Below are 72,089 nucleotides of genomic sequence, written 5' to 3'. Positions count from 1 at the left end.
TTCTGCTTTTGGTTTATTGAGACTAGAGAATGATGAAGACTTTTACCAAGCATACTGCTTGTAAGCATTTTGTTAACAAGGCTCATCCTACACAGCCCTAGATCCCTTAAACCTTGTTTCCATACAACACATGTTTTGTGAGCTCAAGGCTGGGGCAAAGACGTTGAGTCAAAGTTACAGATTAACAGCATCTCAGGGCAAAGCAATTGTTCATGGTCTATGTCAAAATGGAATTCCTTATGTCTTCACTTTCTACATAGATACAGTATCAGTCTGACCTCTGTTTATTTGTCCTACATATCATCCTTTACTTTTTGACAAAACATCCATCATCATCATGGACTATTTTTGCTGGTTGCTGCCTCTCTGGAACTGTGGGATACACCTATAGAATAAGAGCAGAGAGAACAGGCATACAAGAATTAATACAAAATTTGCAATGTGGAACTTCCAGTGGTTTTAATCCAAGCTTCAGGGTTAGGATTTGTGAGACTATCAGCAGTTTTCACCATTTTCTCAGATTCTGCTACCAGATTTATCTGGGCTTTTGTGGCCTCAAAAATTTGTTATTTAATTTTGAAATATCTAAAGTAAGATTATATTCTCTTCCTGCCAATTCCAAAGATAGGTGTAACTCTGTGAGATGAATGCACACATCAGAAAACAGTTTCTCAGAAAGCTTCTTTCTTGTTTTCATCTGAAGATATTTCCTTTTTCACCATAGGCCTCAATGTGCTCTCAAAAATCCTTTTGCATATTCTGCAAAAACCTGTGTTTCCAAACTGCTGAATGAAACGAAAGGTTTAACTCTGCGAGATGAATGCACACATCACAAAGTGGTTTTCAGAGAGCTTCCTTCTAGTTTTTATCCTGGGATATTCACTTTTTTGCCATTGGCCTGCATTAGCTCCCAAATGTCCATTCACAGAATGGACGAAAACAGTGTATCCAAACTGCTGAATCCAAAGAACGGTTTAAATCTGCAAGTTGAATGCACACACCACTAAGCAGTTTCAGAGATAGCTTCCTTCCAGTTTTTATCCTGGACATTGCCTTTTTTACCATTGGCCTCAGGGAGCTCCCAAATATTCATTCCCAGAATGGACGAAAGCAGTGTTTCCAAACTGCTGAATCCAAAGAGTGGTTTAATTCTAGAAGATGAAAGCACACATCACAAACAGTTTCTAACAAAGCTTCTTTCTAGTGTTTATTTGATGTTTCCTTTTTCACCATAGTCCTAAATGTACTTCCAAATATCCTTTCACAGACTGTACAAAAACAGTGATTCCTAACTGCTGAATGAACAGAAAAGTTTAACTCTGTGAGATGACACATCACAATGTGGTTTCTCAGATAGCTTCCTTCCAGTTTTTATCCTGGGATATTTGCTTTTTTGCCATTGGCCTCAATGAGTTCCCAAATGTTCATTCACAGAATGGACAGAAACGGTTTCCAAATTGCTAAATCCAAAGAAAGTTGAACTCTGTGACATGAATGCTCACATCTAAAAGCAGTTCCTCAGAAAGCTTTTTTCTAGTTTTTAGTTGAAGATATTTCCTTTTTCCCCACAGACCTCAAAGTGCTCTGAAATATCCCTTCACAGATTCTTCAAAAACAATGTTTCAAACTGCTGAATGAAAAGAATGGATGAACTCTCCAAGACGAATGCACACATAACAAAGGGGTTTCTCAGATAGCTTCTGTCTGCTTTTCTTCCTGGGATATTCACTTTTTTGCCATTGGCCTCAATGAGCTACCAAAAGTCCATTCACAGAAAGCACAAAAGCAGTGTTTCCAAACTGCTGAATTCAAAGAAAGGTACAACTCTGTGAGATAAATTAACACATCACAAAGCAGTTCCTTGGATAGCTTCTTACTAGCTTTTTTCCAGGTATATTCGCTTTTTTGCCACCAGCTTCAGGGAGCTCCCAAATGTCAGTTCCCTGAATGCACAAAACTAGTGTTTCCAACCTGCTAATTCCAAAGAAAGTTTAACTATGTGAGATGAAAGCATATATCACAAAAACAGTTTCTCTGAAAGCTTCTTTCTAGTTTTTATGGGAAGATGTTTCCTTCTTTACCATAGGCCTCAATGTGCTCCCAAATATCCCTTCACAGATTCTACCAAAACAGTATTTCCAAATTGCTGAATGAAAAGAAAGGTTAAACTCGGCAAGATGGCATAACATAGCGGTTTCACAGTTAGCATCCGACCAGTTTTATCTGGAGATATTCACTTTTTTGCCACTATCCTCAATGACTTCTCATTTGTTCTTTTACAGAATGGACAAAAACAGTGTTTCCAAAATGCTGAATCCAATGAAATATTTAACATTGTTAGATGAATGAAGACATCACAAAGTGGTTTCTCAGAAAATTTCTTTCTTGTTTTATCTTATGATGTTTCCTTTTCCACAATAGACTTCAATGCCCTCCCAATATCAATTCCTTCCAGTTTTTATCCTGGGATATTTGATTTTTCACCATTGTCCTCAATGAGCTACCAAATATCAATTCCAAGAATGTACAAAAACAGTGTTTCCAAAGTGCTGAATCCGAAGTAAGTTTTTACCTGTGTGAGATGAATGCACACATCACAAAGCAGTTTCTCAGAAAACTTCTTGTTTTTATCTGAAGGTGTTTCCTTTTTTGCTGTAGGCCTAATGTGTTCCCAAATATCCCTTCTCAGATTCTACAAAAACAGTGTTTCCAAACTGCTGAAGAAAGGTTTAACTCTGGGAGGTGAATGCACACATCACAAAGCGGTTCTCAGATACTTTACTTCTAGTTTTTATCCTGGGATATGCCTTTATTCACCATTGGCCTCATTGAACTCACAAACGTCCATTTGCAGAATGAACAAAATCAGTGTTTCCAAGCTGCTGAATCCCAAGAAACTTTTAACTTCGTGAGATGAATGCACACATCATGAACCAGTTTCTCAGAAAGCTTCTTTCTAGTTTTTTTTTTTGGATAATATTTCCCTTTTCACCATAGGCCTCAATACGCTCCCAAATATCCCTTTGCAGATTATACAAAAACAGTGTTTGCAACTACTAAAAGAAAAGAAAGTTTGAACTCTGAGAGTTGAATGCACACATCATAAAGGGGTTTATCAGATAGCTTCCTTCCAGTTTGTATCCTGGGATATTTTCTTTTTCACCATTGGCCTCAATGAGCTCCCAAATGTCCATTCGCACAATGGACAAAAACAGTGTTTCCAAACTGCTGAATACAATGAAAAGTTTAACTCTATGAAATGAATGCACACATCACAGCGCAATTTCTCAGAATGCTTCTTTCTTGTTTTTATCTTATGATGTTTCCTTTTTCACAATAGGCTTCAATGCCCTCCCAAAATCCATTTGCAGATTCTCCAAAAAGAGTGTTTTGAAACTGCTGAAGGAAAAGAAATGTTTAACTCCACCAAACTAGTGCACACATCACAAAGCAATTTCTCGGATAGCTTCCTTCTAGTTTTTATCCTGGGATATGCACTCTTTCACCTTTGGCCTCAATGATCTCCCAAATGTCCATTCACCAAATGGACAAAAATAGGCTTTTCAAACTGCTGAATCCAAGGAAATGTTTAACTCTCAGAAATGAATGAAGACATAACACAGCAGTTTCTCAGAAAGCATCTTATTTTGTTATTATCTGAAAATGCTTCCTTTTTCACCACAGGCCTCAATGCACTCCCAAATATCCCTTTGCAGATTCTAGATAAACAGTGTTTCCAAACTGCTGAATGATAAGTAAGGCTTAATTCTTTGAGATGAATGCACACATCACAATGTGGTTTCTCAGAGATCTTCCTTCTAGTTTTTATCTTGGGATATTCCCTTTTTTGCAATTGGCCTCAATGAGCTCTCAAATGTTCATTCACAGAACGGACAAAAAGAGTGTTTCCAAACTGCTGATTGCAAAGAAAGTTTTAACTCTGTAATTTGAATGCACACATGAAAAAGCAGTTTCTAATAATGCTTCTTTCTAGTTTTAATTTGAAGATATTTCCTTTTTCACCATAGGTCTCAATGCACCACCTAATATCCCTTCACAGATTCTTCAAAAACAGTGTTTCCAAACTGCTGAATGAAAAAGAAACGTTTAACTCTGCAAGATAAATGCACACCTCACAAAGTGGTTTCTCAGATAGTTTCCTTGTGCTTTTTATCCTGGGATATTCACTTTTTTGCCATTGGCCACAATGAGCTCCCAAATGTCCATCTATTCACAGAATGGACAAAAACAGTGTTTCCAAATTGCTGAATCCAAACGAAGTTTTAACTTTTGAGACAAATGCACACATGACAATACAGTTTCTAAGAAAGCTTCTGTATTCTTTTATCTGAAAGTGTTTACTTTTTCACCATAGGCCTCAATGTGCTACCATATATCCCTTTGCAGATTCTCCAAAATCACCGTATCCAAACTGCTGAATCAACAGAATTGTTTAACTCTGCTAGATTAATGAACACATTACAGAGCGTTTTCTCATACAGCTTCCTTATAGTTTTTATCCTAGGATATTTGCTTTTTCGCCTTTGGCCTCAGTGAGCTCTCAAATGTCTATTCACAGAATGTAAAAAAGCAGTTTTTCCAAACTGCTGAATGCAAAGAAAGTTTTAGCTATTTGAGATAAATGAACACACCACAAAACAGTTTATAGAAACTATTTTTTCTACTTTTTATGTGAAAATGTTTCTTTTTTCACCATAGTCCCAAATGTGCTCCCAAATATCCCTTCTCCAATTCTACAAACAAAATGTATCCAAACTGCTGAATGAACTTAATAGTTTATCTCTGTGAGATAAACACACATATCACAAAGTGGTTTCAGTGATAGCTTCCTTCAAGTTTTTATCCTGGGATATTCGCTTTTTTGCCATTGGCCTCAGTGAGTTCCCAAATGTCAATTCACACAATGAACAAAAACCGTGTTCCACTGCTCAATCCAAATAACAGTTTAACTCTCTGAGTTGAATAAACACATTACAAAGCAGTTTCTCACAAAGCATCTTCTTTGTCTATCTGAAGTTTCATTTTTCACCATAGGCCTGAATGGACTTCCAAATATCCCTTTACAGATTCTACAAAAACTGTTTGCAAATTGCTGAATCAAAAGAAAATTTTAATTCTGCAAGATGAATGCATACTTCACAATGTGGTTTCTTAGATAGATTCGTTCTAGTTTTTATCCTGGGTTATTTGCTTTTTTGCCATTGGCCTAAATGAGCTCCCAAGTGTCTATTCGCAGAATTAAGAAAGACAGTGTTTCCAAACTGCACGATCCAAATAAACATTTAACTCTGTGAGATAAATTCACACATCACAAAGCAGTTTCTCTGATAGCTTCCTTCTGAAGGTGGCCAGTCCCTCCACACCTGTGGGTATTTCTTGTTAGGTGGGATGAGAGACTGAGAAAAGAAATAAGATACAGAGACAAAGTATAGAGAAAGAAAAGTGGGCCCAGAAGACTGGCGCTCTGCATACAGAGGACTTGCATGAGCACCGGCCTCTGAATTCCCTCAGATTGTGTTGACTATTTTTACTAACTCAGGAAGAGGAATGTGGTGGAAGAGCAGCTTGATAATAGCAGTAGGTCAGCAAGAAAACATGTGTACAAAAGAATCTTTGTCATAATAAAGTTCAAGGGAGGTACTATGCTTATGCATGTAGGCCAGATTTGTATTTCTCTCTGCCCAAATATCTCTGTGGAGTTAAGAATAACAAAGCATCATTGCTGACAACATGTCTCGCCTTCTGCCACAGGGCAGTTTTTCTCCTATCTCAGAATTGAATAAATGTAAAATCCGGATTTTAAGCAAGACATTCAGTTCCCAGGGGCAGGCAGGAGACAGCAGTCTTCCTCTATCTCAACTGCAAGAGGTTTTCCTTACTAATCCACCTCAGCACAGACATTTCATGGGTGTCTTGCTGGGGGATGGTCATGTCTTTCCCATCCCACGAGGCCACATTTCTCACATGGGGAGAAACCTTGGACAATACCAGTCTTTCCAGGACAGAGGTCCCTTTGACTTTCTGCAGTGCATTGTGCCCCTGGTTTATTGAGACTAGAGAAAGGCGATGACTTTTACCAAGCATACTGCTTGTAAACATTTGTTAACGAGGCACATCCTGAACAGCCCTAGATCCCTTAAACCTTGATTCCATACCACACATGTTTTTGTGAACTCAAGGTTGTGGCAAAGAGGTTGGGGCAATGTTACAGATTAACAGCATCTCAGGGCAAAACAATTCTGCAGGGTACATGTCAAAATGGAATTTATGTCTTCCCTTTCTGCATAGACACAGTAACAGTCTGATCTCTCTGTCTTTTCCCTACATATCACCCTTTTCTTTTTGACAAAGCATCATCATCATCATGGCCCATTTTTGCTGGTCACTGTCTCTCTGGAGCTGCTGAATACACCTGTAGACTAACAACAGAGAGAACAGACATACAAAGATTCATACAAAATAAGCAATAGTAGAACTTCCAGTGGTTTTAACCCATGTGACAGGGTTAAGTTTTGTGAAGTTATCTGCAGTTTTCACCATTGCCGCAGTTTCTGGCACCAGATTTATCTGGGCTTTTGATGTTCCAAAAATTTGTTCTTTTAATTTTGAAATATCTAAAGTAAGATTATCTTCTCTTTCTTGTAGATGGCATCTAACCATGTCCCAGTGATGATCAGATCCATTACAGGCTCGAGTTGTAATACAAAAATCTGACTCATTCCAGTCACACTGTAACCGGAAAAGATATCACAAGCTCATGAGCCTGTCTCCCATCCAAATGACAGTTTCTCTGAGATCAATAGTTTGATTTAGTTTGCCTATTTTTGATCTATTTGGGTCTGAGAATTCCATAATTTTGAAGAATTCTTTTGTCAATTATTTACATATTCTGCAGGTTCAAAAGAGGAGTGTAAAGCAATTCCAGCAGCCACAGCAGTAGCTGTGACAGCAATAAGACCCATAATCACTGTGACCAAAGTAACAATGAATCTTTTGGACCTAGTTAGAACTACTTTTAATATTTCCATTAAAATATAGACGGATGGGGAAGCCTCCCACGGTCGGTCCATGGACACAGGGATCCACACGCTCTCTCTTGCCCTCAACCCCAGAATATGTTGCTGCCAATCAAAAGTTTAATCAATGCAAGTAAGCAATCTACAATTTTCACAGGAAATAGTTTGGGAATCTGGTTTAATAACTGTTTGCTACAACTAGTATATAATGGGGTTTTACACAACTTTGCAAAGAAACTGTCAGATTGGAATTTAGGTTAATAGTATAATATGGCTTACGATGTCTTGTTCTTATAGCTTGATTTCCAGATCAAATTCTAATGTGGTGCGAAGCCACAGTAAGTTTTCATAATTCTGGATGTTCAGGACCAGTAACAGGATTAACTAACTTTGGTCGAGATGATGAAATTCCCTTTTCACCATGTTTTTATGGAGAGGGTGATTCTAACCTTTTATAAACCTGGTCCTGCCTTTTAGTTAAATTACTATCATAGGCTAGATTATTGTGCCAGACAGATGGGGCCTGTGAACATGAGTGACTCTGGTCTGTACAATCATAATATAATTGTCCTTGAGGGACCCAGTCCATAATGGTTCCAAATTTATTGTTTGGTAATATCACCGCAGTATTAGCCACACATTCTTCCCAAACTAAGACTTCTGTGTCTTTGGATTATTTGGGAATTTCCTTGGGGCAAAGTTTTCCCTTAGGCCTAAATTTTAATGATCTTTGATAAGAAGAGTCCTGTAAATTATTTATTTGTGACCCAAGTGACATTCCACTTACCATGTGATAAGTAAATCTACTGATGGCACTGACTGTAGGTACTTCTATCAACCAATTTTGGGTTGTAGGCATTAAGCATTCTGGTGCCTTCCCCAGGCAAATAGGAGGATAATGATACCCAGTGGAAATATTTATCATCTTCTTTTTCAGGTTGGGCAGGGCAATGGTCATCTTTGGGGCCTGGTACCAATGCAATATTATTAAATATACTTCAATAGGATTATCCATCCAAGTGACTGCCCAAATTAAGGGCAGGAAGGGCACATAGGCCCAGTAAGTATAATTAATTGAAGCTGCCCCTGCAGACGTGGGGAGACTTAATACCTTTAATACAATCATCAAAGCTACAAGCAGCATATTCTCTGGAGTTCATGTTACCCTTGTTTACTTCAGGCTCTTTTCAGCTAAGTGTCAGCTTTTTAACTGGGCTGAAGTCAGTGGCTCCACTTCCTTCGTGGATTGCAACTTCTTTTGTAAGTTGTAGGTACCTAAACTGGAAACTGATTTTTCTCCTGGTGAAACACAAGCAAAACCTCTCCCCCACGTTATCAACTTCCCTGTTTCCCTTGTTTTATTTTGTTGTCTTTCCACCAAATCAGTTTTATTTCATGTGCGCTGCTTTCTTCTACCAGTAAAATGTTGTTCTGCAGAAGTAGTGGTCTGATTCCTATAAACGTTTAAAATTTAACGTTTAGGGTTCTAGATTAGGTTGCATCTGGGGAGTGTAATACTCCTTACTGTCTTTTTCCTATTTTCTTTCACCAATTGAGCTTTGAGTGTTCTATTAATTCTTTCAATTATGGCCTGTTCTTATGAATTACAAGGGATTCCTGTTGTATGTGTAATTTTGCACTGATTTTAGCATTTTTGAAATGATTTACTACAGTATCCTGGCCCATTATCTGTTTTATTTATTTATTTTTATTTTTGGAACTCCTGTGACAGCAAAACAAGATAATAAGTGTCTTTTAAAATGGGAAGTACTTGCTCGTGTTTGGCAGGTTGCCCATATGAAATGCAAACAAGTATTAACTGTCACATGGACAAATGACAATTTTCCATATGAATGTACATGTGTGACATCCATTTGCCCTAACACAGTAGGACATAGACCTCTGGGATTAAATCCTGCCCCTAGAGTGGGCAGGTGTAGAATCTGACACTGGGTGCAATGTTGTACAATATTTTTGGCCTGTTTCCATGTGATATGAAATTTATTTTTTAATCCTGTTGCGTTTACATGAGTCAATGTATGAAATTCTTGAGCTTCCATGAATGCAGATGATACTTGTAAGTCGGCTTGTTACTTGCCTTAGTTAAAGGCCGTGGTAAATTAGTATGTGCTCGAATATGTGTAATATAAAATGAGAAATATTCTTTTCTCACAGTTTGTTGTAACAAATTAAACAGCTGGTTTAACTGATCATCCATATTATATTTTATTAGGGTTGTCTCAACATCCTTTGTAGCCTGTATTACATATGCAGAATCTGATACAATGTTAATAGGTTGATTAAAATCTTGTAACACTGAAATGACAGCAATCAACTCTGCTCTTGGAACTGAGTGATATTGAGTTTCAATGACTCATTCTTTTGGACTGGCATAAGCTACTTTTCCATTGTTGGAACCACCAGTAAACACCTTCAGAGCATTTTCTAAAGGTTTATGTGTGGTAACTTTAAGTAAAATCCAAGTAGTCAATTTTAAAAGCTGGAAGATTTCTGTTTTTGGATAAAGACTATCAATAATTTCTACAAAATCAGCAATACTAATCTGTCATTCAGCAGAATTGATAAAGGCTTGTCTAACCTGTTCCTTGTTTAAAAGAACAATGATTTTATCTGAGTCACTTCCACACAAGTTTACTATTTGTCATTTTGCCTGACCCATTAATGTAGCCATTAGATCTAAGTAGAATGTAAAAATCTTTATTGTACTGTAAGGAAGGAATGACCACTACACAAGATCTGTATTTTGAACAATAATGCCTGTTGGAGAATGTACAGTAGCAAAAATCAAAAGCTGGAGTGGGGCTAAGTGATCTATTTTATTTACTTGTGATGATCGAAATTTTTATTCAACTAATTCAATTTTTTATATATATATTTTAAATTCTAGGGTACATGTGCACAAGGTGCAGGTTTGTTACATATGTATACATATGCCATGTTGTGCTGCACCCATTAACTCGTCATTTACATTAGGTATATCTCCTAATGTTATCCCTCCCCCTTCTCCCCACCACAGGACAGGCCCTGGTGTGTGATGTTCCCATTCCTGTGTCCAAGTGTTCTCATTGTTCAATTTCTACCTATGAGTGAGAACATGTGGTGTTTTTTGTTCTTGTGATAGTTTGCTGAGAATGATGGTTTCCAGCTTCATCCATGTCCCTACAAAGGATGTGAACTCATCCTTTTTTATGGTTGCATAGTATTCCATGGTGTATATGTGCCATATTTTCTTAATCCAGTCTATCATTAATGGATATTTGGGTTGTCTCCAAGTCTTTGTTATTGTGAATAGTGCCACAGTAGACATATATGTGTATGTGTCTTTCTAGCAGTGTGATTTATAATCCTTTGGGTATATACCCAGTAATGTGCTTGCTGGTTCAAATGCTATTTCTAGTTGTAGGTCCTTATAGATCCTTGAGGAATTGCCATACTCTCTTCCACAATGTTGAACCAGTCTATGGTCCCACCCAGAGCGTGAAAGTCTTCGTATTTCTCCACATCATCTCCAGCACCTGTTGTTTCCTGACATTTTAATGATCGCCATTTTAACTGGAGTTAATGTTCTTTTACTATTCAAGTCTGGATCCTCTCTCAAGATAGAGAACAAATTTAACACGGCATAAGTAGGGATGCCTAGAGTTGGCCTAATCCAATTAATATCTCCTAGCAACTTTTGAAAGTCATTTAGAGTTCTTGATATGTCTTTTCTTATATCTATTTTTTGTGGTTTGATTTTCCTTTCCTCTACCTGCATTCCGAAATAATGCAAAGGAGTAGAGGTCTGAATCTTATCAGGTGCTATTGTCAGTCTTGCATTTGCAACCTTCGTCTGCAGAAATGTGTGATGGTCAATTAATTTGTCTCTCGTTTCTGCAGCAAACAAAATATCATCAACATGATGAATGACATAACAGACTAAAAACTTGTCTCTAACTGGTTGAAGAACTTGTGTTACAAAAGTCTGACAAATAGTTGGACTATTAAGCAATTCATAATAAATGGCAACACTTTCCACTGAAATCTGGTGACTGATTCTTTATCATTTATGGCTGGTAGAGTAAATGCAAATTTTTAAAACCCTGTTTTGTCAGAGGAATGGTAAAAAAGCAATCCTTTAGATCAATTTTAATTAAAGGCCAATTTTAGGGGATCATGGCTGGAGAGGGCAGCCCAGTTTGGAGAGGCCCCCTAGGTTGAGTTACCGCAATAAAGGCTTTTAAGTCAGTTAGCATGAGCCATCGGCTCGATTCTTTCTGAATTGCAAACACTGGAGAATTGTAAGGAGAGAAAGTGGGTGAAACATGTCTCTTTTTAAAATAGATTTTTTTAAAACTATTTTATGTAGCGCTCCCAACTTTTCCTTAGGGAGTGGCCACTGTTTGTCCCAGACAGGATGCTGCACGGTGAGTCTGAATTGCTTCTTCACTGTACTCAACTGTAGATTGGGCAACAATTGGCACCAGGATATATTACTTCCTGTAATTGATTGCAGTCAACATTTTGTGTTGACCGAACCATTACAGAATCTGTAATATATTTCCAATATGAACTTTCTGTTCCTTTCTGGGATTCTGTCACGGCATCTTCTTCACAATGTATTACACAGCTTCCAGGGGCATGAGAAACTGAGACCCTATATTTTTATATTTGAAACAGTTCTAAAGTTGCTTTAAAAATGGCCCAATCATTCTATATTGTAACTGGGATGATTTTACCTTCCCTATTTGCTTCTTTTAATTCTTTGCCAATTTTTTCCCAATCTTTTAGATCTAAAGTTCCCTGTTCTGGAAACCATGGGCAGAATTGTTCTATTGCTTGAAATAGCATAATTATATTTTCTGTAGAAGCTTTAACTCCCCCTCTTCTTAAGAGAATTTTAATGAAGCTGAGAAAAGAGGTGTATTTGCTATCAGTTCGCCCCATCGTTACGCTGGGTTCCTCCGAGCACAAAAGCTTAATGCAAGCCTGCCCGTGGATATACTCAAGAATCTCTCATCACCTGTCCTCAATGCTCATGTTCTTAGTGTACCTTCACCCTAGAGAAAGGCACCCACGTTGGGCAGCGGATGAAGGAGGCCAGCCCCTCCACACCTGTGGGTATTTCTCATCAGGTCACACGAGAGACAGAGAAAACAAATAAGACACAGAGACAAAGTATAGAGAAAGAAAAGTGGGCCCAGGGGAACAGCGCCCATCATACAGAGGACCTGCACCAGCACTGGCCTCCGAGTTCCCTCGGTTTTCATTGATTATTATTTTTACTATCTAAGCAAGAAGAATGCAGTGAAGAGCACAGTGAAAATAGGGAGGTCAGGAAGAAAACGTGATCAAAAGAATCTGTGTCATAATTAAATTCAAGAGGAGGTACTATGCCTGGATGTGCATGTAGGCTAGATTTATATTTCTCTCTGCCCAAGCATCTCAGTGGACTAAAGAAAAACAAAACAGCATTGCTGCCAACATGTCTTGCCTCCCACCATAGGGCAGATTTTCTCCTATCTCAGAACTGAATAAATGTACAATCGGATTTTATACCAAGACATTCTATTCCCAGGGGCAGGCAGGAGACAGTGGCTTTCCTGTGTCTCAACTGCAAGAGGCTTTCCTCTTTTATTAATCCACCTCAACAAGACCATTCACGCATGTCGGACTGGGGGATGGTCAGGTCTTTCCCATCCCACGAAGTCATATTTCAGACTATTACATGGGGACAAACTTTGGCTAATACCCGGCTTTCCAAGGCAGAGGTACCTGTGGCTTTCTGCAGTGCACTGTGCCCGTGGTTTACTGAGACTAGAGAATGGCAATGATTTTTACCAAGCATACTGCTCACAAATAGTTGTTAGCAAGGCACATCCTGCACAGCTCTAGAACCCTTAAACCTTGAATCCATACAACACATGTTTTTCCGAGCTCAAGGTTGGTGCAAAGAGGTAGAGGCAAAATTGTAGATTAACAGTTACTTAGAGCAAAGCAATTGCTCAGGGTAGAGGTCAAAATGCAATTTCTTATGTGTTCCCTTTCTACATAGACACAGTAACTGTCTGATCTCTATTTCTTTCCCTATATCCTTCTGGTTTTTCTCCTGGGATATTTGCTTTTTCACCTTTCACCTCAATGAACTCCCAAATGTCCATTCGCAAAATAGATAAAAACAGTGTTTCTAAACTGTTGAATCCAAAGAAATGTTTAGCTCTGTGAGATGAATGAAAAAATCACAAAGAAGTTTCCTAGACAGTTTCTTTCTTGTTTTAATCTGCAGATGTTTCCTTTGTCACCACAGGCCTCAATGTGCTCCAAAATATTGCTTTGCAGATTCTACAAATACAGTGTTTCCAAACTGGTGAATGAAAAGAAAGGCTTAACTCTGCGAGATGAATGCAAACATCACAAAGCAGTTTCCCAAATAGATTCGTTCTAATTTTTAATGTCAGATATTTGCTTTATCAACATAGGCCTCAGTGAACGTCCAAATGTCCATTCGCAGAATGGGCAAACACAGTGTTTCCAAACTGATGAATCCAAAGAACTGTTTAACTCTGTGTGAAGAATGCACACACCACAGAGTAGTTTATCAGACAGTTTTTTTCTACTTTTATGTGAAGGTGTTTCCTTTTTCACCACAGGTCTCTGTGCACTCCCAAACATCCCTTCACAGATTTTACAAAAACACTGTTTTCAAACTGATGAATGAAGAGAATGTTTTAACTCTGCGAGATGAATGCACACATCACAGAGCAGTTTCTCAGATACCTTCTTTCCAGTTTTTATAATTAGGAAAACAGTGTTTCCAAACAGCCAAATGAAAAGAAAGGTTTAACTCTGTGAGATAAATGTAAACCTCACAAAGAGGTTTTTCAGAGAGCTTCCTTCTAGGTTTTGTCCTGGGGTATTCTCTTTTTTGCCATTGTACTATATGAGCTCCCAAATGTCCTTTCACAGAATGTACAAAAACAGTGTTTCCAAACTGCTGAATCCAAAGAAAAGTTTATCTCTGTGAGATGAATGCAGAAATCACAAAGCAGTTTCGTAGAAAGCTTCTTTTACGTTTTTATTTGAATATATTTCCTTTTTCACCAGAGGCCTCAATGCATTCCCAAATATTCTTAACAGATTCTAAAAAAAACAGTGTTTCTAAACTGTTGAATTAAAAAGAAAGGTTTAACTTTGCGAGATGAATGCACACATCTCAGAGTAGTTTCTCACATAGCTAACTTCTAGTTTTTATCCTGGGATATTCCCTTTTTCACCATCGGCCACAGGGAGCTCCAAAATGACCTTTTACAAAATGGACAAAAACCGTGTTTCCTAACTGCTGAATCCAAAGAAGGTTTTAACTCTGTGAGATGAATGCACACATCACAAAGAAATTTCTCACAAAGCTTCTTTCTTGTTTTTATCTGAAGATGTTTCCTTTTTCACTATAGGCCTCCATGCGCTCCAAAATATCCCTTCACAGTTACAACAAAAACAGTGTTTTCAAACAGCTGAATGAAAAGAAAGGTTCAAGTCTGTGAGAGAAACGCACACATCAAAAAGAAGTTTTCCAGAAAGTTTCCTTATAGTTTTTATACTGAGATATTCGTTTTTTCACCACTGGCCTCAATGAGTTCTCAAATGTCCACTTGCAGAACGGACAAAAACAGTGTTTCCAAACTGCTGAATCCAAATAAAAGTTTAATTCTGTGAGATGTATGAACACATCAGAAAGTGGTTTCTCAGATAGCTTCCTTCTGGTTGTCATCATGGGATATTATCTTTTCCACCATTGACCTCAATGAGCTCCAAATTGTCCACTCATAGAATTGACAAAAACAGTGTTTACAATCAACTGAATCCAAATAAAAATTTAACTCTGTGAGAAGAATGAACACCTCAGAAGGCAATTTCTCAGAAAGCTTCTTATGTATTTTTATTTGAAGATGATTCCTTTTCAAGTGTAGGCCTCAATGCTCTCCCAATTATCCCTTTGCAGATTCTACAAAACCAGTGTTTCTGAACAGGTGAATGAAAAGAATGATCTAACACTATGAAATGAAAGCAAACGTCACAAAGTGGCTTCTCAGATAGCTTTCTTGTAGTTTTATCCTGGAATATTTGATTTTTAACTATTGGTTTCAATGAGCTCATAAATATCCATTTGCAGAATGGACAAAAACACAGTTTCCAAAGTGCTGAATCCAAAGAATGGTCTAACTCTGGGAGATGAATGCACACAAAACAGGGCAGTTTCTCAAAAATCATCTTTCTAGTTTTTATCTGAAGATATGTCCTTTTTTACCATAGTCTTCAAAGTGCTCCCAAATATCCCTTTGCAGATTCTAGAAAAACAGTGTTTCCAAACTGCTGAATAAAAAGAAATGTTTAATTCTATGAGATGAATGCACATATCACACAATGTTTCTCAGATAGCTTCCTTATGGATTTAATCCTGGGATACTCTCTTTTTCGACATTAACCTCAGTGAGCTCCCAAACGTCCATTCACAGAATGGACCAAAACAGTGTTTCCAAACTGCTGAATCCAAGGAAAGGTTGTACTATTTGAGATAAATTCACACCTAACTAAGCAGTTTCTCAGATAGATTCCTTCTAGTTTTATCCTGGTATTTTTGCTTTTTTGCTATTGACTTCAATGGGCTCCGAAATGTCCATTATCAGAATTTACAAAAACAGTAGTTACAAACTGCTGAATAGAAAGAAAAGTTTAGCTCTGAGAGATGAATGCACTCATCACAAAGTAATTTCTCAGAAACTTTCTTTCTAGTTTTTATTTGATGATATTTCCTATTTCACCATAGACCTCAATGAGTTCCCAAATATCCCTTCATGGACTCTACAAAAAAGAGTATTTCCAAACTGCTGAATGAAAAGAAAGTTTTAACTCTTTGATGTGAATACAAAAATCCAAAGCGTTTTCTCAGATAGCTTCCTTCTAGTTTTATCCTGAGATATTTGCTTTTGCCATATTGATCACAATGAGCTCCCAAATGTTCATTCACAGAATGGACAAAATCATTGTTTCCAAACTGCTCATCAAAAGAAAGATTTAACTCTGTGAGATAAATGCACACATCACAAAGTAGTTTCTCATATAGCTTCATTCTAGTTTTTATCGTGTGATACTCACTTTTTCACCATCGGCCTCAGTGAGTTCCCAAATGTCCATTCACCAAATGGACAAAAACAGTGTTTGTCAGCGACTGAATACAAAGACATATTTAACTCTGTGATATGAATGCAAACGTCACAAAGCAGTTTCTCAGAAAGCTTCTTTCTACTTTTTATGTTAAGGTGTTTCCTTTTCCACAATAGGCCTCAATGTGCTGTCATATATCCCTTCGCAGATTCTACAAAAATAGTGTTTCCAAAATGCTGAATGAAAAAAAAGGTGTAACTTTGTGAAGTGAATGCACACATCACAAATGGTGTCACAGATAGTTTCTTTCTAGCTTATGTGCTGGAACATTCCCTTTTTTGCCATTGACCTCAAAGAACTCCCAAATATCCATTTACAGAATGGACAAAAATAGTGATCACAAAAACGCCAAATCCAAATAAAGGTTTAATTCTGTGACAGGAATGCACATACCACAAAGCAGTTTCTCAGAAAGCTTCTTTCTTTTTTTTTTATCTGAAGATGTTTCCTTTTCCATCATAGGCCTCAATGGGCTCCCAAATGTCTATTAGCAGAATTTGCAAAAACAGTGGTTACAAACTGCTGAATTAAAAGAAAGGTCTAAGTTTGCGAGGTGAAAGCACTCATCACAATAAATATCCCTTCACATGTTCTACAAAAACAGTGGTTCCAAACTGTTGAGGAAATGAAAGGTTTAACTCTGTGAGATGAATACACACATCAAAAAGTGGTTTCTCAGGTAGCTTCCTTCTATTTTTATCCTGGAATATTCAGTTTTTCACCACTGGCATCAAAGAACTTCCAAATGTCCACTGGCAGAATGGACAAAAACAGTGTTTCCAGATTGCTGAATTCAAAAAAGTTTCAACTTTGTGAGTTGAATGCCCACATCACAAAGCAATTTCTCAGAAAGCTTCTTTCCAGCTTTTATTTGAAAATCTTTCCTTTTTCACCAGAGGCCTCAATGCCTTCCCAAATATCCCTATCAGATTCTACAAAAACAGTGTTTCCATATTGCTGAATTAAAAGAAAGATTTAACTCTGCGAGATGTACTCACACATCACAGAGTGGTTTCTCAGATAGTTTCCTTCTACTTTTTATCCTGGGATATTCACTTTTTCACCATTGCCCTCAATGAGTTCCAAATGTCCACTCAGAGAATGGACAAAAACACGGTTTTCAAACTGCTGAATCCAAGGAAAGGTTTAACTCTGTGAGATGAATGCCCACACAACAAAGCAGTTTCACAGAAAGCTTCTTGCTGCTTTGTAACTGAAGACGTTTCCTTTTTCACCATAGGCCTCAAAGCACTCCCAAATATCCATTCTCAGATTCTACAAAAACAGTGTTACCAAACTGTTGAATGAAAAGAAAGGTTTAACTCTGAGATGAATGCACGCATCACAAAGTGCTTTCTCAGATAGTTTCCTTCTGGTTCTTATGGTGCAATAGTCACATTTTTGCCTTTAGCCTTAATTAGCCCCCAAATGTTGACTAACAGAATGGACACACACAGTGTTTCCAAATGCTGAATCTAAAGAAAAGTTTAACTCTGTGACATGAATGGACACATCTCAAAACAATTTCTCAGAAAGCGTCTTTCTAGTATTTATTTGAAGGTATTTCCTTTCTCACCATAGGCCCCAGTGCGCTCCAAAATGTCACTTTGCAAGTTCTACAAAAACCGTGTATCCAAATTGCTGAATAAAAATAAAGGTTTAACTCTGAGAGATGAATCCACACATTGCAAAGAAGTTTCTCTGATATTTTCTTTCTAGTTTTTATTCTGGGATTTTTGCATATTTGTCATTTGCCTCAATGAGCTCTCAGATGTTCCTTGCAGAATGGACAAAAACAGTGTTTCCAACTTGCTGAATCCAAGGAATGGTTTCACTCAGTGAGATGAATGCATAATTCACAAACCAGTTTCTTAGAAAGCTTCTTTCAAATTTTTATCTGAAGATGTTTCCTTTTTCACTATAGTCCTCAATGCACTCCAAAATATCCCAACACAGATTCTACAAAAAGAGTGTTTCCAAACTGTTGAATGAAAAGGTTTTAACTTGGTGAGATGAATGCAGGCATCACAAAGTGGTTTCTCAGAGAGCTTCTTTCTGGTTTTTATTCTGGGATATTCACTTTTTCACCATTGGCCTCAATGAGCTCCCCAATGTCAATTCACAGAATGGACAAAAACAATGTTTCCAAACTGCTGAATCTAGAGAAAGATTTAACTCTGTGAGATGAATGACCACAACACAAATCGGTTTCTCAGACAGGTTTCATCTGGTTTTCATCCTGGGCTTGACACTTTTTCGCCATTGTCCTCAATGAGCTACCAAATATCCATTCCCAGAATGGGCAAAAGCAGTGTTTCCAACTGCTGAACAAAAAGAAAGGTTTAACTGTGTGAGGTAAACTCACACCTCACAAAGAAGTTTCTCAGAATGGTTCTTTCTTGTTTTTATATGAAGATGTTTCCTTTTTCACCATAGTGCTCAATACACTCCCAAATATCCCTCACAGATTCTACAAAAACAGTGTTTCCATACTGCTGAATTAAAAGAAACTCTTAACTCTGCAAGATATATGCACACATCACAAAACAGTTTCTCAGAAAGCTTCCTTCTAGTTTTTAACCTGGGATACTAGCTTTTTCACCAATGACCTCAATGAACTCCCAAATTTCCATTCGCAGAATGGACATAAACAGTGTTTCCAAACTGCTGAATCCAAAGAAAGGTTTAACTCTGTGAGACGAATGCACACATCAGAAATCATTTTCGCAGAAAACTTCTTTCTAGTTTTTATTTGATGATATTTCCTTTTTCACCATAGGCCTCAATATGCTAAAAAACATCTCTTTGCAGATTATACAAAAACAGTGTTTCCAAACTGCTGAATGAAAATAAAGATTTGACTCAGCCCCCAAATGACCATTCACAGAATGAGAAAATACTGTTTCCCAACTGCTGAATGCAAAGAAAGTTTTCGTTCTGTGAGATAAATGCACACATCACAAAGCAGTTTCTCACAAAGTTCCTTTCTACTTTTTTTGTGAAGATGTTTCATTTTTCACCATAGACCTCAATGTGTTCCCAAATATCCCTTCACAGATTCTACAAAAACAGTTATTGAGGCCCGTGCCAGGGGTGGTGGAGAATGAACAGACACAAGAGACAAAGACAAACAGAGAACATGGTGGCCGCGCCTAGAGCCTCCGCCTCACTGTATTTATACTCTATAAATCCCACGTCAGCAAAAATAACACAATGCAAAACAAACTTTCTGCACCCAGATATAACCTTCTGCTTAGTTCCTTGTCTCTAAGTTCTTTCTTATTTTGTCTGCCTTCTTGGCGCCTACTAGAGTTCATTAAAAGTTCAACTAGAGATACTATCCTTGACTGCTGAAGTTCATTGAAAGTGCAACTAGCTAGAGATACTGTCCTTGAGCCTTATCCATTCTTAGCATATTATTTTCAATGGCCCCTGCAGTTCCCCCTTTTTTGTTTTGCCTCAATCTTAGAAAGGTAGCCCATACTTGTTCCTGTTTTTTCCTTTGTTTTTGGATGCGACGGAGGGAGCATCGGATTACCAGGAGAAGAAGACTCAATCCAAGCGCCCAAAGCAATATACTTCCAGAGATTGTAGAAATCCATGTTTTCATCTGGGTCCATGGATTAAGAGCAGCAAGTCGTTGACCCAGCTCCTGCATAGTAGCTGCTCCAGACAATACATGTAATTGTTGTTGAAATGCTTCAGAAATGTTTTGAGTGAGTTCTTGGATGTCCAAACTAATATTTTTATGGCCTATTAATAATCTTCGGATTTCAGTCCAATTCTGAGAAACATTAAAAGGCACAAGTGTTGTGCAAAATTGAGTGGAGTTCCAATCACATTGCAATGTTATTCGAGTACTGAGGACAGTGAGCTGATGAGCCCTGAGGATATAAATATCCCCCGTAAAACTGCACCACCAGGAATGATTGAGGCAAGACAAAAATGTACACGTATCTTTACAATTAACAATGCCTGTATCATTATCCCATGTTAAATTTCCTGCTAACAATAGGTAAGGCTTTCGGACACAAGCAATAATATATCGGGAGACATTCCGATGTAATTGAATATGAAAGGGGTTATTCGGGTTAGAAAGATTAAGGGACATATTCCCCACAAAAGTACTAATGGCATCACCTGCAGCTAATAACTTCCAAAGATGACTTTGTACTTGTAAAGAGTATCTAAGATGAGGCATAGGTGGCGACAAGCCTCCTTCACGCCATACCAAAATTTCATTACCGTCAGCAGCAATACTTTTATTTACCAGGTGCCATTTCAAAGGTATGTGACTAAATTTTGTTTGAAAATCACTGTGCACACTCCAATCAATTACTTGCAGCCCATTATATTCTAATAAAATCCGGGGCTTAGTTCCCCGACAATGTTGCCACTCCAATACCTCAATATTAGGGGAAACCTCTGGAATAGGACAAAAAGGTAAGGAACTAGGAATAGTCTCATTAATATATACAGTATGATTATAATGAAAACTTCTAGTTACAATAATAACAGTATTGGCAGCCACATGGCTATGATTATAGCGAACAGCCCAAGCTTCATGCGATTTTCGGAGAAAGTGAGGACTATTTCCCATGCAAATCGGAAGTCCTTCCACTCCAAATTGGTATGTGCTGTTTATTATTCCTGTTCCCCGTTCTATGTTGTCCTTGTCCATATAGGGGGACGGCATCCAAGTAGTGTCATTGGTGAAAACCTTAACTTCCGCCTCCCCCCAGGCGACTCCCTGATACAAGGGTGGAAAGGGAATATAAGTCCAATATTCATACAAAGCCTCACTAAGGGAAATAAGTCCCCCACTGAGGCACATCCAACAAAGGAAGAGATGCATGCTGAGTCCAGTTTTCTTTTCAACAGGGTTTCAATCGCCTTGTAGGAAACCACTCAGGTCCGCTCCTTGTAAGGACAAGAGCATAGCCCCATCCCTGTTGTAGAACTTGCCCCTGTGCATACTTACCTTCTTCATTAGGATACCAAACCTTTGTCGGCGGGGACTATCGCCGAGGGAGGTGAGGAAAGATGAGTTACGGCAGCAGAGTCCTGCAATTGTCTCCATTGATTCAAAAAATTTAAGGTAAACAAAACCTTTAAAATCTGATTTCTGGGGGACTCATTTCCCCCTTTTTTGTTTTAGCAGTTGAGTTTTTAAGGTTAAATTTGCACGCTCAATGATGGCTTGACCTTGACTGTTGCTCGGGATACCGGTGAGATGTTGAATATTGTATTGCTGTAAGAAAACTTGTAATTTGCGAAAAACATAGGCAGGGACATTATCAGTTTTAAGTATTAGAGGAATGCCCATGATGGCGAAACAAGCTAAGAGATGAGTAATAACAGAATCAGGTTTTTCAGATGGCAAAGGAGTTGCCCATTGAAAATGAGAGAAAGTATCAATGGTATGATGAACATACTTTAATCGTCCAAAAGAAGGGACGTGTGTGACGTCCATTTGCCAAATCTGATTAACTTGAGTACCTCGTGGATTAACCCCAGGATGGAAAGATGGAATACTCAAAGGAGCACAAGAAGGACAAGCTCGAATAAGAGAACAAGCTTGTTTACGAGTTAAATGAAATCGTCATTGAAGGCAAAAACTATTAGTGTGATGTAGAGCATGTTCTTGTTCTGCAGCTTGTAGGTGGCCGATTAAAAGCAAATCAATCTGAGCATTACCATGAACTAACTGGTCCAGGAAGTTGAGAATGAGAATGAAGATGAGTGATGAATAAAGGAGCTCGACGTTGGCTCAAAGTAGAAGACAACAAAGAAAAGAGTTTTTGAAGAGAAGAAGTAGCACAAAGAGGTAGAGTGGCTTGAGAAATGTAAGAAGTAATACACACGGCATATTGAGAACCACTAACAATGTTATAACTGGTGGAAGGGAAATCAAGTAAGACCATGAGAATAGCAAACAGTTCTCCCTGGTGCACCGAGGGATAAGGATAACCTGTAACTCGAGATTGATGAACACTCCAATATTCAGCTTTACCATCGCTACTAGCATCAGTAAAAAAGGTAGGGCCTTAAACAGGAAATAAAGATATTGGTGAGAAAGGCAACACAGAATGCTGTCTAAAAAATGAAAAGATCAGAGACTTAGGATATTGGGTAGAAAATTGTCCGACAAATGAGGCACAAGCAACTTGCCAAGAATCAGAAGTGGCAAGAAGATAAGTAATCTGACTATGAGTGAATTGAGAGATAATGAAGGAAGGATCTCCTCCCCAGAGTTGTCGACAGCAATGTCGTCCTTTGATGATCAATTTAGCTAAACGATTAATATAAGTAGTCAAGCGTTTAGATGTTTTGTTGGATAAAAGAATCCATTCTAACGGCCGATTTGTTTGATGAATCATACCTGTAGGAGAATGTAAAGTATGAAATAAACAAAAGGAAAGGGGAACGTCGGGAAGGATATAATGTAGATGAGCCTTTTGAAGTTGTTCTTCTACAAGTTGGAGTTCCTGTAAAGCCAAAGGAGTTAAATGACGTGAGCTGTCCAAGTGACTGTCTCCTTCTAGAATAGAAAAAAGATGTTGTAACTGATACGTTGGTATTCCTAAAATGGGACGCATCCAATTAATATCTCCTAAAAGCTTTTGAAAGTCATTTAATGTTTTTAAATGATCGCGTCGAATTTGAATCTTTTGGGGCCGAATATTTTGCGCTCCCAAGGTATAACCTAAATATTGAATAGGAAAATCTATTTGAATGTTTTCTGGGGCAATATTAAGTGAGTATAAAGAGAGCTGCGTTTGTAAGGATGTAAAAGCATCTTGCTGCTCTTTTTTGGTGGGTGCAGCAAGAAGAATGTCATCCATATAATGATATAAAAGAACAGAAGGATGACATTTTCGAACAGGATTCAGAGCTTGATGAACAAATTCTTGACACAAGGTAGGGCTGTTTAACATTCCTTGAGGTAAAACCTTTCACTGATATCGAGAAAGTGGCTGAGAATTATTAAAAACAGGGACAGAGAAGGCAAAATATTCACAATCTTTTTGATCCAAAGGAATAAAAAAAAATCTTTTAAATCAATAACCATAAGTAACCAATCTTGAGGAATCATAGAAGGGTTAGGAAGGCCAGGTTGTAAGGATCCCATGGATTGAATACATGCATTAATAGCACAAAGATCTGTCAATAGTCTCCATTTACTGTTTTTTGTTTTGTTTTGTTTTTTGTTTTTTGGTTTTTTTTTGTTAATCACAAAGACAGGGGAATTCCATGGAGAAGTACTAGGTTCTATATGACCTAGGGATAATTGTTCCTGAACCAAGTTTTCCAAGGCCTCCAGCTTCTCACGTGTTAAAGGCCACTGTTCAACCCATACAGGAATATTAGTTTTCCATGTCAAGGGAAGGGCTTGAGGCTGCTGAACAGTGGCTACATGTTTAAAGATTTTTCAAGGGGATTGTAGCCCATGCAGAACATCATATTCTTGGCAGAATTAGAAACATGAGGAATAGAAATAAAAGCTCCAAATTGTTGCAATAAATCTCGCCCCCATAAATTTAGGGCAATAGGAACAATATAAAACTGAACTTGGGCCACTTGACCATCCGGCCCTCAGCAATTTAAGGATTGAGAACTTTGATACACCTCAGAGGTGGAACCTAATCCTGTAAGAGAAACAGCAACAGGCTGTTTAGGCCACTGCAAAGGCCATTGATCAGAGGCAATAATAGAAACGTCAGCTCCAGTGTCGACCAAGCCCTGAAAAATTTGTCCCTCTACTTCGAGGGGAAACAAGGGTTTTTGTTGAGTTACTAAAGTTTCCCAAAAAATATGTTTACCCGTGCTTCCAAAACCTCCGGTTCTTTCTTGCCTCCCTGAAGGAAACTGAAAATAGGGTAGTACAAGGAATTGTGCAATTCACTGCCCCTTTTTCAAGGATATAGGTTTATGAGCCTGAGCCATAATTTGAATTTCCCCTTTATAATCAGAATCTATAACACCCAAATGAACTTGTAAACCCTGTAAAATGCTACTACTGCGTCCTATAAGCAATCCAACAGTATGTAGAGGTAATGGCCCAAAAACACCTGTAGCCAATTTAACAACTCCCATTTCTGGGGTGAGTTCAACAGCCTGTAAAATTGCCACATCAGCAGCGGCGCTACCGGAAGTAGCAGAGAAAAGCTGAGCTAATGAAAATTGGGGGTTAACATTGGCTGACTGGCTTGCTGATGCTGGACCCCTGAGCTGACTGGAAATTGCAATTGAAGAGGGCTTGTATTGTTGTTGGGTCCCCAAGGTGAAGGGCCCCTCTGCAAGTTTCCCGATCCGGAGGCAAGAGAATTACCATTTTTGTCCACTTTAGAGTGACATTAATTAGTCCAGTGTCATCCTTTGCCGCAACGACGACAGGGCTCAGTAGGAAGCTTTTTAAATTCTACTTTGGAGGAGTCACTCCTATTAGAGAATTTACGGCACTCCTTTTTAAAATGACCGGTCTTTCCACATTGGAAGCAAACTCCCTTTTTTCCCATGAACGCCTTAGATAAAACTCCAGCAAACAACTGAGCGTTGTAGGCAGCCCCTCCCACTCCTGCACAGGCTCTAATAAAATCTTCTATTTGTAAGTTTCCAGCAGCTTTTAGAGGATGCAACAACCTCTGACATTCCTGATTAGCATTCTCAAAAGCTAGTGTGGTTACCAGGATTTGGCCTGCAGCCCCACTACCCACAGTCTTTATTACAGCATCTTGGAGCCGAGCCACAAAGTCAGGATAAGGTTCGTTTGCGCCTTGCAAAATCTTAACAAAAGACAAGGCAGTTTTTCCTGATGGTTCTACTTTACACCAAGCCTTTAAAAAAAAGTGCTTTAACTTGTGATAATGCCACGTCCTCAAGTCCAGATTGAGCCGCTACGGTAGCAAACTGACCAGTGCCTGTTAATTGCTCCTCTGTAGGTCCTGGAGGATTTCAAGCGGCATTGTGGTGGGCCTGCTCTTTAGCATCTTCCAGCCACCAACTGCGTAGCTGAAGCCACTGAGAGCGGTCCAAAACAGCCTTCCCCAAAGTCTCCCAATCAAGAGGCAAAAACAAATTCTCAGAGGAGAAAGAATCTAGAAGCCCCATGACAAAAGGAGATTAAGGGCCATAATTAGCAACAGCTGCCTTCATTTCTTTAAGAAATTTAAATTGAAGAACATACTGCACATTTGTACCCCCTTGAGGAAATTGGTCATTAGGACCAAAAGGTTGCCTAATAATGGGGAACAATTGTATAGGATCCTCATCCTCTTGAGAATCCAATACCGTAATTACATCTTTGGCAGTAGAAGCGGGAACAGCAAAAACTGTGCCTGAACGAGGCAGCATTTCCACCAGCGGTGGCGGTGGGGGAAAACTGTCCTCCTCCTCCGCCTTAGGTACTGATGGGGGTGGATGAACCATGGGAAAAGTAAAAACAGGAGTGGGTGGAGGAGAAGGTTGAGGAGGAGATAACTGCAATTGTAAAATTTGTTGTAACAATTGAACAACCGGCTGAAGCTCCTTTTGAATTTCTAATTCCTTTTCATGAGACACATTATCACACAAAGGACCTTCTCCTTCAGTTACAGAATTATCTAAAGGAGGGGAAACGGCTATCGGAGAATTCAAAAACTCCTCATCCCCGCCTTCTCCCTTTTCAGAGTCTGTCTCTAAGAGCTCCAAAGCCTGAGTAATAGAGGCACAAAGGGCCCACAAAGGCGCTGACATTACATCGCTGCGCTAATGCGCTTGACGAAGGGTCTCAACAACCTGTTGTCACTCTCGCTTATTTAATTGTACTTCAGTTTGATATTGAAACCAAGAGCAATGCTGTTCCACATGAGCAAACAATTTCCTGCAAAGTTCTCTCTTTTACATCGAAAGTAGAAGCCCTTGTAATAATCTTAAATATTCTGAGGCCAAGGAACTGGAATTCCCCATAATGAAAGCTTAAGAAGGTTCCCCTTAACAATTCCCGGGCTTTACCCGCTCCTGGGGGTTCCCCTTCTTGTTCCCCACTACTCAACCTGTGCACCCTGCTCGCTGTGACACTTATTGAGGCCCGTGCCGGGGGTGGTGGAGAATGAACAGACACAAGAGACAAAGACAAACAGAGAACATGGCGGCCGCACCTAGAGCCTCCACCTCACTTTATTTATACTCCATAAATCCCACGTCAGCAAAAATAACACAATGCAAAACAAACTTTCTGCACCCAGATATAACCTTCTGCTTAGTTCCTTGTCTCTAAGTTCTTTCTTATTTTGTCTGCCTTCTTGGCGCCTAGTAGAGTTCATTAAAAGTTCAACTAGAGATACTGTCCTTGACTGCTGGAGTTCATTGAAAGTGCAACTAGCTAGAGATGCTGTCCTTGAGCCTTATCCATTCTTAGCATATTATTTTCAATGGCCCCTGCAAACAGTGTTTCCAAACTGTTGAATGAAAAGAAACGTTTAACTGTGCAAGATGAATGAGCACATCACAAAGCGGTTTCAGATATAACTTCCTTCTAGTTTTTATCCTGGGATATTCGCTGTTTCACCATTGGCCTCAGTGAACTCCCAAATGTCCATTTGCACAATGGACAAAAACAGTGTTTCCAAACTGCTGAATAAAATGAAATGTTTAACTCTGTGAGACAAATGCACACACCACAAAGCAATTTCTCAGAAAGTTTCTTGTTTTTATCTGATGATGTTTCCTTTTTCACCATAGTCTTCAATGCTCTCCCAAATATCCTTCACATGTACATAAAAACAGTGTTTTGAAACTGCTGAATGAAAAGAAAGGCTTAAATCTGCCAGACGAATGCACACATCACAAACCAGTTTCTCAGATATCTTCCTTCTAGGTTTTATCCTGGGATATGTGCTTTTTGCCACTGGCCTCAATGAACTCCCAAATGTGGATTCACAGAATGTACAAAAACAGTCTTCACACTGCTGAAACCAAAGAAATGTTTAACTCCATGAGATAAATGTACACATCACAAAGCAGTTTCTCAGATACCTTCCTTCTAGTTTTTATCTGAAGATATTTCCTTTTTCACCCTAGGCCTCAATGCGCTCCCAAATATCCATCTACAATTTTGAGAAAAACATTGTTTCCAAACTGCTGAATGAAAAAGAAACGTTTAACTCCGTGATATGAATGCACATATCACAAAGCAGTTTCTCAGATAGCTTCCTTCTAGTTTTCATTTTTGGGTATTCTCTTCTTCCTTATTTGCCTAAATGAGCTCACAAACGTCCATTCAAAGAATGGACAAAAACAGTTTTTCCAAACTGCTATCTCCAAAGAAAGGTTTAACACTGTGAAATGAATGCACACATCCCAAAGCCGTTTCTCAGAAAGCTTCTTTCTTGTTTTTACCTGAAGATGTTTCCATCTTCACCATAGGCCTCAATGCCCTCTCAAATATCTTTTCACAGTGGCTGCAAAACAGTTTATCCAAAGTGGTGAATGAAAAGTAAGTTATAAGTCTGTGAGATTATAGCACATATCACAAAGCATTATCTCGGATAGCTTCCTTCGAGTTTTTATCCTTGGGTATTCTCTTTTCCCTAGTGGCCTAAATGAGCTCCCAAATGTCAATTCGCAGAATGGAAAAAACAAAAACAAAAACAAACAAACAAACAAACAAACAAACCAAAAACAGTGTTTCCAAAGTGCTAAATACAAAGAAAGGGTTGACTCTGTGAAATGAATGAACACATCAGAAATCCGCTTCTCAGAATATTTCGTTCTTGTTTTTACCTGAAGATGTTTCCTTTATCCCCTTAGGCCTCAATGTGCTCCCAAAATTATTTTCAGTTTCTCTAGAACAGTTTTTCCAAAGTGGTAAATGAAAAGTAAGTTATAACTCTGTGAGATTATTGCACATATCACAAAGTGTTATCTCAGATAGCTTCCTTCAAGCTTTTATCCTGGGACAAGTCTATTTTGCACCACTGTTCTCAATGAGCTCCCAAAGGTCCATTAGCAGAATGGACAAAAACAGTGTTTCCAAACTGTTTAATCCAAATAAATGTTTAACTTTGTGAGATGAATGCAGACATCACAAAGCAGTTTCTCAGAAAGCTTCTTTCTAGTTTTTATTTGAAGTTATTTCCTTTTTCATCATAGGCCTCAGTGGGTTCCAAAGTATCACCTTGCAGATCCTACAAAAACAGTGTTTCTACAATGCTGAATGAAAAGAAAGTTTTAACACTGTGAAATGAATTCTCACATCACAAAGCAGTTTCTCAGATAGCTTCCTTCTATTTTTATCCTGGGATATTCTCTTTTGCACTATTGGTCTAATTGAGCTCCCAAAAGTCCTTTTGATGAATGGACAAAAACAGTGATTCCAAACTGTCGATGCAAAGAAAGATTTAACAATGTGAGATGAATGCACACATCACACAGTTTCTCAAATGGCTTCCTTCTATTTTTAATCCTGCGATATTCACTTTTTTGTCATTGACTTCAGAGAGATTTCAAATGTCCATTCACAGAATGAACAAAAACAGTTTTTCCAAACTGCTGAATCCAAAGAAACATTTAACTCTTTAAGGTGAATACACACATCACAAAGTGATTTCTGAGATACCTTCCTTCTAGTTTTTACTGTGGTGTATTCGCTTGTTTGTCATTGGCCTTAAAGAGTTCCCAAATGTCCATTCACAGAATGGACAAAAACAGAGTCTCCAAACTGCTGAATCTAAAGAAATCTTTAACTGTGGGAGATGAATGCACATATCACAAAGCAGTGTCCCAGATAGGTTTCTTCTAGTTTTATCCTTGGATATTCAGTTTTTTTATTCCTTTGCCTCAATGAGTTCTCAAATGTACACTCGCACAATGGACAAAAACAAAGTTTCCAAAGTGCAGAATCCAAGCAAAGGTTTCACTCTGTGAGATGAAGGCACACATCACAAAGCAGTGTCTCAGAAAGCTTCTTTCTAGTTGTTATCTGAAGATATTTCCTTTTTCACCATAGGCTTCAAAGCACTCCCAAATATCCTGTCACAGATTCTACAAAAAGGGTGTTTCCAAACTGCTGAATGAAAAGAAATATTACATCTGCGAGATGAATGCAAACATCACAAAGCAGTTTCTTAGATACATTCCTCCAAGTTTTCGTCCAGGAATATTTGCTTTCTCGCCATTGGGATCAATGAGATCCCAAATGTCCATTTGCAAAATGGACACAGACAATGTTTCCAAACTGAATCCAAAGAAATTTTTAACTCTATGAGATGAATGCACACATCACAAAGCTGTTTCTTTGAAAGCTTCTTTCTCCTTTTTATTGGAAGTTTGCTTTTTCACCATAGGCCTCAATATGCTCTGAAATATCCCTTCAGAGATTCTACAAAAACTTTGTTTATGGAGTGCTGAATGAAAAGAAAGTTTCAAATCTGTGAGATGAATGCCACACATCACAAACAATTTCTCAGATAGCTTCCTTCTAGTTTTCATCCTGGGATATTCACTTTTTCACCATTGGCTTCAAAGAGAACCCAAATGTTCATTTGCATAATGGAGGAAAACATTGTTTCCAAACTGATGAATCCAGGGAAAGATTACACTCTGTGAGATGAATGGACACATCACAAAGGAGTTTCTCAGAGAGATTCTTTCTAGTTTTTATCTGAAAATGTTTCCTTTTTTCACCATAGGTCTCAAAGTGCTGCAAATATCCCTTTGCAGATTCTACAAAAACAGTGTTTCTAAACTGCTGAATGAAAAGAAAGTTTTTCCTCTGCCAGGTGAATGCACACAATGCAAAGTGGTTTCTCAGAGAGCTTCCTTCTAGTTTTTATACTGGGATATTCACATTTTCACCATTTTCCTCAATTATCTCCCAAATGTTCATTTGCAGAGTGGACCAAAACAGTGTTTCCAAACTGCTGAATGCAAGGAAAGTTTTAACTCTTTGAGATGAATGTCCTCATCACAAAGCAATTTCTCAGAAAGCTTCTTTCTGTTTTCATATGAAGAGGTTTCCTTTTTTATCATAGGCCTCATGTGTTCCCAAGTATCACCTCGCATATTCTTCAAAAACAGTGTCTCCAAACTGCTAAATGAAGAGAAACGTTTATCTCTGCGAGATGAAGGCAAACATTAAAAATCAGTTCCTTAGATAGCTTTCTTCTATAGTTAAAAAAAAGTAACTGTGTGTGATGAATGCACACATGACAAAGCAGTCTCTAAGAAGGCTTCTTTCTACTTTCTTTCTGAATATGTTGCCTTTTTCACCAGAGGCCTCAATACGCTCACAAGTATCCCTTCCCGAATCTACAAAAACTGCATTTCTAAACTGCTGAAAGAAAAGTAAAGTTTAACTGTGAGATAAAAGCACACATCACAAAACGGTCTCTAGATAGCTTCCTTGTAGCTTTTATCCTGGGATTCTTACTTTTTTGCCTTTGGCTTTGGTGAGCTCCAAAATGTCCTTTTGAAGAATGGAAGAAAACAGTGTTTCCCAACTGCTGAATTCAAAGAAAGTTTTGATGCTGTGAGATGAATGCCCACATCACAAAAAAGTTTCTCAGAAATCTTCTTTCTAATTTTTATCTGAAGATGTTTCCTTCTTAGCCCTAAGCCTCAATGAGCTCCCAAATATCCTTTTGCAGATTCTACAGAAACTGTTTCCACACTGCTGTATAAATGAAAGGTGTAACTCTGAGAGATGAATGTACACATCACAAAGTGGTTTCTCAAATAGCTTCCTTCTAGTATTTATCATGGGATGCCAGTGTTTTTTTTTTTGTGCCAATGGCTTCAATTAGCCCCCAAATATCCCTTCCCAGATTCTACAAAAATAGTGTTTCCAAACTGCTGATTCCAAAGAAATGATTAACTCTGTGAGATGATAGCACACTTGACAAAGCAATTTCTCAGAAAGCTTTGAGCCCTGTTGCAGAAAAGAGAATATCCTGGGATAAAAATTAGAAGAAAACTATATGAGAAACCACTTTGTGATGTGTGCATTAATATTGCAGACTTATACCTTTCTTTTCATTCAGCAGCTTGGAAACACTGTTTTTGTAGAATCTGTGAAGGGATATTTGGGAGTGCATTGAGGCATATGGTGAAAAAGGAAACATCTTCAGATAAAAAAGGGAAAGAAGCTTTCTGAGAAACAGCATTGTGATGTGTGAATTCATCTCACAGAATTAAAACTTTCTTTAGATTTGGCAGTTTGGAGACACTGTTTTTGTCCATTCTCCATATGGATATTTGGGAGCTCATTGAGGCCAATGGCAAAAAAGTGAATATCCCAGGATAAAAACTATAAGAAAGCTCTCTGAGAAACCACTTTGTGTTATGTGCATTCACCTGGCAGAGGAAAAACTTTCTTTTCATTCAGCAGTTTGGAAACACTGTTTTTGTAGTATCTGCAAAGGGATATTTGGGAGTGCATTGAGGCCTATGGTGAAAAACGAATCATCCTCAGATAAAAACAAGAAAGAACCTTTCTGGAAAACTGCTTTGTGATGCATGCATTCATCTCACAGATTTAAAGTTTACTTTGGATTCAGAAGTTGGGAAACACTGTTTTTTGTTTGTTTGTTTGTTTGTTTGTTGGGTTTTTTTTTTTTTCAATTCTGAGGATGGACATTTGGGAGCTCACTGAGGCCAATTGTGAAAAGGGGAATAACCCAGGAAAATAAGTAGAAGGAATCTATCTGAGAAACCACTTTGTCATGTGTGAATTCACTTCACAGAGTTAAATCTGTCTCTTCATTCAGCAGTTTGGAAACTGTTTTTGTAGAAATTATGAAGGGATATTTAGTAATGCATTGAGACCTAGGGTAAAAAGGAAATATCTTCAAATTAAAACTAGAAAGAAGCTTTATGAGAAACTCCTTTGTGATGTGTGCATTCATCTCATAGAGTTGAACCTTTACTTTGACACAGCAGTTTGGAACCATTGTTTTTGTCCATTCTGCTAATGGCCATTTGGGAGCTCATTGAGGCCAATGGTGAAAAAGCAAATATCCCAGGATAGAAACTAGAAGGAAGCAATCTGAGAAACCGCTTTGTGATATGTGCATTCATCTCTCAGAGTTTACCTTTTCTTTTTATTCAGCAGTTTGGAAACACTGTTTTTGTAGAATCTGTGAGGGGATATTTGGGAGCGCTTTCAGGCCTATAGTGAAAAAGGAAGCACGTTCACATAAAAAGTATAAAGAAGTTTCTGAGGAACTGCTTTTTGTTGTGTTCATTCACCTCACAGAGTTAAATCTTTCTTTGGATTCAGCTGTTTGGAAACCGTGTTTTTGTCCATTCTGTGAATGTATATTTAGGAGCTCATTGAGGTGAATGGCGAAAAAGAAAATATCTCAGGATAAAAACTAGAAGGAAGCTACCTGATAAACCATTTTGTGATGTGTGCTTTCATCTTGCAGATTTAAACCTTTCTTTTCATTCAGCAGGTTAGAAACACTGTTTTTGTACAACCTGCAAAGTGATATGTGTGAGTGCATGGAGGCATATGGTGAAAAAGGAATCATGTTAAGAATAAAAGTAGATAGAAGCTTTCTGATAAACTGCTTTATGATTTGTCCATTCATCTCACAGAGTTACACTTTTCTTTGGATTCAGCAGTTTGGAAACACTCTTTATGATCATTCTGGTAATGGACAGGCCCTGATATTTCACGTATGTTCCTATCTATTTCCCTGAGTGTGGGCCGATCTGAGAAATAAAGGGAAAGAGTACAAAAGAGATAAATTTTAAAGCTGGGTTTCTGCGGAAGACATCACCTGTCGACAGGTTCTGTGATGTCCCCTGAGCCATAAATCCAGCAAGTTTTTTTTTTATTTATTTACCAATTTTCAAACAGGAAGGAGTGCACAAATAGGGTGTGGGTCACAGAGATCACATGCTTCAAGGGTGACAAAAGATCATAAAGATTCCCTATATTAATAAATGGTGCTGGGAAAACTGGCCAGCCATATGTAGAAAACTGAAACTGGATCCCTTCCTTACACCTTATACAAATATAATTCAATATGGATTAAAGAGTTAAATATTAGACCTAAAACCATGAAAACCATAGAAGAAAACCTAGGCAAACCATTCAGGACATAGGCATGGGCAAGGACTTCGTGTCTAAACAAGCTTTCTGATAATCTACTTTTCAATGTGTGCATTCATCTCAGAGAGTTAAACCTTTCTTTGGATTCAGCAGTTTGGAATCTCCTTTTTTGGGAGCTTTTGAAGAACATGCAAAGTGATATTTGGTAGTGCATTGAGGACTATGGTGAAAAAGGAAACATCTTCAGATTAAAATAGAAAGAAGCTTTCTGAGAAACTGCTTTGTGATGTGTTCATTCATCTCACAGAATTAAACCTTTCTTTGGATACAGCAGTTTGGAAACACTGTTAACGTCCAGTTTGCGAATGGACATTTGGGAGCTTTCTGAGGCCTATGACAAAAAAGGAAATATTCGATGATAAAAACTAGAAGGAAGTTATCTGAGAAACCGCTTTGTGATGTCTGCATTTATCTCACCAAGATAAATATTTCTTTTCATTCAGCAGTCTGGAAAAACTGTTTTTGTACAATATGTGAAGGGATATTGAGAGTGCCTTGAGGCCTATGGTGAGAAAGGAAATATCTTCAGATAAAAACTAAATGAAAACTTTCTGAGACACTGTTTTGTGATGGGTGCATTCATCTCACAGTGTTAGACCTTTCTTTGGATTCAGCAGTTTGGAAACACTGTCTGTGTCCATTCTGTGAATAGACATTTAGGAGCCCATTGAGGCCAATGGCGAAAAAAAGAATATGTCAGGATAAAACCAGAAGGAATCTATCTGAGAAAACACTTTGTGCTGTGTGCATTCATCCCACAGATATAAACCTTTCTTCTCATTCAGCATTTTGGAAACACTGTTTTTGTAGAACCTGCGCAGTGATATTTGAGACTACATTGAGGCCTATAATGATAAAGGAAACATGTTCACATAAAAAGCAGAAAGAAATTTTCTAAGGAACTGTTTTTTGATGTGTGCATTCATCTCACAGAGTTAAGCCTATCTTTGGATTAAGCAGTTTGGAATCCGTTTTTGGAAGCTCATTGAGGCCAAAGGCAAAAAGGGAATATATCAGCATGAAAAGTAGAAGAAAGCTATCTGAGAAACCACTTTGTGATGTGTGCATTCATCTAGCAGAGTTAAAACTTTCTTCTCATTCCGCAGTTTAGAAACGTTGTTTTTTTTTAGAATATGCGAAAGGATATTTGGGAGTGCATTGAGACCTATGATGAAAAAGGAAACATCTTCAGATAATAACTAGAAAGAAGCTTTCTGAGAACTTGCTTTGTGATGTGTCTCTTCATCTCACAGAGTTAAACCTTTCTTTGGATTCAGCATTTTGGAAACTCCATTACTGTTCGGTCTGTGAATGAGCATTTTGGAGCTCTTTGAGGCCAATGACGAAAATGCAAATATCCCAGGGTAGAAACTAGAAGGAAACTATGTGAGAAACCACTTTGTGATGTGTGAATTCATCTCACAGGGACAAGCAGTTTGGTAACACTGTTTTTATACAATCTGAGAAGGGATATTGAGAGTACTTTGAGGTCTATGGTGAAAAAGGAAACATCTGTAGATAAAAACTAGAAAGAAGCTTTCTGAGACACTGCTTTGTGATGGGTGCATTCATCTTACAGTGTTAAACCTTTCTTTGGTTTCAGCAGTTTGGAAACACTCTTTATGTCCATTCAGTGAATGGACACTTGTTAGTTCATTGAGGCCAATGGCTAAAAAGTGAATGTCCCAGGATATAAACTAGAAGGAAGCTATCTGAGAATCTGCTTTGTGATGTGTGCATTCATCTCGCAGAGATAAACATTTCTTTTCATTCAGCTGTTTGCAAACTTTTTTTGTATAATCTGTGAAGGAATATTTGGTAACACTTTGATTTCTTTGGATTCAGCAGTTTGGACGCAACGTTCTATAGAATCTGTGAAGATATATTTGGGAGTGCCTTGAGGCCTATGGTGAAAAACGAAACATCATCAGATAGAAACTAGGAAGAAGCTTTCTGAAACACTGTTTTGTGATGGGTCCATTCATCTCACAGTGTTAAACCTTCCCTTGGACTCAGCACTTGGAAAAACTGTTTATATCCATTCTCTGAAAGATATTTGGAGCTCATTGAGGCCAATGATGAAAAAGCAAATATCCTGGGATAAAAACTAGAAGGAAGCTATCTGAGAAAATGTTTTGTATTCTGTGCATTCATCTCACAGAGTTAAACCTTTCTTTTCATTCAAGATTGGAAACACTGTTTCTTTAGGATTTGTGAAGGGATATTTGGGAGCTCATTGAGGTCAATGGTGAAAAGGAAACATCTTCACACACAAAGTAGAAAATATCTTCCTGAGGAACTGCTTTGTGATGTGGTGTACTTGCCTCACAGAGTTAAACCTTTCTTTGGATTCAGCAGTTTGGAAACATTTTTGTCCATTCTGCGAATGTGTACAGTTCATGTGTGTACAGTCATCTCACTGAGTCAAACATTTATTTTCATTCAGCAATTTGGAAACACTGTTTTTGTCGAATCTTGGAAGGATATTGGGGAGCACCTTTGTCTATGGTGAAAAAGAAAATATATTCACATAAAAATTAGAAAGAAGCTTTCTGAGGAACTACTTTGTGATGTCTATATTCATCTCACAGAGTTAAAACTTCCTTTGAATTCAGCACTTTGGAATCCCTGTTTTTGTCCATTCTGTCAATGGACATTTGGGAACTCACTGAGGAGAAAGGCAAAAAAGGGAAGATCCCAGGATAAAAATAGAAGGAACCTATCTGAGAAACGGCTTTGTGATGTGTGCATTCATCTCACAGCGATAAACATTTCTTTTCATTCAGCAGTTTAAAAACACTGTTTTTGTTTAATCTGTGAAGTGATATTTGGTAGTGCTTTGAGGCCTATGGTGAAAAGGGAAACATCTTCTGATAAAAACTTGAAGCAAGTTTTCTGAGAAACTGCTTTGTGATGTGTGCATTCATCTCACAGAGTTAAACCTTTTTTGGATTCAGCAGTTTTGAAACACTGGTTTTGTCCATTCTCTGAATGGACATTTGAGAGGTCATATAGGCCAATAGCAAAGAAGTGAATATCCTAGGATAAAAACTAGAAGGTAGTTATCTGAGAAACCACTTTGCAATGTGTGCATTCACCTGGCAGAGTTAAACCTTTCTCTTCATTCAAGAGTTTAAAAACACTGTTTTTGTGGAATCTGTGAAGAGAAATATTTGGGAGTGCATTATGGTCTATGGTAAAAAAGGAAATATCTTCAGATGAAAACTAGAAAGAAGCTTTGTGAGAAACTACTTTCTGCTGTGTGCATTCATCTCAGAGTTAAACCTTTCCTTTGATTCAGAAGTTTGGAAACACTGTTTTGGTCCATTCTGCAAATGGACATTTGGTAGCTTATTGCAGCCAATGGTGCAAAAGGGAATATCCCAGGATAAAAACTAGAGGGAAGCTATCTGAGAATCTGCTTTTTGATGTGTCCACTCATCTCACAGAGTTTAACCGTTCTGTCCATTCAGCAATTTGGAAACACTCTTATTCCAGAATCTTCGAATGGATATTTATGAGCACATTGATGCCTGTGATGAAAAAGGAAACATCTTCAGATAAAAAAGGGTAAGAAGCTCTCTGAGAAACTGCTTTGTGATGTGTACATGCATCTCATAGAGATAAAACTTTCTTTGGATTCAGCAGTTTAGAAACACAGTTTTTGTCCATTCTGCCAACGGACATTTGGGAGCTCACTGAGGAGAAAGGCAAAAAAGTGAAGATCCCAGGATAAAAATAGAAGGAACCTATCTGAGAAACTACTTTGTGATGTGTGCATTCATCTCGCAGACTTAAACATTTCTTTTCATTCAGCAGTTTGGAAGCACTGTTGTTGAAGAATCTGTGAAGTGATATGTGGGAGCAGATTTTGGCCTATGGAGAATAAAGAAATATGTTCAAATAGAAACTAGAAAGAAGCTTTCTGAGAAACTTCTTTGTGACGTGTGCATTAATCTCACGGACTTACAACTTTCTTTGGATTCAGCAGTTTGGAAACACTGTTTTTGTCGATGCCATGAATGGAGATTTTGGAGATCAATGAAGCCAATGGTGAAAAAGTGAATATCCCAAGATAAAAACTATGAGGAAGCCATTTGAGAAACCGGTTTGCAATGTGTGCATTTATATCACAGAGTTAAACCTATCGTTTCATTCATCAGTTTAAAAACAATGTTTTTGTGGAATCTGTGAAAAGATGTTTGGGGCTGCTTTGAGGCCTATGGTGAAAAAGGAAATATTTTAGGTAAAAACCAGAAAGAAGTTTTCTGAGAAACTGCTTTGTGATGGGTACATTCATCTCACATATTTAAACCATTCTTCTCCTTCAGCAGTTTGAAAGCACTGTTTTTGTAAAATCTTTGAAGGGGAATTTCTGAGCGCTTGAGCCCTAGGAGAAAAAGAAAATATCTTGACATAAAATCTAGAAAGAAGCTTTATAAGAAACTGTTTTCTGATGTGTGCATTTATCTCAAATAGTTAAACCTTTATTGGATTCAACAGTTTGGAAACCCTGTTTTTGTCCATTCTGCAAAAGGACCTTTCAGAGGTCATGGAGGCCAATGGCAAAAAAAGGAATATATCAGGATAAAAACTAGAAGGACGCTATCTTAGGAAACACTTAGTGATGTGTGCATTCATTTCACAGAGGAAAAACTTTCTTCTCATTCAGCAGTTTAGAAACATTGTTTTTGTAAAACCTGTGAAGTGATATTTTGGACTGCCTTGAGGCCTATGTTGAAAAACGAAACATCTTCAGATACAAAGTAGAAAGAAGCTTTCTGAGAAACTGCTTTGTGATGCGTCCATTCATCTCACAGATTTAAACATTCATTTGGGTACACCAGTTTCGAAACAGTGTTTATGTCCATTCTATGAATGAACATTTGGGAACACTTTGAGGCCAATGGCAAAAAAGCAAATAGCCCAGGATAAAAACTATAAGTTATTTGAGAAACTGCTTTGTGATGTGTGCATTCTCCTCGCTGAGTTAAACCTTTCTTTTCATTCAGCAGTTTGGAAACACTTGATATAATCTGTGGAGGTATATTTTGTAGTGCATTGAGGTCTATTTTGAAAAATAAACGTGATCACATAAAAAGTAGAAAGAAGATTTCTGAGAAACTGCTTTGTGATGTGTGCATTCATCTCAGAGAGTTAAACCATTCTTCGGATTCATCAGTTTGGAAACAATGTTTATGTCCATTATGTGAATGGACATTTCCAAGCTCAAAAAGGCCAATAGCGAAGAAGAAAATATCCCAGGATAAAATCTACAAGGGAACTATCTGAGAAACCACTTTGCAATGTGTATATTCACGTGGCAGAGTTAAAACTTTCTTATATTTCAGCATTTTGGAAACACAATTTCTGTGGAATAATCTGTCAAGATATTTGGGAGTGCATTGAGGTCTATGGTGAAAAAGAAAATATCATATAAAAATTAGAAAGAAGCTTTATGAGAAACTGCTTTGTGCTGTGTGCATTAATCTCACAGAGATATAACTTTCTTTGGATTCAGCAGTTTAGAAACACTGTTTTTGTAGAATCTGCGAAGAGATATTTGGGAGCATCCTGAGGCCTATGGTGAAAAAGGAAACATCTCCAGGTAAAAACTAGAAAGACAGCAGGGCACGGTGGCTCACACCTGTAGTCCCAGCACTTTGTAAGGCCAAAGCAGATGGATCATAAGGTCAGGAGATAGAGACCGTCCTGGCTAACACAGTGAAACACCGTCTCTAATAAAAAACACAAAAAAATCAACCAGGCATGATGGCAGGTGCCTGTAGTCCCAGCTACCTGGGAGGCTGAGGCTGGAGAATGGCGTGAACCGAGGAGGCAGAGTTGCAGTGAGTCGAGATTGAGCCACTGCACCCCAGCCTGGGTGACAGAGCTAGACTCCATCTCAAAAAAAAAAAAAGAAAAAAAGAAAAAAGACGATTTCTGAGAAACTGCTTGGTGATGTATACATTCATCTCACAGAAATAAACCTTTCTATGGATTCACCAATTTGGAAAATCTGTTTTTGTCCATTCTGCAAACGGACATATTGGAGCTCAATGAGGCCAAGGGTGAAAAAGTGAATACCCAAGGATGAAAAATACGAGGATGCTATCTGAGAAACCAATTTTTAATGTGTGCATTTATGCAGCATAGTTAAACCTTTCTTTTCATTCAGCAGTTTGGAAACACTGTTTTTGTGGAAGCTGAGAAAGGATATTTGGCAGTGCTTTGAGGCCTAGGAGAAAAGGAAACTATCCTGACATAAAAACTAGACAGAATCTATCAGAGAAACTGCTTTGTGATGTGTGCATTCATCTCAAAGTGTTAAATCTTTATTTGAATTCAGCAGTTTGGAAATCCTGTTTTTGTCCATTCTGCAAAAGGACATTTGAGAGGTCATTGAGACCAATGGTGAAAAAGTGAATATACCAGGATAAAAACTAGAAGGATGCTATCTGAGAAATCGCTTTGTGATGTGAGCATTCATCTCACAGAGTTAAATTGTTCTTCTCATTCAGCAGTTGGGAACACTGTTTTTGTAGAACCTGCGAAGCAATATTTTGGAGTGCATTGAGGCTTATGGTGAAAAGGGAAATATCTTCAGATAAAAAGTAGAAATAAACTTTCTGAGAAACTGCTTTGTGATGTTTCCATTCGTCTAACAGAGTTAAACCTTTCTTTAGATACAGGAGTTTGGAAACACTATTCATATCCACTCTGCAAATTGACACTTGGGAACTCTTTGAGGTCAGTGGCAAAAAAGCAAATATCCCAGGATAAAAACTAGAAGGATGCTATCTGAGAAACTGCTTTGTGATGTGTGCATTTATCTCGCAGAGTTAAACTTTTCATTCAGCAGTTTAGAAACACTGTTTTTGTAGAATCTGTGAAGTGATACTTGTTAGCCCATTGACACTTATGGTGAAAAAGGAAATATGCTCATATCAAAAGTAGAAAGAAGCTTTCTGAGAAACTGCTTTATGATACAAGCATACATCTCACAATGTTAAACCTTTCGTTGGACTCAGCAGTTTGGAAACACTGTTTTTGTCCATTCTACAAGTGGCCATTTAGAAGCTTATTAAGGCTAATAGCAAAGAAGAGAATATCCCAGAATTAAAGCTAGAAGGAAGCTGTCTGAGTAATCACTTTGTGATGTGTGCATTCACCTTGCAGAGTTAAAGCTTTCTTTCCATTCAAGAGTTTGGAAACACTGTTTTTGTGGAATCTGTGAAGGGATATTTGGGAGTTCACTGAGGTTTAGGTAAAAAGGGAAATATCTTCAAATAAAAGATAGAAAGAAGCTTTATGAGAAACCGATTTTGATGTCTGCATTCATCTCAGTGTTAAACCTTTCTTTGTATTCAGCAGTTTGGAAACACTGTTTTTGTCCATTCTGTGAATGGATATTTGGGAGATCATTGAGGCCCAGGATAAACACTAGAAGAAAGTTATCTCATGAACTCCTTTGTGATGTGTCCATTCGTCTCACAGTGTCAAAACTTTCTCTTCATTCAGCAACTTGGAAGCACTGTTTTCACAGAATCTATGATGGGATTCTTGTGGGCCTATGGTGAAAAAGGAAACATCTTCAGGTAAAAACTAGAAAGAAGCTTTCTGAGAAACTGTTCTGTGATGGTTGCATTCATCTCACAGAGGTAATGCTTACTTTGGATTAATCAAGTTTTAAATACTGTTTATATCCATTCTGCAAAGGGACATTTGGAGCTCATTGAGGCCAATGGTGAAAATTCCCAGGGTAAAAACTAGAAGGAAGCTGTGTGAGAAAGCACTATGTGATGTGTGCATTCAATGAACAGAGGTAAACCTTTCCTTTCATTCAGTAGTTTGGAAACACTGTTTTTGTAAAATCTGCACAAGGATATTTGGTAGTACATTGAGTCCTAGTTGAAAAAGTAAATATCTTCAAAAAACTTGAAAGAAACAATCTGAGAAACTGCTTTGTGATGTGAGCACTCATCTTGCAGAGTTAAACTTTGTTTTTCATTCTGCAGTTTGGAAACACTGTTTTTGTAGAACCTGTGAAGGGATATTAGAGAACACATAGAGTCCTATGGTGAAAAATGAAACATGTTCACATAAAGAATAGAAAGAGGCTTTCTGGGGAACTGCTTTATGACGGGTGCATTCATCTCAAAGAGTTAAACATTTCTTTGCATTCAGCAAAGAATATTTGGAAATTCTGTTTTTCTCCATTCTGCAAATGTACATTTCAAGCTCATTGAGGCCAATGGTGAAAAAGGGAATGTATCAGGATAAAAACTAGAAGGAAGCTATCTGAGAAAACACTTTGTGATGTGTGCATTTATCTCGCAGATTTAAATCTTTCTTCCCATTCAGCAGTTTGGAAACCATGTTTTGTAGAATCTAAAAAGTGATATTTGGGAGTGCATTCAGGTCTATGGTAAAAAAGTAAATATCTTCAAATAAAAACTAGGAAGAAGCTTTATTAGAAACTGCTTTGTGATGTGTACATTCATCTCAAAGAGATAAACCTGTCTTTGGATTCAGGAGTTTGGACAATCTGTTTTTGTCCATTCGCAGAATGGACATTTATGAGCTCATTGAGGCCAATGGCGAGAAAGGGAATATCCCAAGTTAAACACTAGAAGGAAGCTATTTGAGAAACGGCTTTGTGATGTTTGCATTCATTTCACAGATGTAAACCTTTCTTTCCATTCATCAGTTTGGAAACACTGTTTTTCCTGAATCTGCGAAAGCATATTTGGGAGTGTATTAAGGCAAAAAAGGAAACATCTTCAGATAAAAACTGCAAAAAACCTTTCTGAAGAGCTGCTTTGTAATGTGTTCATTCATTGCACTGAGTTAAACCTTTCTTTGGGTTCAACAGTTTGGAAACCCTTTTTGTGCTTTTTGTGTCGATTTTGCAAATGGATATGTCAGAGTTCATTGCAGCAAATGGTGAAGAACGGTATATATCAGGATAAAATCTAGAAGGAAGTTGCCTCAGAAACCAATTTGTGATGTGAACATTCACTCCACAGAATTAAACCTGTATTCTCATTCAGTAATTTGGAAACACTTTTGTAGAACATGCGAAGTGATGTTTCGGAGTGCATTGAGTCCTATGGTGAAAAAGGAAACATCATCAGATAAAAATTCGAAGGAAGCATTCTGAGAAACTGCTTTGTGATGTGTCCATTTAATTCACAGAGTTAAACTTCTCTTTGGATGTAGCAGTTTGGAAACACTGTTTATGTCAATTCTGCGGATGGACATTTCGGAGCTCTTTGAGGCCAATGGTGAAAAAGCAAATATAAAAAGGATAAAAACTAGAAGGAAGCTATCTTAGAAACCAATTTGTGATGTGTGCATTCATCTCACAGAGGCAAATATTTATTTTCATTCAGCAGTTTGCAAACGCTGTTTTTGTGAAATCTGTGAAGGCATATTTGGGGATACTTTGATGCATAGGGTGAAAAATGAAACATCTTCACATAGAAAGTAGTAAGAAGCCTTCTGAGAAATTGCTTTGTGATGTGTCCATTCATCCTACAGAGTTAAACCACTTCTTTGGATTCAGCAGTTTGCAAACAGTGTCATGGTCCATTCTGTGAAAGGACATTTTGAGGTCATTGAGGCCAATGGCAAAAAAAAGGAATATCCCATTATAAAAACTAGAAGGAAGCTATATTAGAAACCAGTTTGTGATATGTGCATTCATCTCACAGAGACAAATATTTATTTTCATTCAACAGTTTGCAAACACTGTTTTTGTGTAATCTGTGTAGGGGTATTTTTTAGTGCATTGAGGCCTATGGTGATAAAGGAAACATCTTCAGACAAATAACAGAAAAAATCTTCCTGAGAAACTGCTTTGTGATGTGTGCATTCAACTCAATGAGTTAAACCTTTCTTTTGATTCAACAGTTTGGAAACACTGTTTTTGTCCATTCTGCAAATGGACTTTTGTGACCTCATTAAGACAATAGTGAAGAAGAGAATATCCCAGGATAAAAAGTAGAAGGGAGCTATCTGAGAAAACCATTTTGTGATGTGTGCATTCATCTGGCAGAGTTAAACCTTTCTTTTCATTTAGTAGTTTTGAAACACTGTTTTTGTGGTATCTGGGAAGGGATATTTGAGAGTGCTTTGAGGTCTATGGTAAAAAAGGAAATATGTTTAAATAAAAACTAGAAGGAAGCTTTATGAGAAACTGCTTTGTGATGTATGCATTCATCTCACAGGGTTAACTTTTATTTGGATTCAGTAGTTTCTAAACACTGTTTTTGTAGCATCTGCGAAGGGATATTTAAGAGCGCTTTTAGGCCTTTGGTGAAAAAGGAAACCTCTTCACAAATAAAAAAACAAAAGAAGCTTTCTGAGAAACTGCTTTGTGATGTGTGCATTCATCTCACAGAAATATAACTTTCTTTGTATACAGCAGTTTGGAAACATCGTTTTTGTCCATTTTCCAAATGGACATTTGTTAGCTCATTGAGGCCAATGGAGAAAAAGGGAGTATCCAATGAAAAAACCTAGAAGGAAGCTATCTGAGGAACTGCTTTAGGATGTGTACATTCATCTCACGGAGTTAAACATTTTTTTTCATTCTGAAGTGCATGGAGGCCTATGGTGAAAAAGGGAAACATCTACAGATAAAAAGTAGAAAGAAGCTTTCTGAGAAACTGCTTTTTCATTTGTCATGTGTGCATTCATCTCACAGAATTAAATCTTTCTTTTTATTCTGCAGTTTGGAAGCAAAGATTTTGTAGAATCTGCCAAGGGATATCTAGGAGTGCATTTATACCTATGGTGAAAAAGGAAACATATTCACATAAAAACTACAAGAAGCTTTCTGAGAAACTGCTTTGTGATGTGTGCATTCACCTCACAAAGCTAAACCTTTCTCTGGATTCAGCAGTTTCTAAACACTGTATTTGTAGCGTCTGTGAAGGGATATTTGAGAGTGTTTTTAGGATTATGTTGATAAAGGAAATATCTTCAGATAAAAACTAGAAAGAAGCTTTCTGAGAAACTACATTTTGATGTTTCCATTCATCTCACAGAATTATACTTTTCTTTGGATTCAGTAGTTTGGAAACACTGTTTTTGTCCACTCTACGAAAGGACAATTGTAACCTCATCAAAGCCAATGGTGAAAAAGGGAATATCTAATACAAAAGCTAGAAGGATTCTATCTTTGAAACCGTTTTGTGATGTGTGCACTCATCTTCCAGAGTTAAACCATATTCTCATCCAACAGTTTGGGAACACTGTTTTTGTAGAATCTGGAAGGGATATTTGGGGATGCATTGAGGCCTACGGGGAAAAAGGAAACATCTTCAAGTAAAAAGAAGAAAGAAATTTTCTGAAAAACTGCTTTGTTATGTGTGCATTCATCTCACAGAATTAAACATTTCCCTGGATTCAGAAGTTTGGAAACACTGTTTGTGTTCACTCTGCATATGGATATTTTGGAGCTCATTGAGGCCAAAGGCGAGAAACTGAATATCCCAGGATAATAACTAGAAGTAAGCTATGTGATAAACCACTTTGTGATGTCTGCATTCACCTCAGAGTTAAATCTTTCTTTTCATTCAGCAGTGTGGAAACACTGCTTTTGTTGAATCTGCAAAGCGATGTTTGGGAGTGCATTCAGGCCTACGGTGAAAAAGGAAACATATTCAGATAAAAACTATAAAGAAACATTCTGAGAGACTGCTTTGTGATGCGTGCATTCATCACACATAGTTAAACCTTTGTTTGCACTCAGCAGCCTGGAAACACTGCTTTTGTCCATTCTGCTAATGGACATTTTGGATCCCATTGAGGCCAATGGTGAAAAAGCAAATATCTCAGGATAAAAACTGGAAGGATGCTATCTGAGAAACCGCTTTGTGATGTATGCACTCATCTCACAGAGTTACACCTTCCTTTTCATTCAACAGTTTGGAAACTCTGTTTTTGTAGAACCTGTGAAGGATATATTGAGGCCTATGGTGAAAAAGGAAACGTCTTCAGAAAAAAATTAGAAAGAATACTTCTGAGAAACTGATTTGTGATGTGTGAATTCATTTCACACCGTTAAAGATGTGTTTGGATTCAGCAGTTTTGAAACACTGTTTTGTCCATTCTACCAATGGACCTTTGGGAGCTCAGTGAGGTGAAAGGTGAAAAAGTAAATTTCCCAGTATAAAAACTAGAAGGAAGCTATCTGAGAAACCACTTTGTGATGTGTGCATTCATCTTGCAGAGTTAAAGCATCTTTTCATTCAACAGTTTGGAAACACTGCTATTGTAGAATCTGCAAAGGGATATTTGGGAGTGAATTGAATCCTATGGTGAAAAAGGAAACATGTTCACATAAAAACTGGAAAGAAGCTTTATGAGGAACTGCTTTGTGATATTTGCATTCATCTCACAGAGTTTAACCTTTCTTTGGATTCAGCAATTTGGAAGCACTGTTTTTGTCAATTCTCCTAATGGACATTGTGGAACTCATTGAGGCCAATGGTGAAAAGGGGAATATCCCAGGATAAATAATAGAAGGAGGCTATCTGAGAAACCCATTTCTGATGTTTCCTTTCATCTCACAGAGTTAAAACTTTGTTTTCCTTCAGGAATTTGGAAACATTGTTATTGTAAAATCTGCCAATGGATATTGCAGAGTGTATTGAGGAAACATCTTCAGATGAAAAGTAGAAAGAAGCTTTCTGAGAAACTGCTTTGTGATGTGTCCATACATCTCACAGAGTTAAATCTTTCTTTGGATATTGCAGTTTAGAAACACTGTTTATGTCCACTCTGTCAATGGACATCTGGGAGCTCTGACCAGTGACAAAAAAGTGAATATCTAAGGAAAAATACTAGTAGGAAGCTGAGAAACTGTGTTGTGATGTGTGCATTAATGTCACAGAGATAAACATTTCTTTACATTCAGCAGTTTGAAAACACTGTTTTTGTAGAATCTGTGAAGGGATATTTGGGAGCGCATTGAGGCATATGGTGAAAAAGAAAGAGTTAAACCTTTCTCTAGATATAGTTAAACGTTTCTCTGGATATAGCTGTTTGGAAAGACTGTATATGTCCATTCTGTGAAAGCACATTTGGGAGCTCTTTGATACCAACTGTGGAAAAGTGAATATCCCAGGATAAAAACTAGAAGGAAGCTACTTGAGAAACCTCTTTTTGATGTGTGCATTAATCAAACAGAGATAAAAATTTATTTTCATTTAGCCATTTGGAAACACTGTTTTTGTATAATCTTCAAAGGGATATTTTGTAGCACATAGAAGCCTATGGTAAAAAACAAAAGCTCTTCAGAAATAAAAGTAGAAAGAAGCTGTCTGAGAAACTGTTCTGTTATGTGTGCATTCATCTCACAGAGTTGAAACTTTCTTTTGATTCGGTAGTTTGGAAACACTGTTTTTGTAGAATCTGCCAAGGGATATTTGGAAGTGCTTTGAGAACTACAGTGAAAAACAAAATGTCTACAGATAGAAAGTATAAATGAGCTACCTGAGAAATTGCTTTGTGATGTGTCCATTCATCTCACAGTTAAACCATTCTTTGGATTCAGCAGTTTGGAAACAAAGTTTATGTCCATTGTGTGAATGGACAATTGGAGGTCATTGAGGCCAATGGCAAAAAAGGAAATATCTCAGGATAAAAATTAGAAGGAAGCTATCTGAGAAACTGCTTTGCGATGTGTGCATTCAAATAGCACAGTTAGAACTTTGTTTTCATTTAACAGTTTTGAAATATCATTTTTGTAGAATCTGAGAAAGGATATTTTAGAGTGCATTCAGGCCTATTTTAAAAATGAAGTATCTTCAATTAAAAACTAAAAACAACTTTATGAGAAGCTGTTTTGTGATGTCTGCATTCATCTCACAGAGTTAAATCCCTTTTTGGATTCAGCAGTTTGGAAACACTGCTTATGTCTGTTCTGCGAATGGACATTTGGGAACTTATTAAGGCCAATAGCGAATAAGCGAATATCCCAGGATGAACAGTTGAAGGAACCTATCTGATAAACTGCTTTATGATGTATCCATTTATCTCATGGAGTTAAACCTTTCTCTTTTTTTTTTAATACTTTCAGTTCTAGGGTATATGTGCATAACGTGCAGGTTTGTTACATATGTATACTCGTGCCATGTTGGTGTGCTGCACCCATCAACTCGTCAGCACCAATCTATTCGTCATTTATATCAGGTATAACTCCCAATGCAATCCCTCCCCCCCTCCCCATGATAAGGCCCCTTATCGAGTCCAAGTGATCTCATTGTTCAGTTCCCAACTGTGAGTGAGAACATGCGGTGTTTGGTTTTCTGTTCTTGTGATAGTTTGCTAAGAATGATGGTTTCCAGCTGCATCCATGTCCCTACAAAGGACGCAAACTCATCATTTTTTATGGCTGCATGATATTCCATGGTGTATATGTGCCACATTTTCTTAATCCAGTCTGTCACTGATGGACATTTGGGTTCATTCCAAGTCTTTGCTATTGTGAATAGTGCCGCAATAAACATACATGTGCATTTGCCTTTATAGCAGCATGATTTATAATCCTTTGGGTATATACCCAGTAGTGGGATGGCTGGGTCATATGGTACATCTAGATCTAGATCCTTGAGGAATCACCATACTGTTTTCCAAAATGGTTGAACTACTTTACAATCCCACCAACAGTGTAAAAGTGTTCCTATTTCTGCACATCCTCTCCAGCACCTGTTGTTTCCTGACTTTTGAATGATTGCCATTCTAACTGGTGTGAGATGCTATCTCATTGTGGTTTTGATTGGCATTTCTCTGATGGCCAGTGATGATGAGCATTTTTTCATGTGTCTGTTGGCTGTATGAATGTCTTCTTTTGAGAAATGTCTGTTCATATCCTTTGCCCACCTTTTGATGGGGTTGTTTGTTTTTTTCTTGTAAATTTGTTTGAGTTCTTTGTAGATTCTGGAAATCAGCCCTTTGTCAGAAGAGTAGATTGCAAAAATTTTCTCCCATTCTGTAGGTTGCCTGTTCACTCTGATGGTAGTTTCTTTTGCTGTGCAGAAGTTCTTTAGTTTAATGAGATCCCATTTGTCAATTTTGGCTTTTGCTGCCGCTGCTTTTGGTGTTTTAGACATGAAGTCCTTGCCCATGCCTATGTCCTGAATGTTACTACCTAGGTTTTCTTCTAGGGTTTTTATGGTATTAGGTATAACATTTAAGTCTCTAATCCATCTTGAATTAATTTTCATATAAGGAGTAGGGAAAGGATCCAGTTTCAGCTTTCTACTTATGGCTAGCCAATTTTCCCAGCACCATTTATTAAATATGGAATCCTTTCCCCATTTCTTGTTTCTCTCAGGTTTGTCAAAGATCAGATGGCTGTAGATGTGGGGTATTACTTCTGAGGACTCTGTTCTGTTCCATTGGTCTATTTCTCTGTTTTGGTACCAGTATCATGCTGTTTTGGTTACTGTAGCCTTGTAGTATAGTTTGAAGTCAGGTAGCGTGATGCCTCCAGCTTTGTTCTTTTGACTTAAGATTCTCTTGGCAATGCGGACTCTTTTTCGGTTCCATATGAACTTTACAGCAGTTTATTCCAGTTCTGTGAAGAAAGTCATTGGTAACTTCATGGGAATGGCATTGAATCTATAAATAACCTTGGGCAGTATGGCCGTTTTCACGATATTGATTCTTCCTATCCATGAGCATGGTATGTTCTTCCATTTGTTAGTGTCCTCTTTTATTTCACTGAGCAGTGGTTTGTAGTTCTCCTTGAAGAGGTCCTTTACATCCCTTATAAGTTGGATTCTTAGGTACTTTATTCTCTTTGAAGCAATTGTGAATGGAAGTTCATTCCTGATTTGGCTCTCTGTTTGTCTGTTACTGGTGTATAAGAATGCTTGTGATTTTTGCACATTAATTTTGTATCCTGAAACTTTGCTGAAGTTGCTTATCAGCTTAAAGAGATTTTGGGCTGAGACAATGGGGTTTTCTAAATATACAATCATGTCATCTGCAAACAGGGACAAATTGACTTCTTCTTTTCCTAACTGGATACCCTTGATTTCTTTCTCTTGCCTGATTGCCCTAGCCAGAACTTCCAACACTATGTTGAATAGGAGTGGTGAGAGAGGGCATCCCTGTCTTGTGCCAGTTTTCAAAGGGAATTTTTCCAGTTTTGCCCATTCAGTATGATTGGCTGTGGGTCTGTCATAAATAGCTCTTATTATTTTGAAGTACGTTCCATCAATACCGAATTTATTGAGCATTTTTAGCATGAAGGGCTGTTGAATTTTGTCAAAAGCCTTTTCTGGCATCTATTGAGATAATCATGTGGTTCTTGTCTGTGGTTCTGTTTATATGCTGGATTATGTTTATTGATTTGTGAATGTTGAACCAGCCTTGCATCCCAGGGATGAAGCCCACTTGATCATGGTGGATAAGCTTTTTGATGTGCTGCTGAATCCAGTGTGCCAGTATTTTATTGAGGATTTTTGCATCAATGTTCATCAGGGATGTTGGTCTAAAATTCTCTTTTTTTGTTGTGTCTCTGCCAGGCTTTGTTATCAGGATGATGTTGGCCTCATAAAATGAGTTACGGAGGTGCATATATATTTAGGATAGTTAGCTCTTCCTGTTGAATTGATCCCTTTACCATTATGTTTGGCCTTCTTTGTCTCTTTTGATCTTTGATGGTTTAAAACCTATTTTATTAGAGGCTAGTATTGCAACCCCTGCTTTTTTTTTGTTTTCCAATTGCTTGGTAGATATCCCTCCATCCATTTATTTTGAGCCTATGTATGTCTCTGCATGTGAGATGGGTCTCCTGAATACAGCAGACTGATGGGTCTTGAGTCTTTATCCAGTTTGCCAGTCTGTGTCTTTTAATTGGAGCATTTAGTCCATTTACATTTAAGGTTCATATTGTTATGTGTGAACTTGATCCTGCCATTATGATATTAACTGTTTATTTTGCTCGTTAGTTGATGCAGTTTCTTCCCAGCCTCTATGGTGTTTACATTTTGGCTTGTTTTTGCATTGGCTGGTACCGGTTGTTCCTTTCCATGTTTAGGGCTTCCTTCAGGGTCTCTTGTAAGGCAGGCCTGGTGATGACTCTGTCAGACAGAGTCGGGTTTCTGCTGCTTTGTGTTGTTGTTGTTTAGCTGTGCCCTGTCCCCAGAGGTGGAGTCTACAGAGACAGGCAGGTTTCCTTGAGTTGCTGTGAGCTCCACCCAGTTCGAGCTTCCCAGCGGCTTTGTTTACCTACTTAAGCCTCAGCAATGGTGGGGCCCCTCCCCCAGCCTTGCTGCTGCCTTGCGGTTAGATTGCAGACTGCTGTGCTAGCAATGAGGAAGGCTCCGTGGGCATGGGACCCTTCCGGCCAGGTGTGGGGTATAATCTCCTGGTGTGCCCTTTCTTAAAGCGCAGTATTGGGGTGGGAGTTACCCGACTTACCAGGTGTTGTGTGTCTCAGTTCCCCTGGCTAGGAAAAGGGATTCCCTTCCCCCTTGAGCTTCCCAGGTGAGGCGATGCCTCGCCCTGCTTCAGCTCTCGCTGGTCGGGCTGCAGCAGCTGACCAGCACCAATTGTCCAGCACTCCCTAGTGAGATGACCCCAGTACCTCAGTTGAAAATGCAGAAATCGCCAGTCTTCTGTGTCGCTGGCCCTGAGAGTTGGAGACTGGAGCTCTTCCTATTCGGCCATCTTGCTCCACCAACTTCAACCTTTCTTTTCATTCTGTAATTTGGAAACACTGTTTTTCCAGTATCTACAAAGGGATATTTGTGAGCTCATTGAGGCCTATGGTGAAAACGGAAACAGCTTCAGAATAAAAGTGGAAAGAATCTTTCTGAGAAACTGCTTTGTGATGTGTGCATTCATCTCACAGAGATAAACCTTTCTTTGGATTCAGCAGTTTGGAAAAACTGGTTTTGTTCATTCTGCCAATGGACATTTTGGAACAAATTCAGAGAAAAGTTGAACAAGTGAATATCCCAGTATAAAAAGCAGATGGAATCTATCTGAGAAACTTCTTTGTGAAGTATGAATTCATCTGGCAGAATTAAACTTTTCTTTTCATCTGCAGTTCGGAAACACATTTGTTGTGGAATCTGGGAGATATCTTTGGCGGCACATTGAGGCATGTGGTGAAAAAGGAAACATCTTCAAATGAAACAAGAAAGAAGCTTTCTGAAAAACTGCTTTGTGATGTGTGCATTCATCTCACAGAGTTAAACATTTCCTTGGATTCAGTAGTTTGGAAACAATGTTTTTTTCACTCTGCATATGGATATTTGGGAGCTCATTGGGGCCAAAAGTGAAAAAGGAAGTATCCCAGGATAATAACTAGAAGGAAGCTATGTGAAAAACTTCTTTGTGATGTGTGCATTCATTTCACAGAGTTAAAGCATCTTTTCATTCAGCATTTTGGAAACACTGTTTTGTAGAATCTGTGAAGGGATATTTGGGCGTGCATTTAATCCTATGGTGAAAAAGGAAACATCTTCAGATAAAAACTAGAAAGAATCTTTCTGAGAAGCTGCTTTGTGACGTTTGCATTTATCTCACAGAGTTAGACCTTTCTTTGGATTCAGCAGTTTGGAAACACTTTTTTTGTAGAATCGGCGAAGAGACATTTGGAAGCGCTTTGAGCCCTATAGTGGAACAGGAAACATCTTAAGATAAAAACTAGAAAGAAGCTTTATTAGAAACTGCTTTGTGATGTATCCATTCATCTCACAGAGTTAAACCGTTCTTTGGATTTAGCAGTTTGAAAATGCTGTTTTTATCCATTCTGCAAATGGACATGACGGACCTCATTGAGGTGAAAAAGTGATATAAACTAGAAGGAAGATATCTGAGAAATCAGTTTCTGATTTGTGCTTCATCTCTCAGAGTTAAACTTTTCTTTTCATTCAGCAGTTTGGAAACACTGCTTTTGTAGAGTCTGCAAAGGGATATTTGGGAGTGCTTTGATGCCTATGGTGAAAAAGGAAACATCTTCAGATAAAATGTAGAAAGAAGCTTTCTGAGAAATTGCTTTGTGATGTGACCATTCATCTCACAGAGTTAAGTTTTCTTTGGAATCAGCAGTTTGGAAAAGCAATTAATATCCATTTTGTGAAAGGACATTTGGAGAGCATTGAGGCCAATGGTGAAAAGGAGAATATCCCAAGTTAACAAGTAGAAGTAAGCTATCCGAGAAACTGCTTTGTGATATGTGCATTCATCTCTCAGAGCTAAACCTTTCTTTACACGCTGAAGTTTGAAAACACTGTTTTTTTAGAATCTGCGAAGAGATATTTGGAAGTTCCCTGAGGCCTATAGTGAAAAAGGAAACAACTTCAGATAAAAAGTAGAAAGGAGCTTAGTGAGAAATTGCTTTGTGATGTGTGAATTCATGTCACAGAGTTAAACCATTCTTTGAATTCAGTAGTTCGGAATCACTGTTTATGTCCTTTCTGTGAATGGACATTTGGGAGCTCGTTAAGGCCAATAGTGAGGATAAAATATCCCAGTATAAAAACCAGAAGGAAGCTATCTGAGAAACCACTTTGCATTGTCTCCATTCACCTGTCGGAGTTAAACCTTTCTTTTCATTCAACAATTTGGAAACACTGTTTTTCCAGCATCTGCAAAGGGATCCTTGGGAGCACATTGAGGCCTATGGTAAAAAAGAAACAACTTCAGATAAAAATAGAAAGAAGCTTTCAGAGAAACTGCTTTGTGATGGGCACATTCATCTCACAGAGTTAAACCTTTCTTTGGATTCATCAGTTCAGTAACACTATGTTTGTAGAAACTGCAAAGGGATATTTGGGAGTACCTTGAGATCTATAGTGAAAAAGGAAACATTTTCAGATAAAACCTCGAAAGAAGCTTTCTGAGAAACTGCTTTGTGATGTGTCCATTCATCTCACAGTGTTAAACCCTTCTTTTTGTTCAGCAGTTTAAGTTCATTCTGGGAAAGGACATTTGGAGGTCATTCTGGCAAGGGCAAAAAAGTGAAAATCCCAGGACAAAAACTAAAAGGAAGCTATCTGAGAACCCATTTTGTAATATGTGAATTCATCTTATAGAGTTAAACCTTTCTTTTCATTCAGTAGTTTGGGAACACTGTTTTTGTAGACTCTGTGACAGGATATTTGGGAGTGCATTGAGGCCTATAGTAAAAAAGGAAACATCTTCAGATAAAAAGTAGAAGAAGCTTTCTGAGAAACTGCTTCATGATGTGTGCATTTATCTCACAGAGCTAAACTTTTCTTTGGAATCCACAGTTTGGAAACACTGTATTTCTCCATTCTATGAATGTACATTTGAGAGATCCCTGAGGCCAAAGGTGAAAAAGCGAGTATCCCAGGATAAAAGCTAGAAGGAAGCTCTCTGAGAAACTGCTTTCTAATGTCCACATTCATCTCGCAGTGTTTAACTTTTCTTTTCATTCAGCAGTTTGGAGACACTGTTTTTGTAGAATCTGCAACAGGATTTGGGGAGTGCATTGAGGCCTATGGCAAAAAAGAAAGCATGTTCACATAAAAATTAGAAAGAAGCTCTCAGATAAACTGCTCTGTGATACGTGTATTCATCTCACAGAGTTAAATCTTTCCTTGGACTCAGCAGTTTGCAATCCTTTTTTTGTCCATTCTGTGAATGAACATTTGGGAGCTCATTAAGGCCAATAGAGAAGAAGAGAATATCCCAGGATAAAAACCAGAAGGAAGCTATCTGAGAAACCACTTTTTGTTGCTTTTATTCACCTGACAGACTTAAACCTCTCTTTTCATTGAATAATTTGGAAACACAGTTTTGTCACAATCTAAGAGGGGATATTTGGGAGTGACTTGAGGCCAATGGTGAAAAAAAAGACCTTGTTTAATAAAAACTAGAAAGGAGCTTTCTGAGAAAAAAAGTGCTTCGTGATGTGTACATTCATCTCACAGATTTAAACTTTTCATTGGATTCAGCAGTTTGGATATACTGTTTTTGTAGAATCTCAGAAGGGTTATTTGGGAGTGCCTTGAGGCCAATAGTGAAAAAGGAAACATCTACAGATGAAAACAAAAAAGAAGCTTTCTGATAAACTCTTTCGGATGGGTCGATTCATCTCACACAGTTAAGCTTTTCATTGAATTTAGCAGTTTGAAAAATTGTTTTTGTCCATTCTGTGAGTGGACATTTTGGAGCTCATTGTGGCAATGGCAAAAAAGCAAATATCCCAGGATAAAAACTAAAAGGAAGCTATCTAAGAAACCGGTTTGTGATGTGTGCATTCATCTCACAGAGTTAAACCTTTCTTTTCTTTCAACACTTTGGAAACACTTTTTTTTGTAGAATCTATGAAGGGATATTGGGGAGCCCATTGAGGCCTATGGTGTAAAAGGAAACAACTTCAGGGAAAAAGTAGAAAGAAACTTTCTGAGGAACTGCTTCCTGATGTGTTTATTCATCTTACAGGTTTAAACCTTTGTTGGATACAGCAGTTTGGGAGCACTGTTTACGTCCATTCTGAGAATGGACATTTGGGAGCTCGCTGAGGAAAATGGCAAAAAGGGGAATATCCCTGGATAAAAAACTAGAAGGAAGCTATTATACAAACTGCTTTTTGATGTGTGCATTCATCTCACAGAGATAAACATTTCTTTTCATTCAGCAGTTTGGAAGCACTGTTTTTGTAGAATCTGCAAAGGGATATTGAGGAGCGTATTGAGGCCTATGATGAAAATGGAAACATGTTCACATAGAAATTACAAAGAAGCTTTCTGAGAAACTGCTTTGTGATGTGTGCATTCATCTCACAGAGTTAAACATTTCTTTGGATTTACCAGTTTGAAAACACTGTTTTTGCCCATTCTGTGAATGGACATTTCAGAGTTCATTAAGGCCAATAGAGAAGAAGAGAATATCCCAGGATAAAAACCAGAAGGAAGCTATCTGAGAAACCATTCTGTGCTGTGTCAATTCACCTGGCTGACTTAGACCTCTCTTTTCATTCAGCAATTTGGAAACGTTGTTTTTCCAGAGTCTATGAAGAGATGTTTGGGATTGCATTGAGACCTATGGTGAAAAAGGACACATCTTCTGATAAAAAGTAGAATCTTTCGAGAAACTGCTTTGTGATATGTGCATTTGCCTTACAGTGTTAATCTTCTCTGGAATCAGAAGTTTGGAAACACTGTTTTTGTCCAGTCTGTGAATGGACAGGTGAGAACTCACTGAGGACAATGGTGAGAAAGGGAATATACCAGGATAAAAACTAAAAGGAAGCTATCCGAGAAACCACTTTGTGATGTGTGGATTCATCCCTCAGCATTAAACCTTTCTTCTCATTCATCAGTTTGGAAATGCAGTTTTTGTAGAACCTGTGAACTGATATTTGGGAGTGCTTGAGACCCATGGTGAAAAAGGAAACATCTTCAGATAAAAAGAAAGAAGTTTTCTGAGAACCTGCTTTATGAGGTGCCCATTCATCTCACAGAGTTAAATCTTTCATTGGATACAGCAGTTTGGAAACACTGTTTTTGACCAATCTGCGAATGGACATTTGGCAGCTCTTTGAGGCCAAAGGCAACAAAGTGAATATCCCAGGATGCAAACTTGAAGGAAGCTATCTGAGAAACCGCTTTGTGATGTGTGCATTCACCTCACAGAGATAAACTTTTTTTTTCATTCAGCAATTTGGAAGCACTGTTGTTTTAGAATCTGTGAAGGGATATTGGAGAGTGCAATAAGGCCTATGGTGAAAAAGGAAACATGTTCACATAAACACTAGAAAGAAACTTTCTGAGAAACCACTTTGTGGTGTGTGCTTTCATGTCACAGAATTAAACTTTCCTTCTCTTTCAGTCCTTTGGAAACACTGTTTTTGTAGAACCTGAGAAGTGATATTTGGGAATGTATTGAGGCCTTTGATGAAAAAGGAAATATCTTCACATAAAAACTAGAAAGAAGCTTTCTGTGAAAGTGCTTTGTGATGCATGCATTCATCTCACAGAGTTAAACCTTTCTTTGGGTTCAGCAAATTGGAGATACTGTTTTTGTAGAATCTGTGAAGAGATATTTGGGAACACCTCGAGGCCTATAGAGAAAAAGGAAACATCTGCAGATAAAACCCATAAACAAGTTTTCTCAGAAACAATTTTGTCATGCATACATTCATCTGAAAGTGTTAAAATTTTCTTTGGATTCAGTGGTTTGGAAAACCTTTTTATCCATTCTGTGAATGGACATTTTGGAGCTTATTGTTGTCCAAGGCAAAACAGAGAGTATCCCAGGATAAAAATTAGAAGGAAGATGTCTGGGAAACCAGTTTTTGCTGTGTGCATTCATCTCACAGAGTTAAAACTTTCTTTGGATTCAGCAGTTTGGAAACCCTGTTTTTGTCCATTCGGGGAATGGACATTTCTGAACTCATGGAGGCCAATGGTGAAAAGGGAATATACCAGGATTAAAACTAGAAGGAAGCTTTCTCAGAAACCACTTTGTGATATTTGCATTCATCTCGAAGAGATAAACCTTTCTTCTCAGTCAGAAGTTTGGAAACACTGTTTTTGTAGGACCTGTGAAGTGATATTTGGGGCCGCATAGAGACCTATGGTGAAAAAGGAAACATCTTCAGAAATAAAGTAGAAAGAAATTTCTGAGAAACTGCAATGTGAAGTGTGTATTCATTTCACAGAGTTAAACCTTTCTTTGGATACAACTCTTTGGAAACACTGTTTTTGTCCATTCTGCGAATGGACACTTGTGAGTTCCTTAAGGCCAATAGCGAAGAAGTGAATATCCCAGGATAAAACCTAGAAGGAAGCTATCTGAGAAATCACTTTACATTCTGTGCATTCACCTGACAGAGTTAAACATTTCTTTTCATTCAGCAATTTGGAAACACTGTTTTTCCAGAACCTTAAAAGTGGTATTTAGGAGAGCATTGAGGCCTATGTTGAAAATGGAAACATCTTCAGATAAAAAATAGAAGGAAGCTTTCTGAGAAAGTGCTTTGTGATGTGTGCATTCATCACACAGAGTTAAACCTTTCTTTGGATTCAGCAGTTCGGAAATAGTGTTTTTGTAGAATCTGTGAAGGTATATTTGGGAGCACCTGAAGGCCTATGGTGAAATAGGAATCATATTCAGATCAAAAGTAGAACGAAGCTTTCTGAGAAACTTCTTTGTGATGTGTAAATTACTCTAAAAGAGTTAAACCTTTATTCTCATTCAGCAGTTTGGAAAAACTGTTTTGTAATATCTTCAAAGGGAAATATTGGAGTGCGTTGAACCCTATAATGAAAAAGGAAATACCTTCACATAAAAAGTAGAAAGAAGCTTCCTGAAAGTATGCATTCATCTCACAGAGTTAAACTTTTCCTTGGAATCAGCAGTTTGGAAACACTATTTTTGTCCATTCTGTGAATGGACATTTGGGAGCTCACTGAGGCCAATGGCAAGAAAGTGAATATCCAGGATAAAAAGTAGTAGAAAGCTACCTGAGGAACCATTTTGTGATGTGTGCATTCATGTCACAGAGATAAACATTTCGTTTCATTCAGCAATTTGGAAGCACTCTTTTTGTAATATCTGTGAAGCTATATTGGGGATTGCATTGAGGTCTATGGTGAAAAAGGAAACTACTTCAGATAAAAACTGGAAAGAAGCTTTCTGAGAAACTGCTTTGTGGCGTATGCATTCATCTCACAGAGTGAAACCTTTCTTTGGATTCAGCAGTTTGGAAACACTGTTTTCATAAATATATGAAAGGATAGTTTGGAGTGCTTTGAGCCCGATGGTGAAATAGAAAACATCTACAGATAAAAAGTGGAAAGCAGCTTTCTGAGAAACTGTTTTGTATTGTGTATATCCATCTCACAGAGTCAAACCTTTCTTTGGAATCAGCAGTTTGGAAATACTGCTTTTGTAAAATCTGCAAAGGGAAATTTGGGAGCACATTGAGCCCTAGGAGAAAAGGGAAATATCTTGGAATAAAAACGAGAAAGAAGCTTTCTAAGAAACTGCTCTGTGATATGTGCATTCATCGCACAGAGCTAAACCTTTCTTGGTATTCAGTAGTTTGGAAACAGTATTTTTGTAGCATCTGCAAAAGGATATTTGGGAGCACCTTGAGGCCTATGGTGAAATAGGAATCATCGTCAGATAAACAGTAGAAAGAAGCTTTCTAGGAAACTGCTTTGTGATGTGTGCATTCATCTCACAGAGATAAACATTTGTTTTCATCCCACAATTTGGAAGCACTGTTTTTGTAGAGTCTGCGAAGGCATATTTGGGAACACATAGTGGCCTATGGTGAAAAAGGAAACGTGTTCATAAATAAGAGACATAAACTTTCTCAGGAACTGCTTGTGAAGTGTTAATTCTCTCTCTCTCTCTCTCTCTCTCTCTCTCTCTCTCTTTGTTTTTTTTTTGAGACGGAGTCTCGCTCTGTCACCCAGGCTGGAGTGCAGTGGCCAGATCTCAGCTCACTGCAAGCTCTGCCTCCTGGGTTCATGCCATTCTCCTGCCTCAGCCTCCCGAGTAGTTGGGACTACAGGCACCCGCCACCTCGCCTGGCTAGTTTTTTGTATTTTTAGTAGAGACAGGGTTTCACCGTGTTAGCCAGGATGGTCTTGATCTCCTGACCTCATGATCCGCCCATCTCGGCCTCACAAAGTGCTGGGATTACAGGCCTGAGCCACCACGCCTGGCCAATTCTCTCACAGATAAAAACTTTCGTTTGATTCAGCAGTTTGCAAACCCTGTTTTTGTCCATTCTACGAAAGGTCATGTGGGAGCACATTGAGGCCAATGGCGATAAAGTGAAAATACCAGGATAAAAACTAGAAGGAAGCTATCTGAGAAACCACTTAGTGATGTGTGCATTCATCTAGCAGATTTAAACCTTTCATCTCATTGAGCAGTTTGGAAACACTATTTTTGTAGAAACAGTGAAGTGATATTTGGGAGTTAATTGAAACTATGGTGAAAAAGAAAACATCTTCATCTAAAACGTTGAAAGAAGCTTTCTGAGAAACTGCTTTGTGATGTGTGCATTCATTTCACAGAGTTAAACCTTTCTTTGGATTCAGCAGTTTGGAAGCAGTTTTTGTCCATTCTGTGGAGGATAATTTTTAGCTTATAGAGGCCAATAGCGAAGAAGCAAATAGCCCAGGATAAGAATTAGAAGGAAGCCATCTGAGAAAACACTTTTCATTGTGTGCACTCACCTGGCAGAGTTAAACCTTTCTTTTCATGCAGGAATTTGAAAGCACTGTTTTTCTGGAATCTTTAAAGTGATATTTGGGAGTGCATTGAGGCCTATGGTGAAAAAGGAAACATCTTCAGATAAAAACTAGAAAGAAGTTTTCTGAGAAACTACTTTGTGATGAATGTGTTTATCTGACAGTGTTAAACCTTTCTTTGGATTCAGTAGTTTGGGAACACTGTTTTTGTAGAATCTGCGAAGGGATTTTTGGGAGCACAATGAGGCCTAGAGTGAAAAAGGAAGCATCTTCAGATAAAAAGTAGAAGGAAGCTTTCTGAGAAACTGCTTTGTGATGTGTGCATTTATCTTTTCTTATTAAACTTTTCTTTGGAATCAGTAGTTTGGAAACTACATTTCTCCATTCTGTGAATATACATTTGGGAGATCACTGAGGCCAATGGTGAAAAAGCGAGTATCACGGGATAAAAACTAGAAGGCAGCTAGCTGAGAAACTGCTTTGTGATGTGCACATTCATCTCACAGAGTTTAACACTTCATTCAGCAGTTTGGAAACACTGTTTTTGTCCCGGCTGTGAAAGAACATTTGGGAGCTCAATGAGTCCAATGGCAAAAAGGTGAATATCTCAGGATGAACACTAGAAGGAAACTATTTGAGAACCCACTTTGTGACGTGAGCACTCATCTCACAGAGTTAAACTTTCTTTTCACTCAGTAGTTTGGAAACACTGTTTTTGTTGAATCTGCATACAGACTGCAGATGAGGCCTATGGTGAAAAAGGAAACATCTTCAGATATAAAGTAGAAAGAAGCTTTCTGAGAAAATACTTTGTGATGTGTCCATTGATCTCACAGAGTCAAACCATTCTTAGGATTCAGCAGTCTGGAAACACTGTTTATGTCCTCTCTGCAAAAGGACTTTGGAGGTCATTGAAACCAAAGGTGAAAAAGGGAATATCCCAGGACAAACACTAGAAGGAAGCCATCTGAGAAAGCACTTCACATTGTGTGCATTCACCTGGCAGAGGTAAATCTTTGCTTTCATTCAGCAAGTTGGAAACACTGTTTTCCCGAATCTGTGACGGGATATTTGTGAGTGCACTGAGGCCTAGGGTGAAAAAGGAAACCACTTCAGATAAAAATAAGAAAGAAGGTTTCTGAGAAACTGCTGTGTGATATGTGCATTCCTTTCCAGAGTTAAACCTTTCTGTGGATTCAGCAGTTTGGAAACACGATTTTTATAGAATATGCAAAGGGATATTTGGGAGCAAATAGAACCCTATGGTGAAATAGGAAACATCTTCAGATAAAAAATAGAAAGATGCTTTCGGAGAAACTGCTTTGTGACTGTTTTGTGACGTGTGCATTCATCTTACAGATTTAAATCTTTCTTTGGAATACGTGGTTTGTAAACACTACTTTTGTAAAATCTGCAAAAGTAAATTTAGGAGTGTATTGAGCCCTAGGAGGAAAAGGAAATATCTTGAAAAACAAAATGGAAAGAAACTTTCTGAGAAATTGCTTTTTGATGTGTATATTCATCTCACAGTGTTAAACCTTTCTTTGGAATCAGCAGTTTGGAAACACTGTTTTTGTCCACTCTGCGAATGGACCATTGGGAGCTCACCAAGGCCAATGGTGAAATAGCAAATATACCAAGATAAAAATTAGAATGAAGGTATCTGAGAAAATGCTTTGTGATGTGTGTATTCATTTCGTAGAGATAAACATTTCTTTTCATTCAGCAGTTGGAAGCACTGTTAGTGTAGTACACATGAAGGATATTGGGGAGTGCATTGAGTCCTACAGTGAAAAGGGAAAAATCTTCAGATAAAAACTGGAAAGAAGCTTTCTGAGAAACATCATTGTAATGTGAGCATTCATCTCACAGAGGTAAGCCGTTCTTTGGATTCATCAGTGTGTAAACACTCTTTTTGTAGAATCTGCAAAAGGATATTTGGGGGGGCCTTCAGGCTTTTAGTGATATAGGAATCATATTCACATAAGGAGTAGAAAGAAGCTTTCTGAGAAACTGCTTTATGATGTGTGCATTCATCTCACAGAGTTAAACCTTTATTCTCATTCAACAGTTTGGAAACAGTTTTTGAAAAATCTGTGAAGGGAAATTTGGGACTGCATTGAGGCCTATAGTGAAAAAGGAAATATCTTCAGATAAAAGGTAAAAGGAAGCTTTCTGAGAAAGTGCTTTGTGATGTGTGCATTCATCTCACAGAGATAAACTTTTTTTTCATTCAGAAATTTGGAAACACTGTTCTTGTAGTATCTACAAAGGGATATTGGGGAGCACGTTGGAGGTCTATGGTTAAAAAGGAAACATGTTCACATAAAAACTAGGAAGAAGTTTTCTGAGATACTGCTTTCTAATTTGTTCATTCATCTCAAAGAGCTAAACCTTTCTTTGGATTCAGCAGTTTGGAAACACTGTTTATGTCATTTCAATGAATGGACATCTGCGAACTCCTTCAGGCCAATGGAGAAAAAGTGAATATCCCAGTATAAAAACTAGAAAGACGTTATCTGAGTAACCGGTTATTGATGTGTGAATTCATCTCACAGAGATAAAAATTTTCTTTCATTCAGCAATTTGGAAGCACTGTTTTTGTAAAATCTGCGAAGGGATATTGGGGTGAGCATTGAGGCCTATGGTGAAACAGGAAACATGTTCACATAAACAGTAGAAAGAAGCTTTCTGAGAAACTGCCTTGTGATGCATGCATTCACCTCACAGAGTTAAGGCCTTTCTTTGAATTCATCAGTTTCAAAACACTGCTTTTGTCCATTCTGCAAATGGATATTTGGGAGCTCATTAAGGCCAATAACAAAGAAGGGAATATCCCTGGATAAAAACTTGAAGGAATCTATCTGAGAAGCCACTTCTCATTGTGTGCATTCCCTCATAGAGCTAAACCTTAGTTTTCTTTCTGCAATTTGGAAACACTAGTTTTCCAGAATCTGCTCAGAGATATATGGGATCACATTGAGGCCTAGGGTGAAAATGGAAACTACTTCAGATGAAAACTAGAAAGAAACTTCCTGAGAAACTGTCTTGTGATTTGTGCTTTCATCTCACAGAGTTAAACTTTTCTTTGCATTCAGCAATTTGGAGACACAATTTTTGTAAAATCTGTGAAGGGAAATTTGGGAGCACATTGAGCCCTAGGAGAATAAGGAAATATTTTGAATAAAAAGTAGAAACAAGGCTTCTGAGAAACTGTGTTGTGATGTGTTCGTACATCTCACAGAGATAAACCTCTCTACGGATACAGCAGTTTGGAAACAATGTTTATGCCCATTCTGTGAATGGACATTTGAGAACTCACTGAGGTCAATGGTGAAAAAGTGAGTTTCCCAGGATAAAACTAGAATGAAGCTATCTTAGAAACCGTTTTGTGATGTGTACATTCATCTCACAGATGTAAACATTTCATTTCATTCCCTTTTTGGAAGTACTGTTTTTGTAGTATCTGTGCAGGGATATTGGGGAGCACATTGAGGCCTACGGTGAAACAGGAAACATGTTCACATAGAAACTAGAAGGAAGCTTCCTAAGAAAGTACTTTGGGATATATGCATTCATATCACAGAGTTAAACCCTTCTTTAGACTCAGCAGTTTGGAAACACTGTTTTTGTCCATTCTGCAAATGAACACTTGGGAGCACTTTATTACCAATACCGAAGAGGCAAATATCCCAGGATAAAAACTAGAAGGAAGCTACCTGAGAAACCACTTTGCAATGTGTCCATTCACCTGGCAGAGTTAAACCTATCTTTTAATTCACAAATTTGGAGACACCGTTTTTCCAGAATGTGCAAAAGGATATTTGTGAGCGCATTGTGGCCTCTGGTGAAAAAAGAAACTACCTCAGATATAAACTGGAAAGAAGCTTTCTGAGAATCTGTTTTGTGACGTATGCATTCGTCTCACAGAGCTAAAATTTCCTTAGGATTCAGCAGTTAGGAAACACTGTTTTTGTAGTATCTGTGATGGGATATTTGAGAGCACCTTGAGGCCGGTGGTGAAATAGGAAACATCTTCAGATAAAAAGTAGAAAGAAGCTTTGTAAGAAACTGCTTTGTAATGTGTGCATTCATCTCACACAGTTAAACCTTTCTTTTGAATCACAAGATTGGAAACACTGCTTTTGTAAAATCTGTGAAGGGAAATTTGGGAGTGCATTGAGCCCAAGTAGAAAAAGGAAATGTCTTGAAATAAAAACTAGAAAGAAACTTTCTGAGAAACTGCTTTGTGAAATGTGCATTCATCTCACAGAGTTAAACCTTTCTTTGCAATCAGCACTTTGGAAACACTGTTTTTGTCCATTCTGCAAATGGATGTTTGGGAGCTCATTGAGGCCAATGGCAAAAAGTGGAAAATACCTGTATAAACACGAGAGGGAAGCTACCTGAGTAATCACATTTTGATCCATGTATTCCTCTCACAGAGATAAATATTTATTTTCATTCAGCAGGTTGGAAGCACAGAGGTACATAATGACACACTTGTACCCCTTGGAAGTAAGGGGGGTCTAGTGTGACCAGATAAGTCCACATGTCTAATCCACTTGTTTCTTTGTTTTGGCATAATAAGTGTTGCATTGAAATTTTAAGAGTAGGCATCTGAGATGGAGTCAGCACATAAGAGACATGGAAAGCATGCATAGATAAGGGAAACTGAGGGTGAGGGGGTCAGACTGGAATGAGCGTGTGAGAAAGGGGGATTGGGGCAGCAGAAGGAGCACAAGTATACTGATGATTACTGGCGTTCATGTGTGAAGAAGGGTACAGAGAAGCAGCCTGAGTGGATGGCAAAGTGATCGGCTGAGGAACTGAAACAACAGGAGGGTGAGGGACTGAAGTGGATGGGAGAGGGCCCGAAGAATTATAGGTAAATTGTAGTTTGGTCCCAGAGCCATTAAGTAACTCTGGAGGTTTGAAGAGAGAAGAATTAGCATATATATGATTCTGGGCTGTGTGAGTTGGGGCTGTAGGTGCTGCAACTATCAGCTCTTCATGAAAAGAAATAAGATCATCAGGGAGTGACTGTAATCCAAAGTCACCAGAGTTAGACATTGAATTTTCAACATTTTCAGGTGGGGGAGGAATAGCCAAAGGGAGAGGCTAATCAGATGATGAAGGCCATGTGGGAGAGGAAGGTTGAGGAAGAGGTGGAAGGTCTTCAGATTTGGAAAATTGTGGTAACTGTAGGGGGTCATGAAATTGGTATGTCATCAGGACGGCACATACCAAGGCCCAATCACCCCAAACAGTGACGGGAACGTACTTCTCTGTGGAGACCAGTTTCCTGAATGTTGCACCAACACGATCCCATAGTTCTACATCTAAAGTTCCTTTTTCAGGAAACCAAGGGCAGAATTCTTCCACTGTCCTGAAGAGAGTGACCATATTTTCCATAGGAACTCGAACACCACCCTGTTTTAACAGGAGTTTAATATATCAGAGAGAAGCATGATGTTTAGTCTCCCTGTGACCCATAGTTAACCTGGACCATACACAGACTACTCACCAGTTGTTAGGGAGTCAAACATGCATATATGTGGACCCAACCAATGCCATTTCTCCACACCTAACGAAGGGAATTGGGTTCCCACATGCACTTAAGAAAAAAGAAAAAATCACATTGGTGCACCAGTTGTCGGGACAACCCATCCCCGATAGTCAACGTGGGCTTTTTTCTATTTCCCTAAGCATCAGCTAGTCTGAGAAATAAAGGGAAAGAGTACAAGAGAGAGAAATCTTAAAGCTGGGTGTCTGTGGGAGACATCACATATTGGCAGGTTTCGTGATGCCCCTGAGTTGTAAAAGCAGCAAGATTTTATTAGCAACTTCCAAAAGGAGAAGGAGTGTATGAATAGGGTGTGGGTCACAGAGATCACATGCTTCACAAGGCAATAAAACATCACAAAGCAAATGGAGGCAGGGCAAGATCACAGGACCACAGGATGGGGCAAAATAAAAATTGGTAAAGAAGTTGTGGACACGCATTGCCATTAATAACATCTTATCAGGAGACAGGATTTAAGAGGGACAATGAGTCTGACCAAAATTTATTAGGTGAAAATTTCCTCATCCTAATAAGCATGAGAGCACTATGGGAGATGAGGTCTTATTTCATCCTTCTGTCTTCAACCATAAAAGACAGCTGACCACAAAGTGGCCATTTTAGAGGTCGACCCTCAGGGGCGCATTCTCTTTCTCAGGGATTTTCCTTGCTGAGAAAAAGAATTCAGCGATAGTTCTCCATTTGCTTTTGAAAGAAGATAAGTATGGATCTTTTCCGCCAAGCTCACTGGCGGTCAGAGTTTAAGGTTATCTCCCTTGTTCCCTGAACATTGCTGTTATCCTGTTCTTTTTTCAAGGTGCCCAGATTTCATATTGTTCAAACATACATGCTCTTCAAACAATTTGTGCAGTTAACACAATCATCACAGGGTCCTGAGGCAACATACATCCTCCTCAGCTTGTGAAGATGAGAGGTTAAGAGACTAAAGTAATGACAGGCAAAGGAAATCACAAGGATATTGATTGGAGAAGTGATAATGTCCATGAAATCTTCATAATTTATGTTCAAAGATAGCAATAAAGACAGGACTAAGAAATTATAAAAGTATTAATTAGGGAAACGAATAAATCTCCATGAAATCTTCAAAATTTATGTTCTTCTGCCATGGCTACAGGTGGTCCCTCCACTCAGGGTCCCTGATATCCAGCAACATACTGCGAACAAACATTTGGGAGTTCGTTAGGAAAAAGGTGAAAAAGGGAATATCCCAAGATAAAAACTAGGAGGAAGGTCTATAAGACACTGCTTTGTGATGTGTACAGTCAACTCGCAGAGTTAAACCTTTGTTTTCATTCAGCAGTTGGGAAACAGTTTTTGTAAAATCTGTGAAGTGATATTTACGAGTACATTGAGGCCAGTGATGAAAACGGAAACATCCTCAGATAAAAACTAGAAAGAGGCTTTCTGAGAAACAGCTTTGTGATGTGTTTATTCATCTCACAGTGTTAAATCTTTTTTTTCGATTCAGCAGTTAGAAAACACTGTTTTGATCCAGTCTACAAATGGATATTTGGGATCTCATTGATGCCAATGGCGTAAAAGTGAATATACCAGGAAAACACTAGAAGGAAGCCATTTGAGAAATTGCTTTGTCATGTGTGCATTCATCTCAAGGAGTTAAACTTTTATTTTCATTCAACAGGTTTGCAACACTGGGTTTGTAGAATCTGTGAAGGGGTATTGGGAAGTGCTTTGAGGTCTATGGTGAGAAAGGAGACATCTTTAGATTAAAACAAGAAAGAAGCTTTCTGAAAAACTGCATTGTGATGTGTGCATTCGTCTCAAAGAGTTAAAACTTTCTTTCTATTTATCAGATTGGAAACCCTGTTTTTGTCCATTCTGCAAAGAATATTTGAGAGCTCATTAGGACAAAGGCAAAAAAAGGAATATCCCACAATAAAAACTAGAAGGACGTTGTCTAAGACATCATATTGGGACGTGTGTAATTCAACACTCAGAGATAAATCTTTCTTTTCATTCAGCATTTTTAAAACACTTTTTGTAGAATCTGCAAAGGGATATTTGGAAATGCATTGAGGCCTACAGTGAGAAAGAAAACTTCTTCAGATAAAAACTAGACAGAAGCATTCTGAGAAACTTCTTTGTGATGCGTGCATTTGTCTAACAGTGGTAAACCTTATTTTCAATACAGCAATTCGCAAACACAGTTTTGTTCCATTCTGCAATTGGACATTCTGGAGCTCATTGAGGCCAATGGTGGAAAAGCGAATATCACAGGATAAACACTAAAAGGAAGCCATCTGAGAAATCACTTTGTGATGTGTGCGTTCATCTTGCAAAGTTAACTGTTTTTTGCATTCAGCAGTTTAGAAACACTGTTTACATAGAAACTGTGAAGGGCTATTTGGGAGGACATTGAGGCCTATGGTTACAAAGAAAATATCTTCGGATAAAACTAGAGAGAAGCTTTCAGAGAAACTGCTTGGCAATGTGTGTATTCATCTCACAGAGTTAAACCTTTCTTTCAATTCAGCAGTTTGGAAACACTGTTTTCGTCCATTCTGCCAATGCACATATGGGAGATCTTTTAGGCCAAAAGTGAATATCCCAGGATAAAATCCAGAAGGAAGCTCTGTGAGAAACCTCTTTGTGATGTGTGAATTCAACTCACAGAGTTAACCTTTCTTTACATTTAGCATTTTGGAAACAGCTTTTGTAGACACTGCAAAGAGATATTTGGGAGCACTTTGAGGCCTATGGTGATAAGGAAAACATTTTCAGATCAAAACTAGAAAGAAACTTTCTGAGAAACTGCTTGGTGATGTGTGTATTCATCTCACAGAGTTAAATCTTTCTTTCAATTTAGCAGTTTAGAAACACTCCTTTGTCCATTCTGCCAATGGGGACATTTGGGAGCTCTTTGAGGTCAAAAGTGAAAAAGCAAATATCCCCGAATAAAATCCAGAAGGAAGCTACGTGATTAACCGCCTTGAGATGTGTGAGAAACTGCTGAATGAAAAAAAATAATTAACTTTGTGAGACAAATGCACAAATCACAACTCAGTTTCTTCGATAACTTCCTTCCTGTTTTTGCCCTGGACTATTCTCTTTTCCTCTTTTGACCTCAAAAGTCTTCCAAATGACCATTTGCAGAATGGAGAAAAACAGTGTTTCCAAACTTCTAAATCCAAGGAAATCTTTATCTCTGTGAGTTGAATGAAAACATCCAAAAGCAGTTTTCCTGTTAGCTTCTTTCTAGTTTTTATCTGAAGATATTTATTTCTCATGGTAGGCCTCAAAGCGATACCAAATATCTCTTCACAGATCCTAAGAAAACAGTGCTACAAAACAGCTGAATGAAAAGAAAGGTTTAATTCTGCAACATGAATGGACACATCACAAATATGTTTCTCAGATATCTTCCTTCTAGTTTTTATCCTAGTATACTCAGTTATTCACCATTGGCTTCAATGAGCTCCCAAATATCCATTCACAGAATGGACAAAAACCGTGTTTCAAAACTGATGAATTGAAAGAAAGGTAAAACTCTGTGAGATGAATGCACACATCCCAAAGCAGTTTCTCAGAAAGCTTCTGTCTAGTTTTTCTCACAAGACACTTCCTTTTTACTGTGGGCCTCAAAGTGCTACCAAATATCTCTTCGCAGAATCCAAGAAAACACTGTTTCCAAACTGCTGAATGAAAAGAAATCTTTAACTCTGTGAGACTAATGCAAAAATCACAACTCGGTATCTCAGATAACTTCCTTCTTGTTTTTGTCCTGGGATATTCACTTTTTCACCATTGGCCTCAAAGATCTCCCAAATGTCCATTCACAGAATGGACAAAAACAGTGTTTCCAAACTTCTGAATCCAAAGAAAGGTTTAACGCTGTGAGATGAATGCACACATCACAAACCAGTCACTAGGAAACATTTTTGCTACTATTTATCTGAAGATATTTCCTTTTTCACCATAGGCCTCAATGCGCTACCATGCATCTCTTTGCAAATTCTAAGAACACAGGGTTTCCAAACTGCTGAAAGAAAAGACAGCTTTAAATATGTGAGATGAATGCACACATCACAGGTCGGTTTGTCTGTTAACTTCCTTGTAGTTTTTGTCCTGGGATATTTGCTTTTTTGCCATTGGCCTCAAAGATCTCCCTAATGTCCTTTCGCAGAACAGAATAAAACATTGTTCCAAAACTGTGAATCCAAATAAATGTTTAACTGTGTAAAATGAAATGCACACATCACAAAGCAGCTTCTCAGAAAGATTCTTTCTAGTTTTCATCTGAAGATGATGTTTCCTTTTTCACCATTGGCCTCAATGCCCTCCCAACTATACCTTCACAGATACTACAAAAACAGGCTCTCCAAACTGCTGAATGAAAAGAGAGGTTTAAAACTGCAAGATGAAGGCACACATCACAAAGCGGTATCTTGGATATATTCTTTCTATTTTTTATCCTGGGAAATTCACTTTTTTGCCATTGACTCAAAGAGCTACCAAATGTCCATTCCCACAATAATCAAAAGCAGTGTTACCACTGCTGAATCCAAAGGTGGTTTAACTCTGTGAGATGAAGGCACACATCACAAAGCAGTTTCTAATGAAGCTTCTCTCTAGTTTTTCTCACAAGATATTTCCATTTTCAACATTTAGCTCAAAGTGCTACCAAATATCTCTTTGCAGAACAGGAGAAAACACTGTTTCTAAACTGCTGAATGAAAAGATATCTTTATCTCTGTCAGACGAATGCACAAATCACAAGTAGGTTTGTCAGATAACTTTCTTCTAGTTTTCGTCCTGGAATATTAGTTTTTTCACCAATGGCCTCAAAGATCACCCAAATATCCTTTTGCAGAACGGACAAAAAGAGTGTTTGCAAGCTGCTGAATCCAGGTTAACTGCAGAGTTAAACCTTTCTTTACATTCAGCAGTTTGGTAACACTCTTTACTTAGAATCTGCAAAGAAATATTTGGAAGCGAATTGAAGCCTATGATAAAAGAGGAAATAATTTCAGATAAAAATTAGAAAGAAGCTCAGTGGGAAACTGCTTTCAGATGTGTTAATTCATCTCATAGAGTTAAGGCTTTCTTCAGCTTCAGCATTTGGAAACACTGTTTATGTTCATTCTGCAAATGAACGTTTGGGAGATCTTTGAGATCAAAAGTGAAAAAGCGCATATCCCAGGAGAAAAAGTAGAAGGAATTTATCTGACAAACCTACTTGTGATTTTCTCATTCATCTCACAGAGATAAACGTTTCTTTCATTCAGCAGTTTAGAAACAGTGTTTTCTTGTTTTCTAAGAAGAGACACTTTGTAGTGCTTTGAGGCCCATGGTGAAAAAGGAAATATCTTTTGATAAAAACTAGAAAGAAGTTTTCTGAGAAATTGCTTTGCGATGTGTGTACTCATCTTACAGAGTTAAACGTCTCTTTGGGTTGAGCAGTTTGGGAACAATGTTTTTGTCCATTCTGTGAAAGGACACTTGGGATCTCATTGATGGCAATGGCGAAAAAGCAAATATCCCAAGACAACAACTAGAAGCAGGTAATCTAACAATCCGACCTGCGTTGTGTGCATTCCTATCACAGAGTTAAACCTTTCTTTTCATTCAGCAGTTTGGAGAGACTGTTTTCTTAGAATCTGTGAAGAGATATTCGGTAGCTCATTGAGGTCTTCTGTGAAAAAGGAAATGTTTTCAGATAAATAATAGAAAGAAACTTTCTGAGAAACTGCTTTGCGATGTGTACATTCGTCTCACAAAGTTAAAGCTTTCTTTGCATTCAGCAGTTTGGGGACACTGGTTTTGTCCAGTCTACACATGGAAGTTTGGATTCTCTTTGAGGCCAATGGCAAAAATGCAAATATACCATGATAAAAACTAGAAGGAATTTATCTGACAAACTGACTTGTGATGTGCACATTCATCTCACAGAGTTAAACCTGTCTTTTTATTCAGCAGTTTGGAAACACTGTTTTCTTAGAACTGCTTTGTCATGTGTGCGTTCATCTCACAGAGGAAAACCTTTCTTTGGATTCGTTAGTTTGGAAACACGGATTTTGTCCATTCTGCAAATGGATATTTGGAAAGTCATTGAGGTCAATGGTGATAAACTGAATATCCCAGGAGAAAAACTGGAAGAAAGATATCTGAAAACCACTTTGTGATGTGTCCATTCATGTTGCAGAGTTAAAGCTTTCTTTTCATTCAGCAGTTTGGTAGCACTGTTTTCTTAGAAACTGTGAAGAGATATTTGATAGCACATTGAGACCTATGATGAAAAGGGAAATATCTTCAGATAAATAATAGAAAGAAGCTTCCTGGGAAACGGCTTTTGGATGTATTCATTCATCTCACAGAGTAAAAGTTTTCTTTGGATTCAGCAGATTGCAAACACTGTTTTTGTCCATTCTGCGAATGGACCTTTGGGAGAACTTTTTGGCCAATGACAAAAAAGTGAATGACCAGGACAAAAACAAAAGGAAGTTATCAGCCAAGCTAACTTGCGGTTGGTGCATTCATCTCACAGATTTAAATATTTCTTTTCATTTAGCAGTTGTAAACAGTGTTTTCTTGTATTCTGCAAAGAGATATTTGGTAGTGCTTTCTGGCCCATGGTGAAAAAGGAAATTTCTTGTGAGAAAAACTAGAAAGAAGCTTTCTGAGAGACTGTTTTGCGATGTGTACATTAATCTCACAGTAATCCCTTTTTTGGATTGGGCAGTGTGCTAACTCTATTTTTGTTTATTCTGTGAGTGGACATTTGGTAACTCTTTGAGGTCAATGGCTAAAACGTGAATATCCCAGGATAAAAACTAGAAAGAAGATATCTGAGAAAGCGCTTTTTGATGTGTGCATTCATCTCACAGAGCTAAACTTTTCTTTTCACTCAACAGTTTGCAAATACTGTTCTGGTAGTATCTGTGAAGGTATATTTAGGAGTACATTGAGGCCAA

This window comes from Rhinopithecus roxellana, chromosome 11, assembly GCF_007565055.1.
Source record: "Rhinopithecus roxellana isolate Shanxi Qingling chromosome 11, ASM756505v1, whole genome shotgun sequence".
Lineage (NCBI taxonomy): Eukaryota > Metazoa > Chordata > Mammalia > Primates > Cercopithecidae > Rhinopithecus > Rhinopithecus roxellana.
The sequence above is the reverse complement of the archived record's forward strand: the minus strand, read 5'-3'. Positions refer to the sequence as shown.